This window comes from Tenrec ecaudatus, chromosome 9 (genome assembly GCF_050624435.1).
Source record: "Tenrec ecaudatus isolate mTenEca1 chromosome 9, mTenEca1.hap1, whole genome shotgun sequence".
Taxonomy (NCBI): domain Eukaryota; kingdom Metazoa; phylum Chordata; class Mammalia; order Afrosoricida; family Tenrecidae; genus Tenrec; species Tenrec ecaudatus.
Genome location: NC_134538.1, coordinates 13,078,566 through 13,139,513, shown reverse-complemented (window position 1 = coordinate 13,139,513; position 60,948 = coordinate 13,078,566). Strand labels below are relative to the sequence as shown.

Sequence of the window (60,948 nt, the reverse complement as noted above, 5' to 3'; positions counted from 1 at the left end):
CTCACATTTCTCTGCACCAGTTTTCTACCCCACTGCCATTGTTCAGGGTGATGAAATGGGCCCTTCCTCCGCCTGTCCTCAGACGATTGATTGACACCTGTATTTTCAATTTGAGCTCCTCTGTCACGACCCTTCCCTCTTGCCTTCTACAAGCCTACTGTAGATTTCCATGTGCTCATATCTTTCTTCGCTCTGTCTTATCTTATCCTAGGATCTAATCGCACACCGCAATGCCGTAAGACCACGAGCCCTGGTGAACTCAACACGCAGCTTCTCCACCAGGAATAGCTCGGGCACCTTCCTGGTGAGACGTTTGTCAACTCCAAAGGACTCCCAGGTGGACATTTTCCATTCAAGCTGCTAACCCTTCTTTGGGAATCTTTTTTGCTCTCTAGCTTCCATCACCACTAAAGATATTTGTTTTTTCCACCCGAGCCTTTTGTACCCAGTTTTACCTTTTAAAGCCGCATTGATGCTGGGCCACTTTCCCCCACCTATCCATTGTTTCTGCTGCTGTTGATTGTTATTTAATCAGCCCAGAGTCAAGTGCAACGGAACAAAATAATACCTAGCCCTAAGCACTGTCATCACTGCTGCAGCCACCTTGTATTTTGAGCCTCTTCCAGTCTAGCGGCTTTGTCTTGCAGCATTGTATTGGACAGTGTTCTGTCGTAATACACAAGAATTTTGTTGATTAATTTTTGGAAGTAGCTCAGCAGATCATTCTTCTAAGTGAATCTGAGTCTTGAAGCTTCAGTGAAAACTGCCACTATGGGGTGACCCTGATGATATTTGAAATTTGAAGAGGCCTCAAAAACTTTGTGGAAAGATGGAAATGAAAGATACTGGATTTTCTTTTTTTTGCATGAAGTTTTGGAAGCCCAGATAAAGGACAGAACTTCCAGTAACAAGGTAACATGCGAACCACCACCATACAACAAACTGACGGTTGAGTGGTTTTATCCACTGCAGAAAATGAAAAATCCACAGAGAAGCCAAAATAACACAAAAACATATACATCAACAATATCAATACTTTGATGTGGACCCTTCACATCTTTGTACTTCTGTTTTTACATTTATCGAGGAAAATGGGATCATCATTTAGATGTTTGGTGTTTGCCCCAACCCACTTTCTGCCTTACAAAACCAGTTCTTTAACAACTCCACAGCCTTGACTCCAGCTAATGGGACCACGATGGACGTGTATGTGTCTGTCTGGCTGTGTGAGGGCATACACTTTCCTTGGGAATAAATCAGACAGGAAGGTGCTGCAATAGGACCGTGGATTTGATATTCGAATTTACACCTTGCCATGGAAACCTTTACAAGGGCAGTTGGTTTGTGAAAAGCAAGTAGAGGAGATGAAGTGTGAGGCGCAGAGTCACATCAGAGAGGATGGGTGTCTAGAGGCAGTGGTTCCCTGTTCCTGACACTTCTTGTCAATGATTTTTATGACACTTCAAACTTCTATCAAACTTTAAATACTTCCCCAATTGAATAACTGTTTTAATTTTTCTTTCAAATATACTGCCACTGTTCTCTTTGGATCTTCTAATCTGTTCACAACCTTTTGCACATTCCTCTGCTTCATGGTACGTCCAGTAATGGCGTAGCAAAGGAGATGGTGTATCTGTGTTTAGAACGTGGCTCATGCGCACCGTACAACAAAGTTTAGTTGGTGCCCTTTATTCATTTATTTATTGACATGTTAGATGAAGATTATATCTATGTGTACTTTTTCTATAAGAGGTTTATAGTTTGAGAGCTGGCTCTGGTGTTGTGAATTCTGGAGTGGGCTTGGGAGCTGTTGCCCAAAGAGTTCTATACAGTACCAAGCAAATCATATATATATAATCATTTTATTGGGGGCTTGTACAATCCATCCATACATCCACTGTGTCAGGCACATTTGTACATTTGTTGCCATCATCGTTCTCAAAACATTTGCTTTCTACTTGAGCCCTTGTTATCAACTCCTAATTCCCCCTCTTCCCTCCTTGCTCCCTCCTTCCTCATGAACCCTTAATAATTTATAAGTTATTATTATTTTGTCATATCTTACACCGTCCAACATCTCCCTTCTCCCACTTTTCTGTTGTCCGTCACCCAGGGAGGAGGTTATATATAGATCCTTGGAGTAGGCCCCCTTTTCCACCCCACCTTCCCTCCACCCTCCCAGTATAGCCACTCTCACCACTGGTCCTGAAGGGATCATCCATCCTGGATTCTCCGTGTTTCCAGTTCCTATCTGTACCAGTGTACATTCTCTGGCCTAGCCGGATTTGTAAGGAAGAATTGCGACCATGATCGTGGGGGTGGGGTGGGGAGGAAGCACTGAAGAATGAGTGGAAAGTTGTATGTTTCATTGTTGCCACCCTCAAATCAGATATTTTTGAGGCTTCCACACTTACAAGGTTTTTTTTTTTCATTTTTAAAAGAAATTCTGTTTCCTGAAATTTTATATTTCTTTAGAAATAGGGACACTAGGCAGAAGAAAACCTTTATTCCAGAAGTTTAGAAAATATAAAACGAGCCAGATCACGTTGCTTAGCATTTAGGAAACAGTTTCTCTCCCACTACCTGGGATGCTCTCACCTGCAGAGTCTGCCTTGACTTCAAAGGTCAGAAAAACATCACTGAGAAATTCCTGGAGATGCTTCTGGCCTCTGTTCTGGGCACTAGGAAGACCAAGGTAATGCAGCCTGACCTTCTAACGGTGGTGGCTCTTAAGCTCCCTAATGCCACGGCCCTTTCATACAGTTCCTCAAGTGCAGTGACCCCCAACCATGACATTATTTTAGTTGCTACTTCATCACTGTCATTTTGCTACTGTTGTGAATTGGGCAATCCCTGTGAAAGGGTCATTCGACCCCCAAAGGGGTTGTGAACCACAGGTTGCGAACTTCTGCTCTTGGACTGTAGTCTATTGAGAAAGTAGAGGTTTGCATGATTATAAGGCAAAGTTAAATTTGCCAGAAATGCCAGCATGAGGTATTCATAGAGTTGAGGTCTGTTTACAGGTAGCTGTTTGTTACCAGATGGGTTTATTTGGCTTCAAATGATACCATTAAGATAAATGTATTTGCTGAAAATTAAAACTGGACATTTTTTGGGAAAAGTCAAGATTTCTATCTTACCTTGAGTAAATGGGATCGGTAATAATGAAACCACATTCTATGGTGGCAACAGCGAGGAATGGCTGGCTCTTTAGACAGATGAAACCACATTCTATGGTGGCAACAGCGAGGAATGGCTGGCTCTTTAGTCAGAGCATGACCTCAGCCGAAGCCATACTATTAAGTCTCTCAAGGCTCTCTCAGACTGTAAATCTTTATGAGAGTAGAAAGTCACATGTTTAGCCTGTGGTGGGTTTGAACCCCAGACCTCATGGTTCCCAGTGGAGTGCTGTTAGCCACTGTGCCAGCAGGGCTCCTGGCCCAGGAAATGAGAAACCAAACCAAATTCATTGCCATGGAATCAGTGCCGAGCCTACAGGGCAGGGAAGGACTGCCCAGCTGGGCTTCCGAAGCTGTACCTTTCTGTGGGGGCAGTTGACCTTGACTTTGTCTTGTGGAGAAGCTGGTGGGTTTGAACTGCCACTCTTGCAGTTCTCAGCGTGTGGTGCCCTCCACCTCTGGCCCAGTGAACAAGCCCAGCTCACTGCCATCGAGTCAGTGCCCATTTAGAGCAACAGGGTAGAACGACCCTGTGCATTCCCGAGACGGTGACTTTGATGGGAGTAGAAAGCCTCATCTTTCTCCGGGGGTAGGAGGAGCTAGTGCTTTTGAACCCTTGATATTTCAGCTGGAAGCCCACCGTGGAACCCATGAAGCCAGCAGGGTTCCTGACCTTCTGAAAGGAGGAGCTCATTCTTTCACAGGCTACCGGGAGACGACGGTTCGACAGGAGAACTGCAGGGTGAGAAGGGGTTTGCTGTACAGAGCTTTAGAAGGTGGACTGTCCCAGGCAGGTGAAACAGCCGGGTAAAGCCACAGGGATTCAAACACCAAAGGCCCCTTTGGGCCGTCACAATTGGACTAGAGGGGCAGGAGAATTCCGTATTTGATGAAACCGATTGAGAGAAAGAACAGAGACGTGTGTAAGCACCACTGCGTGCACTGTCTAACAAGCCAAAGGAAGAACTTTAGATTTTGTCCAATGGAAACAGGAGCGGGTGACGGAGAGCAGTGCCTCTAAGCCAGTTTGTGACTAGCTCCTGGCTCTGTGCCGGCACTGTGGGCAGGGCGCTAGGCACACCCGGCCCTCATTCTATCCTGACCACCAGCGCTTGAGATCCATCCTTACTCTCCCCACTTGAGTCCTTGACTCCACGCCTTGGAGTCAATTGGGACTCACAGTGACCCTCCCTAGAGGACAGGGCAGAACTGCCCCTGTGGGTTTCTGAGAGTGAACTCTACAGAAGCAAAGAGCTTCTTCTTTCCCCCGCAGGGCTTCCGGAGGTTTGCCCCACACGTAACCAACTATGCCACCAGGCTCCACTTTACAGATGAGACCATGGAGGCAGAAGGAGGTGGTTAGGTGAGTCCCCAGGGCCATGAGTCAGAACTGTGAAAGCAGGACGGGGACCTGCGGTCTAAGTCCAGAGCGTGCAGCAGAATCAGTCGGTGCACTCCTTGGCAGATGGGATGTGTACCATTGGAAGGGATGGGGGAAGCTGAGAGAGCCGAGCTGTGGCCTGGCCAAGGCAAGAGAGCAGAGGGCCCGTTCCAGGGCAGCCTTTCTGCAGTTAGAGGAGGCGCAGGAGATGGAGATGCTGCACAAGCCACATCAGCTGGATCCTGCCCCATAGAGGCCTGCTCTTTCTCCCTCGCAGTCCCATGGCCCTTTAACTGTGCCTCTCTCTCCGGCTTGTTTTCACCATGTCCCCATCCAGCTGTGTGTGTCTTATCACATCTAGCCTATTCCAAGTCCCTTCAGGGCAGGGGGAATTATGCTTTATTTCCCTTAATATTCTTTTGCGTTGCCGAGCACAGTGTTTTATTAAACGAATTCCAAAATTATCTTTTCCCCGATCATTTCTCCGTTTGTATGCGTTTTAGAAGTTCGTGGCAAATTAAATAATTTTTCTTGCAAAAGATGGAAATAATTTCTTTATGCCGTCTACTTTAAACTATTTTAAAATATGAGGAAAAGTAAGACCGGGAAGTTGTTTAAAACAGCAAACCCTTTAGGAGTCAATGTCACGTTTATTGCTATAAAATATTTTTCTCTCTCTGTTAGACATCTGGTTCCCATTACATTCAGTATTGGGTACTTGAGTTCACCAGCCATTTTGCATACCAAGCAGCATGTACTTGAAATCCCCACCGGCATCCGCCAGTACAAATTTGCACCATGTAATTCTTACTTTACATTTACAGACGACTCTTCCATCAGCAACTTTATTTCTACCCATACACTTCCGAAGTTATTTGGTTCATCTGTACCTTCAGGATCAAAGTGCCTGCATCTGAGAAATGAAGAGTTTGGAGACCTTGGTGCATTGGCTTTATGCCCTTGCAGGGTCCAGACGTCTCTACCCTTCAGCTCGCACCCAACACTGAAGACAGAGGTGGTAGGACTTCCTAGGGACATGGACCCACACTGCGGAGTGTTTGCTAATGAGTCATGCATTTCATTATGATTGCTTTCAAACTCCCCGAACCCATCGAATCTGCACATATTCGGCATCAATCCCATGTGTTGTAAATGATTTTTTTTTTATTTCTTCGGTTACTGTTAAGGGCTTATTTTATGGTTCATTTCATCCTCTTAAAGAAAATCGCACACACACACGCACACACACACAGACACTAATACACTCAGCTTTTGTCTCTATCTGTATTTTTTAAAAGGAAATGGTTAGGAAACACAAAGGAGCCCTCATCACTCGATTTGGAAAGTAAAATAAATACATTTAGGAAAAAAGGTGAAATCAGGCCCCCTTTAGATTTCTAATTCAGGTCTCTGGAATTAAAAACAGAGTCAAGCACAGACATTCCTCAGCACGCAGCAGCCTGTGCCTTTCCCAGACTAAGAAACAGTTAGTAGAATGGACAGGCACAAGTAGCATCCAGTGCTACAATAATGGAAAATTAAATACGACTTTTAAAAACTGCTCACATTATAGAGTGATCCATCAACAAAATAGTACTTTTTACATGTGAAGCCACAGGCTCTAATTGTGTGATTTGGCCCCTGGCACACATTAGAGAGAGACAGCATCTTGAGGACATTTTCCCTCTTTGGGGATATTGCAAAGTGGATTTTCTTTGGACTAAATCTCTGATTTTGACACACAAAGATGGTGTTAACAGAATCTCTCAGTTCTGATAAAACAGAATCGCTTCTTCTTCTTGGATTCACGAATCAATAAGCCAAATATTAAAAATGTTCCTGTGTTTTTCCGCCCCTCCCCTTTCTCCTTTACTAAGTGAAACCCTGTTGTTGCAGCTACGATGTTCCTAAAGAAGGAAGACGGGGCCTAACTCTAAGGAGCTCTTCCATCAGAGCAGAAGCCTTCCTGTGCACCTTCCTGTGCACCTTCCTGGCATCCTCCTTCCTCCCCAATCCCGGTGAACAAACAGGTGGGTCTCTCAGGAAGCTGCATTGACCATAATTTGAGTTGTCCTTACTTTAAAAGGTTATTACCCAACTATAAGGACTTCTTAGATGTATTAGAGTTTCCAAAAAAAAAGACTTTGGGGAATGCCATATATCTGAGGTTTTAATCTTTGAATTGAACTTCGTCTTTATGATATCAATGGGCTCTTTCATAATCTTCATCCCGTGGACAGCAGAAAACGTATTAGCTTAATCAGCTGGACGAGGCAACCTTGAGACCTCAGAGGGATGGTTTGAGTGCACTTGGAGATCCCTCGGAAGAGAGACGTGGCAATCTCCGACACATGGGTTTGCCAGGAGTTAGAATCCCACACTTTACCACTCTCTATGCCTATATGCATTTTTGGTTTGTGGTTGTCTCAGAAGCAGATAGCAAATATTGTCCGCTACGGTTCAGAATTTCCAAATAATGATTGATGTTATTTTCCACATGACCAACAATGGGGTTTTGAACACATAATTAAAAATACCTCAGTGACACACATCATAAACACCAACCTTATATTTTTAAAACATTTCTCTAAAATCCACATTATTTAAAAAAGAAAAATGCTTGGTAGAAAGAAGGTTAAAGGCCTTCTAACTTTCTGGAAGTTTTTATTTTTCACTAATAATCCCATGTAGTTTGTAATTGTTTCCTTTCTTTTTTCAAAATCTAGGCTCTGTAGAAGAAAACAGAAATACTTTTTGTTGGCCCGAATTAGAATAACAGGAAAAGAGAAGATAAGATCATAACCTTTGGCACTTTGCGTATGAAAACACGCCTTTGGGGCTATGCCTGAATCAGGCAAGGGTAAAGCAGCTCCCTCCTCTCCCAGCATATTTTAAATGCCACCAGGCCAGAACAGAAAGCGCAGAGTCCGGAATTAGGACACTACCATTCTCATGTGATAGTGTGGCACATGGTGACACCATTGAACTCCTCTATTTTCTTAGATAGTCTAGATCTATTTTTAAATGAAAGTTTAAATTTTTGAATAGATTAAGACCCATCAGAAGCGGCACAAATAGTTTGGAGGATTTCTTTTTGCATTTCACCTGTCTTTCTTTCATGATAACATCTCACATCACCAGAGGACTGTCTCTAAATCAAGTCATGACTCAACATTGTTAACTCAGGCACAGACTGTGTTTGGACTGCACCACCTTTGGCATGCATTGTGTGTGTGTGTGTGTGTGTGTATTAATAGGTGGAAGGACTTTAGACATTAGCATTAAGGGAGCCTCTCTCGCAATGACTATTGATGCTATGCAACATTTTCAGATGTCCTGTTCTGCATCCTGTGCTGGCTAATCGAAGGGGAAGTGAGTAGGTTCCATTAGTGACGATCTTTCATACTTAATTGCTTTATCTATACTTTAATTAACTAATTAATTAATTAGTCATTGAGCATCATAGGAACTGTTAACTCTATGCAAGAGCCAGACCCTTGGATAAAATGGAGCTACCAGATGGAAGCATAGGCTCTGGTCTTGAAGAACTCAGGAGCAATTAGGGGGGGAAATCAACAGTCACAAAACAGACTGTTACATCTTATGATATAAATGAAGTACGCATGCTTTTGCATCTATGTATACCAGGCGCTGCACCAGGCACGTGGGCGACGCGTTGAATAAGATGCATGCCTTTCTTGTCAGTTACTTTCCATTGGACTTAAGATGGCCTCCAAATTCTCCACTGTGCTCTACAATGCTCTCTAGGATCACGCCCTGCCTATCTGTGTCCTCAACCTCATCTCATGTCACATTACTTCCAATTCCTAGTGGCCCAGTCTCACCTGTCCCTTAAATTTTCCTTTAGCTGGTCAAACTCTCTTCCTTATCAGGCTTTTGAGCATGTGGTTGCCTGGAATGACGTTCCCCTTTTCTCTTTGCCTACATCTATAACGCAAGTCTTCAGGTTCCTTTCTCGGATCGTCTATTGAAGCCCTTGTTGATATCAAGTGCCCACCGTGAGTCTCCTCACTTGTTATTAGACAGGTGAATGCAATAAAGGCATATGACTGTATTTTCTTTATGAGGGTAGGTGATGGCCCTTGCTTGATTTGGAAGTCGTTATGCTTTGTTTGTTTGGGACTCATTTATTTTGGACTCATTAGAGGATCTTCCTCAAGTGCAGACAGTGAGCTATTCAAACTTGTCTAAGGCAATGGAAATTCATGTTGACTATATGGCAAGTTTGTAATTTTGTTTTGCTTAGGCCCACACTCGACACTCATGGAAGCAATGGTCAAGAGAGCAAGTGACCCGTGGGGGTAAATCTGCTGCACAAGGCTTCTTTAAAGCGTTGAAAAGAAGCCTAAGGTGCATCTGACCCACGCCATGGTACTTCCCATGGCCTCATAAGGAGACTGAAGACGAATGGAAGCATTTCAACTGAGGCTCCGGTGAAGAATATCGAGAGTCCTATGTAGCCTGCCAAAAGCACAAACAAGGGCTATCTTGGAGGAAGTACACTCAGAATGTTCCTCAGGGACAAGGATGGCAATTCTTCCTCTCACGTCCATCGGCTATGTTGTCACGAGAGACCGGTCCCTAGAAAAGGACATCATGTTGAGGAAAGCCGAGGGGCAGCACCAACCAGGAAAGCCCTCTGTGAGATGGGCTGACCCAGGGCTCAAATACAGGAACTGCTGGGACGGTAGCCCAGGACTGGACAGTGCCTGAGTCTGTTAGACTCAGGGTCTCTGACTTGGACCTCAGTCAACTGCCCTTAACAACAACAGCAATGGATAAGGCAGGTCCATGATATCAAAATTAAAGGTAAAGACACTCCAAAGAAGATATACAAAGACATTTCAAGAGAAGCTTTTAGTGTGATTTTTAACAAGGAGAGTATAAAATGGATTTCCATAAGCTATTTTTTGGTACCTCATTTTGTAATATTTGGGAAATTATGTAACATGAGAACCACTTTCCAGAATATGGTAATTAAATTTCCCCCAAATATTTTATTTAGCCAGAAGGAAGCTAGAGTCACTGGGTGGGAATAGGTGGGATCTGAGCACATTTTATATATCACAAAAGTCTATTTAAAAAATTCAAAATGTACTGGTATAGCTAAGAGCTCAAAGCACAGGGAATCCAGGACAGATAAACCCCTCAAGACCAATAAGGGGAGCAGTGATACTAGGAGGGTAAGGGTGTATGGGGGGTTAAGGAGGAACCGATCACAATGATCGATGTATGACCCCCATCCCAGGGGAACAGAGAGCAGAAAAGTGGGAGATATAAGACAGCAGTTGGTGTAAAACATGAAAAAAATATAAAAAATATATATAGTCAAGGGGGCATGTGGGAGGGAGGGGGGAAATGAAGAGTGGATGCCAGGGGCTCAAGTAGGAAGAAAATGTTTTGAAAAAGATGATGGCAACATATGTAAAGATGTGTTTGACAGAATGGATATATGTATGGATTGTGATAAGAGCTGGAGTCCCCAGTAAAATAAAATAAAAATAAAAACAACCCCAAGCCCCCAAACCCAACAGGAACAAAATAAAACATTGAAAAGCCTTAAAAAATAATTCAAAATGTAACAAATCTAAAAATGCCATTCAATTCAGTATTAAAAATCTTGGAAATGCCTTTGATATGAACATTTTTTAGACGTTCTAGTAACACAAATAAGATTTTTATTATTAAAGAGGAAAAAGGATGAATTTATTCAGGCAGTAACGCCCAGGAAGTATTTGGTGCATAACACAAAATGGTTTATTGATGAATGTCAGGGAGTTGGAGCAGGTAATTAACATCTTCATAAAGCAACTCACTGTAAATCGTTTTAGGTCAAGACAGATTTTTATTGTGCTTTGTTTTGTTTTATTGCTTCTTTTCTATTTCTACTGCCATTTAAAACATTCTCGAGCTGCTTATCAATGAAATAAAAGAATAAAAATATTGCATAAGAAGAACAAAATTAGGACCGGCAATGCACCATCTACAAGCAATTGCAGTCACTGCTGGTGGTTTGGTTGAAAACTGACAGCTGCACCAGAGAAGGAAACTCTAATTTTTTCTTTTCGACACAGGAACTCAGCGCTTTCATTCTTGAAATCAGGATTTTGTGCGCAGGTGCAATCCACCCGAACATGGCTATAAAATATTGTGTCAACCCCCCAGAGGATAAACTGAGTAGTGTATCCCACAATTCCCCAGCTGCAAACGGGAGAGACTTGTTAGGAGTCCTGGCAGGGGAGCTGGGCTGCGATGCCCACGGTCTGCGCTTCAGAACCACAAGCATCTCCTCCGGGAGAAACACTGGGCGTTTGACTCCTCTGAACAGTGGCAGTCTGGGACACTCAGGGAGTCACGATCGGTCCTCCCGACTGTTCCTGAATGGGAGACCTTGTGTCAGCCTCACAGAGGGCTTTCCACGTTGGTGCTGCCCTTGGACTTTCCTAGCATGATGTCCTTTTCTAGGGACTGGTCTCTCATGACAACACAGCTGATGTATGTGGGAGGAAGCCTCACGACACTTGCCTTAAGGAGCCTTCTGGTTGTGTGTTGTTTTGGCCTTTCATAGTCTTCGCCAACACCATTATCCCAACATTATTCCTCTTCGGTCTTCTTTATTCAATCTCCAACCTTCACACACATCTAAGGGGATTGAAAATACCTACCATGGCTTGTGTCAGGCGCACCTTAGTCCCCAAAGGAACATCCTTGCTTTTTGACACGTTCAAGAGCTACCAGGTAGCAGATTTACCAGTGCAATGTAGCTCCTGCTTGGATCCAGCAAGACAAAATCCTTGACAACTTCAATCTTTTCTCCACTTCTCCTGATGTTACGTCTTCGTGCACTTGTGAGGAGTTTGGCCTTCTTCACATTGACCTGAAATCCACACTGAAGGCTGCAATCCTTTATCTTGGTCAGCAAGTGCATCAACTTCTTTCTGCAAGCTAAGTCCAATCACCTGCATATTACAGGTTGTTAATAAGACTTCCTCCAAACTTGATACCCTATTCTTCTTCTTTAAAGAATTCACCTCTCTGATGGTGTGTTCAGCATACAGACTGAGTAAGTGTTGGTGAGAGGACACAACCCGGATGCATATCTTTCTTGATTTTAAACCAGTCACTATTCCTTTGTTCTATTTGAACAACGGCGTCCTGATCGATGTACAGGTTATGGGTGAATGAATTATAGCTTCTGCATGAGCACAATGTGCTCCCATCCTTCTCAAGGCCGCCCATGGCTTGTTACGGTCCACACAGTCCAATGCCTTTGCCCATTGCCAGTCTGAATTTGGCTGTACAAGAGTTCTCATCCTCCCCTTTAAAAAAATTATAGAGGGCTCTTACAGCGATCACAATCCATACATATATCCATTGTGTCAAACACATCTGTATATATGTTGTCATCATCTTTTTAAAAACATTTTTTTTCCTTCTTGAGCCCTTGGCATCAGCTCCTCATTTTTTGGGGGTAATTTATAAATACTTTCCCACATCCCCCATGTCTTATACTGACCGCTGTCTCCCTTCACCCACTTTTCTGCTGTCTATTTCCCTGGGAGGGGGTCATACATCAATTATTGTGATCGGTTCTCCCTTACTCCCCCCGTCCTCCCTTACCCTCCTAGTATCACTGATCCCCTTATTGGTACTGAGGGGTTTATCTGTCCTGGATTCCGTGTTGCAAACATTTATCTGTAACAGTATACATGTTCTGATCTAGCCAGATTTCTAAGATAGAATTGGGGTCATGATAGTGGGCTGGGGGAGGAAGCATTAAAGAACTAGAGCAGTGGTCTCAACCTTCTTAATGCCATGACCCTTTAATACAGTTCCTCATGTTGTGGTGACCCCATGGGTGGGCCTATCTGCATGTGGGTGGACCCGCCTGGAGATGGATAGAGGAGTGGCATCTTGCTTTTAAGCCCATTGGAAATATGGTCTTAGGCAACCCTTGTGAAACGGTCGTTCAACCCCCAAAGGGGTCGTGACCTCCAGGTTGAGAACCGCTGCCCTACAGGAACGCTGTGTGTTTCGTCGGTGCTACACTGCACCCTGACTGGCTCGTCTCTTCCTGTGACCCTCGCCTTTTCCAAGGGCCTGGGACCTTCACTGACCCTTTGTGCTGGTCTTTATATTGTCACTCTGAGCAGCTCCAGCCAAGCAGTTATCTCTTAAACATGAGGATCAGGGCATCCCTGTGGGGAATCTCTCACTATCTGAGAGATATGGGTACCACTTTGATAGAGGAGAGTCCTTCCACATGATCAATTCCCAAGCCAGACCCCCGGCTGTGGAGAGGATTTCCACTCCTAGTGACCCTACAGAATGGTGCAAACTGGCCTTGCAGGTTTTCCAAGACTGAGCTGGATGGTAGCATATGATTCTCGCATGGAGTTAGCAGTGTCAGGCTCCAGCTGCTGTGCCACCAGGTGTCCTAACCCACACTCAGGGGTTACTTATTAGGAGTCTCAGTAAGCTGCATCTTTTAAAAGAGTTTACTTGCTCATCAGTAAATATGCTAGACAATGCAGCCATTACTTATGTGGTCCTGCCCACCAGCTAGGTGAAATTAATAGAATACACATCATATACTTCATTATGATATCGGTTTACACTTCCAGGGTACACAAAAAGAGGGCATTTCATCAAGCTAATTGCCTGAAAGTAAAAGAGAGAGAACTTTAGCTATTAGTCTATTATAGGGCTTTTTTCTTAATCACAAATAGGGGCTGTGCGCCCCTGGGGGGATGTGTATTCTAATTTACAATTGAACTACAGATCAGAGCAATCAATCTTGGGTAACACTTTTACAGTGTAATTGCTGCAACATAACCAAAAAAAAAAAAAAAAAAAAGAGGAGGAGGAAGAAGAAGGCCTTAGCTGAGCTTCCTAAGCTGAGATATTTCCAGGCCCTCTTTTAGGATGGGAGGCATAGAAGAAATGCCACAGAAATGAATATGCAATGAGGGCTCATTAGTGGCCTAGTGTTGCCATGACGAATGGCATTATCCTGGCCTGGTGCTGCCTAAACATGAATATTATAAAGACCCATTTATCATGACTTGTCATGTGCTTGGGTATGTCCTTTCTTCCAGCTCACACACCTTTCCCCATTATTATGGTAGAAGCCTGGCCTTTTATTATTATTGTTTCCTTTTGTATTGATCTCTGCATCTTCAATGGAAGTGTCAACATACAGCAACATGCTGAGGAGTGATTTGTGACTACAAAGTTGAAGAACTACCACGAGTATTCATTTGCTTTTCTCTATAACCTTCTAGTGGAGAAGAAGATTCAACTAAACTTTTCAAGGGATTCTCTAATAGGTGAGCCTTTTCCCTGTAGGACTCTCTACTGCAGATTTGTCAAAAAAAACCCAACAAAATTTAAAAATGAACCAAGTTATCTTCCTTTCTTTTATATTATTCTTCGGTTTTTCTGCGGCCAGAATCTTTCAGTATCGCAAATGGAGACCTTAAAAGTTTTCTCTTCCAAAAATTCTGGAGCAATTATACATACATATATTTTTATATATATATATATATGATGTTTTTAGTTAACAGTTTACAAGTGCTTGACTTGGGGTCTTATTATAACCTTTATATCATGGGAAGGAAGGTTATCCAACAACCTTGTTATTAGATAACAACTTTCCAGGTTGCACATTTTACTAATAGCAAAAAAACAAAACAAAACAGAACTTAAGAGCTACGTCCCTTGACAGAAGCCACGACGTCTGTCTGGCTGTTCGGCAAGAGCACAATTGCAGTCCGCACAGGCCGATGCCATTGTCGTTGAACCAGGGAGAGGAGGAGTGTGACCCTCAGAGTTAAAGCGCCCAGCCGGCTGAGAGCAGAGTACTGGCTTGACAGCACTTGACCGAAGTGTTCTTCTGCATGGAAGCAGAAATCGATTTTGTAGCATCTGTGATCCATCTCTGTTGGCACCAGTAGAAGACGAGCTGGTACGATTGCTCAGATTTAGCGAGGAGAAGCAAGGGTGCTAGGAGCACAGGGCAGTAGAATTTGGTCTGGGTTTGTACTTCCAGGTGCAAAGCACAGTCAGAGAGTGTGTCTACAAAACCATAGCAGCTGTTATTAAAGAAAAATATCAAAAATGTGAAGCCATTGTCTGTCAACTCACCTTCCATGTAGCTCTATACGCTTCTGAAGGTGGTCTTTCCATCTCTCTTATCTTTCCCAAAAGAGTTTTGAGCTCTTTGATTTATAGCAGGTGAAAACAGTAGTGTGGGCACCATCCGGAGACTCAAATCCGGCTCCTTTAAAATGCTCTTTACGTGTTGGGAAGCTGGAAGGGGGCAGCTCCAGGCTGCAGGGTGGCTGAGGCGTGGTTCACCAATGACATTCTTGTAGGCCACGCCCTGTTACACTCTAAGCATGAGCAGGTACATTGCTGTGACTGAAGCATAAAATGTTCTCAGTGCCATCCCCTTGGAAGCCACTTCTTTGGATGGAACTCACTCTCTGCACTGTATTGAGAAAGCCAAGTGTCACCTTTGGTTATGATTTTTTTCCTCAAAATCATTTTTACTAGCTTCTACCTTGCTTCAAAGACAGGTGGAATGATCAGCTCTTTAAGCTAGCTGTTCTTTGCGCGATGCTTTCTAGCACCCATTGTGTTCAAAGCTTGCAATGGCCAAGTTCTGCTTCCACCACTGTCTCCACTTTAGTCACAACTTCTTCATTACTGGAGCTGCCCATCCTTCCTCCTTTGGGTGAACTCTGAGGTCTCCCCAATCTTTCCTTAACACACTTGATCCACCTGAAACCTAGTGTTTTCTGGGGAGCTATATTCCCATGCACTTGTTGCAAAACTTCAATGATTTGGGAAGATGGTCCCTTGAATTTTGTTAAAAGTCGGGAAATGCTTTCTTCTTAGCCCACCGTAATCTGCGGAAAACCGCTCAGCCTTGTAGCCCCAGGCAAGGCGCGGGGACAGAGGTGTGGTGGGTAAGCGTGTGAGTTTCATGGTCCAGCAATCAAGCGGGCATCTACCACACGGAAGGCAATTATTCTACCACTGACCAGCCACTGCTCCCTCGAAGCTACTTGAAGTTAGCATGTGCGTGCCAACTCAATGTAACTTGTCCTTACAGCCTTTGAACTGAATTATATTTTATGTTTTAAAGTCCCAGATAGCAAATACCATGGAACACAACGGATCGGAAGCTTACCAGGTAGTGTTCTTATGTTGGTAGTGCACTGGGTATGGTATTTGTTGTTTCTGAAGAAGATACAGTTGTAGATTCCCCATGGAAGAATGAAGTGAGACTTTGAGAAATGATTTTATGACTTTTAAGAAGGTATTAAGGTATTGGCAGAGGGCATTAAAGTTCACTGTGATGGCTCCTGAACAAACGGAGACTGTGTCTGTATGACAACAAACTTCTGGGTGAAAATGGAAAACATTGACCGAAAAACTTTGATGGTTTGTTGACTTAACCCCATATATCTGGATCTTCAGAAACATCTGCATTTTTTACCTCCTCGCTCTCCATGTTTCAGCTGGATATTTGGCATCATGTACAGAAAGGTGAAAAAGAAAAATTACTGTGAACACTACTTAATCAGCCAAAAACAATGCCTTTAATGAATCTGCAACTATTAACTAATTATTTCATTTAAATAATTAAATAAGTTGTTAAATAAAAAAAGAAATAAAGATGTCATTAGGCGCCTTTAGACTGAAACTGCTTTGAAGTATATTTCAATTGTGGTCATAGTTTACTGACATTAATTCTTTTTACCCCAAACTTTTTTAGTTCATCAAACAATCGTCAGTTCTGGGGAATGATTTCCCCACATATTAGGAGGATTCACTGGCCTATAATGTGTTTTGACAATAGCAAAATTTAGTAAACACTTCATAGCATGTGAGCTACATCTAGTAAAAGATGTTTTCTTTGCCAAATGAATTATCTGGCTGATAAAATCAGTGTAAACCCACTCTCTAAGCAGCCTCCTGACATGCCTGAGGCTCAACCCTGAAGAGAAATCAACTTAAACCTGACTTCAAAGCCTTCATCTCAGGGAAAATCACCTTATGTGACTGACAATTTTTTTTTGTGTGTGATCTCATCTAAAAAAAGTTATCATAACCATTGAACATTTCCTCTGTAGCTTATTCTCAATCCAATCGGTTATGATGAAAATAGCCTGCTCGCTTTTTACATTCTCAAGTTTTCAAAATAACTCGCGCTTCCTTGAGTTATCCATTAATTGGACACACGGCCCAGATGAAAAGACTTAAGCCCCAGAGTATATAAAAAAAACACGAGGGTGTTGCAATTTAAGTGCCTTCAAAAGATCTAATTTGATTTTTAAAAGCAATCCGGCATATGTGAAAATTAAAGGCACGCAGAAACAAGAGATAGTTTAATGAATGTGGGGTTAAGATACATTTCGAGGTTTCAGTAGCCTTACCCCTGTATATATTCTTTATTTTATTGAGCTTTTTGGTGGGGGGAAGTTGTATTCACCACATGGTCAAACTAGCTGGATTCTGTGGATTGCTGTTTCCTGTTTAGAATTGTCCCATTTTCTTCTCTGACATGTATCCGAAGCAGCCTGTTATTTCTGTGGCAAAATTTCTATCACGATACCAGTCTATTAGATTTCAAATTCCAATGAACTTAGAGTCTCTCTGCTTGGTTTGTCCAAGATGTTGCATCAGTGAGCCTATCACCTCTCCCCTTGAACAAATTGTACACTTACTCACACTTAAAAGAGGGGCATGTTGGGGAAGAAACAAAGCCTTCCCACTGGCTCAAATGACATCTTCAGTCATTAATGAGTTAATAAAAATCTCAAAGTCATCTAGAGCGAGATAAGGAGGAAGAAAGAAAAGTATTGTACTATCATGACAGGCTCCCTGGCTGCCCTCTGAGATGTCATGGGTCAGTCATGTTAAGAATGTGTGCGTCCAATCATCTGCTGATTTTTATCAGCCAGCCCTCTAGCAGGAGCTGACAAGAGCCAGTTGGGGAGTCACCATGAATAAACAATGACTTTTTGGATTGTTGGGGATTCTGTAATAGAGTGAGGGGTTTATATAGACTAAAACATGATGACATTAGCAATCAATATACCAATTACTGGACAAGTTATTGGGAGAGGCATTCACATGTCTTTGGTCTTTCTGCACTTTTGAAGAGGCCTCAAGCAGGGAGAGTCCCTGTGCTCAGGCAGGAGACCACGACCCGAGACTCTGATCTAAAAAGAAAGCCCTCCTTCTCTGGATGAAGCAGTCCAGACCCGAATGTTTTGAATTGCCTGGGGAGGTTATTAAAAATACAGATTCCTGAGGCGCCTTCCTAGTGATTCCGTCTCAGAAGCCTGGGGTATGGCGAGATCTTTTAAAACAAATGTTTCAAATGATTGTGATTGGACAGGTTAGCAGGACTCGTGTACTTGGCAGAAATGCAAATTCTTAAGTCTCTCCCCAAAGCAACTTATACAGAAGCTCAGAGTGGGGCTCAGCAATTTGTGCGTTAGCACAGGCTCAGAGGGATTCTGTAGGCCTGGTGGCATAGTGGGTTAGGCATTAACCGATTAACAAGGTCTGTAGTTTGAGCCCACTAGCTGTTCTGTGGGAGAAAGACGAGGCTGTCCACGTCTGTAAAGATTTCCAGCCTAGGAAAAGGAAATATTCTACTCTGTTCTGTGGGGTCACTGCCCTTCAGAATCAAGCACGGGCAGTGGGTTGGTTTCCCCCAATGGTTTGAATTGGTTAGAGTGTTGTGCAATCACCACAGCATATTTTTGAACATTTTCTTTATTCTTGTACTCATTCTTTTTAGCTCCCCATTTCTCCCCAACATCTGCCCTTACATTAAGAAACTATTAATCCAGTTGTTTCTATAGATTTATCTATCCGGGTTTTGATAAAAAGAAAAATATACAATGGCCCCCCACAACAATGACAAAATACAACCCAGAAAAACCTCAAACTAAAAGAAAGCAGAGAATAATAAAAACGGAAACAAATTAAAAAGGAGTCAGAAAGAAAAACAATTGATAAGATGTGAAAATCTAACCGAACTTTATCTGCATTGATTCACTTTCTAATGCACTCTGCCTGGGGGTAAGGTTACTCACATCTCTGGTCAATGGTCAATGGTCCAAGGGAATTCAATGGGGGGTGGGGGGTGTTAATCCCCCATCATGGTAATATTGGATTTTCACCATCATCCAGAGCCTTTTGCAAACTCGGTACTCCAATTTTAAGTTCTACTACAGTTCCCGCCTATGAGCAAGGATTTTATTGTTTATAATCCTTGGATCATGCAGGCTGGTGTGCTTCTTCCTTATGAGTATGGCTGGCACCTCACTTAGATGACTGCTTGTTTTGAGACAAGCTTTTAAGGCCCAGACACTATTCTTTCCAGTAACTGACACCATCCACTTTCTTCACCACACTTTGCTCTAGCACCCACAAAGACAGTGTTCCCTTCAGGAAAGTGAGTATGGAGCAGGGCCGCATCATAAGAACTAATTGCTCTATTATCTATTTATATATATAAGGTTTATAGATATCCCTCTGACTTTAGGGGCAGGATTGTCATCTTTTTGAAATGTAAATAACTTCTATTGCACCTTTAGAAATTCTAATGATAGTATCATCAAACTAGTCAATGGTATAGGATTTAAAATACTATTGAAGTAAGGGGGAATATACAGGGAAGCTTTTTCGACTAAAACACACATGATGTTCATATATATATATGTATATATATACACATACATATATATGTATATATATATATATATATTTTTTTAAGTCCTGTTTAAGAAAACAATGAAGGTTAGATACAGGGACAAAGTTCACTAACACTCATCCATTACGGCGGAACTATGTCAGCGGAACTAAGACATGTCCTTTAAAGCTAAGAAACACAAAAATATCAGTCATATGGTAGTCTTAAGTTGCTTATTATTGTACAACCTCAAAAGCAAGAGGTTTGGACTAAAATCCAATGACTTCCAAATCCATGACCTTCAGGTAGCAGTCCTTCTCTGTCATTAGGGAGGACAGCTTTAAGTTCAAAGGAACCTATCAGTTCCTTTCATCTGCAGCAAGTGTGTTTCAGGGAAAATTTGGTTCACTTAGTGGGTTTTCTGACTCACATCCTTCTGATGTGGGCTATGCTGTATGTGTATACTTTGAGAGGACAAAACCTAAAGTCAAGGTAGCTTATAGTATGGGGCCTGGATCACCAGGGGCTAGAAAGGAATTGAGTTAAAAATGCATAATTAGCCATAGAGTACAGTGTGGATTCTCCCCCGCCCCGGGGGGGGGGTGTCCATAACAACCATGTCATGTTTCCCCAAAGGGCAAGCTGCCCTTCTCTCTTTATTTACTTAGTAACAGAAATGCGATCATCCTCTTAGAGGAAGACACATCACCCACTTCTCTTGGCCATGAATCCCCACCAGAGTCTACTGAACACAATGTCCACTCCATAAGGGTGACCATGGGGCACTGTCACATGGCATGGACTGTTTGGTCCTCTCGCACTTACCCCACTAATGAGAAACTGACCCAAGCTAAGGTGAGGCCTCCCCTGGAGAATCCTTATGATGCACAAGTAAGCAAACAACCCCTTTCCCCTAAAACTCATTGCCATCAAGTTGATTTTGACTCATAGTACTCCTATTGGACAAGGTCGTGGGTTATGAAAATTAGACACACCACCTCATTGCTTGGAAGGCTGTGTTGAATGATTGACTTGAGGATCACTGCCGGTGTTTGTCTTGGCGTCTGTCCTTTAGGTGCAGTCTCATACAATATTTGTCATTGTGTGATTGACTAACTTCACTCAGTGTCACATTCGACTGTTCTGACCATGGCAAGAGGTGCTTGGTGGTTTGATCATTGTATTTTAGCAGTGCATAGTATTCCATCCTGTGTATGTACCAAAGTTTTGTTTGTCCATTCTTCTTCTGATGGGTTTTGGGCTGTTTCGATTTTGTGCTATCGTGAACAGTGCTGCTATGGACAGGGGAGTCCATCGGTCCTTTCCCGCTATGTCTCCCACTTTGTAGGATAGATATCCAGCCTAGGCATTACTGAATTGGATGGCAGTTCCAGTCTCAGTTTGTTTGAGTTAACACCATATCCCTTTCCATAATGGCGGTACAAGCTTACAGACCCACCAGCAGGATGAGAATTCCATCTCCTCACACCTTCAGCAAGACTTGTTGTTTTCTGCTTCTTTGAATTGTACTATTATTATTGCTTTTTGTTTATTTTCAGGGTGATTCCGATGCATGCTGGAGTTTGAGAACGATTGCGATGGAGCAAAGATGCTGCCAAAGAGTTGCAGCAGACAGGCCTCGTTCACCAGTTCCGAGACTCCTCATGGGTAATATGCTACTAAACCTAGCTACAGGGGGGAAGTTGGCAGAATATTGACTTACAAAAATTAAATGAGAGGAAATTCAAGATTATCTGTACAATCACAGCATCTCATTCAATTGTACACTACGGGATTTTCTTAAGTGACCTTGACGTATGACTGACACTGATCAGAAAGGGAAGAGTAACTATAGCCTCTGTCGATTATCTAAAAATCCAAAGGGCGAGTATATGTTTAAGACATCTTTAAAGAAAAAGAGGAAAGAATAAATGTATGTGAAGTGTTTATGAATGTGGAACCAATATTCATCATGGCATGTCATTATTGAAGTCTATGTAGGTTCTCATGTAGAATCCTAAGGTTCGATTTTCAACATTTATTTTAGCAGTCACAGAACATTCAACTTGTCAAAGTTAGCACAGGAGAATGTTTATGGCCCAAGTCTGCACATCACCAGAGAGATGACAAAGTCTTTCTCAGCTTGGCTTTAAGACTCGCCTTACTCCTTGGCTCTAAGCAATAATACAAAAAAAAAAAAAAACAAAAAACAAAAAAACCCCAACATTTTTTGGTGTAAAGAGAGAACACCAAGTTAAATGGGGTTAAATAAGATTCTATGTAGCGGTACTTCCATAAGGCCGTTAAGACATGTGTAGTGGTTACTCATTCAACTGTTAACTGCAAGGTCAGCAGTTCAAAACCACCAGCCACTCTGAGGGAAAAAGAAAAGACTTTCTACTTCCATGAGGAGTTATAGCTTTGGAAACCCACTGGGGCAGTTCTGTCCTATTCTATAGGGATGTTATGAGTCGGAATTGACTCGATGGAGTGGAAGAATCTCCAGGGGAAGGGTTACTCAATGGAGTTGACCACCTAACCCCTTTCATAAATGAAAATCTCACAAAATTAGTGTTCTGAGGAATAAAATTCAAGAAACATGGAGTCAATTAGTATAAGAAAGCCAACACTTATGGGGAAAATGCACGATCTGTGTGCTAGCTTTTTAAATTTAATTTATTAAACTCTTTATGTCTGGAGTCTGGATTGATTATGTGGTGGCTTGTTGCCTACAAGAGAGTTCATATATCCATCACCAAAGAGTTTTATAATAGCTGTTGATCATCCAGTTAAGTAATCCCTGAAGTGTTGGCAAGTTTCCAAGAACAGGTACTTATTAAAAAACAAACAAACAGACAAACAAATAAAAACCTTGAATTTTACTGGTTAAATTACATTACATTTTCACAAGTGAGGAGCAGTTCCAATACAGGCTCTTACCCAGACCCAGAAGATCAGGTAAAAGTAGGTGTGCAGTTAGATTGACCGTGACTTTAGAAAATATATTTGCCTCTGTTTCCCATTGTGCTACCCTGTGTAGACTGGAGAAATAAATTCATGGACACTGATATGTGTACAAGAAAGAGTTTTATATACAAGAGCTATTGAATATTGAGAAAACATCTCAGCCCAGTCCAGATCAAGTCCATAAGTCTAATATTAGCCCATATGTCTGGTACCAATCTATAAATTCCTCTTCAGACTCATGAAACACATGCAATGACGCCGAATTCAGGAAGATCACAGGCCAATGGGTGGGAAGTCTTGTGGATCCAGTGGTGTAAGCGTCTCAGCTCTGCCAGGGGTCTCCACATGGCTCCTTCAGCTCCAGGGCTCTCGTGTAGCTCTATGTGTCTTGTCCCTAGGAATGTCTCACAGGAAGTGAGCATGTGTCCTGCCTCCAGTGAGCTATTTATCTCTGTGCTGCCTCCAAACGAGGTCATCAAGCTCCGAAATGATTGACAGGCCAGACTCTGCCCCTTCATTCTTGAGTCTCAAATTGACAGTAGATTATGTAACTACCACAACCGTATTGCCCAGATTATTTCCATTTCAATGGGTTCCAGTGACCTGTAGCCAGTCAGGCCACATCAGTTCCCCACAAGTGATCAAGGTTGGGACATTGCAGAGGTAAGGGTAGTAGGAATTTTAAGCACATCGTTGGTTGTAAAAACCCTTTTCTTGCAGTTTCTGTCAGAGTTGTGTGTTAATGCCAAATGCTAATTCTTGCTGGGGACATGATGTCTTATAAATGCTCTGAAAGAATCTCATTTTCCCCATAGAAGTGAAGGTACTTTTAAGGCCATGTTAAGAATGGTATTCCTTTCAAGTGACATCTACAGGTCATGTCCTTGCCTATAAATTGTTTCTTTGCTAAAATCTCCGCCCCCACCCCAGTGGTTATTCAATAGAAGAAATTCTCAGAATAGAACTCAAATGACATCGGAACAATGTGTTAAGATGAAAAACAAACAAACAAGAAAAAAATAAAGCAAGCTTTCCAGCAGTGCTAATATTTGTCCTCTTTTCTGGATCGTTCTTACAAGTCTACGCAAGACTCACAACTCACGAGAAGGCATCTGCAAACTAAAAATAATAGAGAAAATTCAGCTTTGGGAGGTCTTAAAAAACTTTATTTCATCTCCTTTGTAAGAATATCCCAGTTGACACCACACGTGTTCCCCAGCTTTCAAGACACAATGCGTTTTTATGAGCGGATTCATTTGACACCCTTATAGGAAAGAACAGACGGTCAGCGTAGTTAACTGAGGTCTACCTACCACTTGCTCTGGTTTGTTATATTGTTGAATATTCTTTCCTTTATATTCTTTGAAATGTTTTGAATTAAAATAGCTTACTCAAGGTCACTGAAGGCATATGGTCCTGCTCAAAACTTTAAACAAAACATTAGTTTTTACAACCTTTTGTAATTTGGTATTGTATACAACATGGCTATGCGCAGAGTTTCTGTAATCTTTTCAGTGGGTGACAGAAATATGAGAAGCAAATTTATAAGCCATTTAGTGAAGCATTTAATCAATTTCATGCATAGGAAATAACTCTGATTGCTTGGCTTTATCAATCTTTCTCTGGAGCAGAACTCCCTGCAACGTCATCTCCAAATGCTGCCTGGGAGGAGGCGGGGAAGGAGGGGGTTGGCAGGAACCTTTCCAGGCACACAAAATGTCAGGGACTTCTGAAGTTGGCCTAGCAGTGTCGCCAGCACCTATGCAGTCATCTGGGGGATGTTAATAGAGCACAGAGAGAAAGTACCGTCTAATGTTTACAGGAAGTCCTCAAGATCCCTGACTGAAAAGTTACTCATTAAACACCCCTTTCACAGAGTGACTCTTTCCATTGTATTCAGAAATGCAGACTGAGTTCAAATTTTTAAGAAGCTGTCTCACTGGTGATTGCAAGAAAACTGACTTCTGATTTTAGGAGCTAAAGGGCTGTGGCCAAAGAGAACTGAGACCCACCAAAGTACGCTGCTACACGTAGAAATATTTTATAATTTTTAGAAAGAGGGTCACTACCCCTTAGGGCTCATGCCTGCATTATCTTTTTACTAACAAATTTATTATCCATTGGACGACGGGTTGCAGGGAAATTTGGTTTTCTATCCACAACTCCTACACGTTCGGTTTCTTATTGACACACTTGCCAGCATGTAGCTTCACCCATCCCACGTCCTACCCGCATCCTCTGATTCTCTTCTGAATTGCTTGAAAGATTAATCCAGCTCTTGTGGGTTAATATTTTATTTTCTGTCATGGACTGGAGTTTCTTCTATAAACATGTTACCCCAAACACCATCCATTTTTTAAAGTGAAGTAGTCTTAAGGGAACAAAAGACAATTTTATTGATAATGATTATCTACTAAGTGATATTAAAATTTTATTAACTCTATCTTGTCCTTTAAAATTGGAAGTGAAATAAAGGTACTGTCAACATACTTTCTAATTTAGAAAATCATTTGCTTCTACTTATTTCTGAATCTAGAAGCTTGTTTCAGCGAATAACTACCTATCTAAATGATTTAGTTCGGTTTGAAAAATCAGCTTCATTGACATACCTTCTCTCAGGAGGATACGTCATGTGACTTTTTAGATCTGGCATACTCAAGAATTCACCTGTAATGGCAGTTCAGTGGCATGCCATGGGATATGTGTTTACTCTGTCACATGGTTTAAGTTGTGGGGCACCATGAATATATTGAGGGGAGTTACCCTGGTAATCCTGCACATCATTGGCAACTCTCATGGAAACTGGCCAATGGAGATCTGTTTATTTATTTTATTCAAATCGTAAGGCCTGAATTAAAATCACGGCCTCATAAATCTTTTTATTTTTTTAAATGAGTCATTCTCCTTTGCTAAAACTACTCATTTGTTAAACTGGAAGATAAGGTTCAGAGAAGCACATTTTGAAGGAATGGTTTCCTTTACATAAGATTTCATGTTTGATAGGAGAAGAGTAAATTAAAAGAATTAAATAAATTACAAATGCATTTTGAAACACACAACAATGAGCATACACTCATTCTCGTAACTGTCGAAGCATTGGAAGACCAGTGTGCAGGTCTCCTTGACACCACTTCCCCCAAAGTGAGCGGTCATCAAAGGTGTGCATCTTCCTAGTCTTTTAAAAATTCAAACTCATATCATCCTGTATATAACATTTTCACTTGATCTTTTTACTCATGTTTTAGCGATCTTGCCCTGTGAATAGCAGCCTCATTCATTTTGGTCCGCTTCAAGAATTTCCCATGGTATCTAGAAAACCCCCAACAAGTTGTCACCCCTCAATGGGCATGCAGCGTCCTTCCACGGCTTTGTTATTATCAACAGAATTGTAGTGACTGGCCTGGCATGTGCTTACTTATGTGTGCATGCCACTAATATTTACAGTGAAACTGCTGGGTCACAAGTATATGTATTTTATGTTTTGATAGGGTCAAATTGTCCTATACTTTTAATTTCAGTGAAATCCCTGCTATCATCTTTGACATAACCGTTCTCGAATCTTCTCAGACTTACCAGTCTCTCCAGAAACTCACATTCTCTGTTGCTCACTTTGCTTTTGCCTCTTCAAGAAGATGGATCCTGGTCCTAAGTGCCTTCCTCATTGAATTCCCCCCACCCCTCTTTTTTTCTTTTTCTTTTAGTGTAAGCCGGGACTGAATGTTTTGGAATCATGCTGATCCGGCCCACTGGGGAGCAGCCACGCATTCAGGGATTGGGGAGCATCAGGTAAAAAAAAGAGTCCTTTTAAAATACATAGCAAATTAAATTGCTCATTTCTATTCCAAACATAGAACTTGGTTGCCCCATTTCCAACAATAGTCTCTGCCAGTTTGTACGTCACAAATCGACTATTATTACTTTACAAGGCAGCTACTTTGCACTCACAGGTTCACCATGTGTCGGAATTGACTAAGCAGCTTCTGGCTAATCAAGATATAGCTCTATTAAAAGTTAGGCTACAACAACTCTCTATTCAGCTGTCCTTAGTGTGGCCCCCAAACCAGGACATAGCGTCCTATGTAACACTACTTATCTGTAACTCAGGACTTTAAAATGCAGTGGAGCTAAACCCACATATTAATAACATATTTAGAATATATATATATAGTATAACAATTCATAGGTAAAAATGATACTTTGGAACCTATTAGTAGAATATGTACTTTTAGCTGATTTTTAAGATAAAAGGGTAGCTCTTTTATAGTTTTCTTTATACTTTGCCTGTTCCCCTGTGACTAATGATATACATTATGAATAGCCTAATGGAAGTTAGCAATAGAATCCTGGCCATGAGCCAAGGCTTTCTTTTCTGTAAATATATATATATCAAATACTGGGGTTGTGTCTCTAGAATCTCTAAACGTAGCTTTCAGAATTTACTGGAATAGTGAAATATTAGAAACTACTTATATGTCCAGGAATAGAAGATTGATTACAATTATATGGTACACCAATCTTGAATATATGTGTACATATAACAACATGGGAAATGGTTTTAATATCATTTTAAGAAAAGTTAAAAGACAAACCTCTATGTAAGCTTCAAGAAGTTTAGCAGTATATAGACTGTAAACATACCAGGTGGTAAAATGAGAAGTTATCTTAAAATTTTTGATTGTTAGACAAACAAGAGGACATAGAAATGATGTTGGTCTTGGTTGAGTGGGAAAGAGTTGGACTGAAGGAAAGTGACTTCTTCCTTAACCCTGGAAAGGCAACTAGAGGGGCTTCTCCTAAGTTTGTGCCTGCAAAGTTGACGGGAGACCTGCAAACCCATCTTGATTCACGGTAGGTAGGAGCCTGGTTTAAACAAACAATTGTAAGAGGAACCTGAAGCCTTAGCCAAAGTCAAAGTCATCACCATTGTCTCAGCTACTGCAAATACCCCCGAGTCTTCTGATCTCGTGAGATTGGTTTTCATTTGGGGACTGAGTCAAGGGACAAAGAAACCCAAAAAACAGATAAATGTGGTTGCCCAGGTGCTTCATGAGCTTTTGTGGCGAGGTGGAAAATGGGAGAATTAACAGAATGCGGAAATGTGCAGTGTTTTGTTTTAAAAAATACATATATATTTTAAGTTTTTATTTGTGAATTTGGCAAAAATGCACAGATCAGTGCTCCATGTAACAATTCAGACACATTTCCTTTCATATAACTGGCTACAGTGTCAGAACTGTGCCATTCTTCATTCCATTTCCTTGCTGTACAACCAATTCCCTTCCTCCTTTCTCAACCCTCTACACTTGGTCCTTGATGCCAGGGCTGCCCTGTGATTTCAGATGGGGGACTCTTCCACGGTGTGGGTCTCACTAGTGTTGTTGTGTCCCGTATAGAGCTGTCTGTCATCTGACTGACAATTGAGCCATGGAGATGAGTTCATTTCCAGACCTCAAAGGTAACGGAAGGCCATAGTCCCGGGGCTTCCTTTCCCCAGTCTCCGTGTAAGTCTGGTCTTTTTATGATTTTGAGTTTTGGTCCGCATTTACTCTCATTTTCTCTAAGACCTTCTCATGTGTGATCATTCTCAGAGAAGTGGTTTAGTGGTGAATTTTGGAGATGCTAGAAATGCTTGATAGCTCGTGAATTAGATGTTAAGCTTCAACCACATTTAGGAGACATTTTCAATGGAATATTTTGCAGATTTCTTATCAGAGAAATCTAGACCATTCCATCAGGAAGGAATTTGGAGACATACACGGTGCTCACCAAGCACCCTCGTGACTTTACTAGGAACATGACTTTCTTCTTGTGACAGGAGGACTGGATAGTAGGAGAGGGATCGTGGGTGTGTTTGCGCGTGTGTGCGCATGTGTTTTTGTTAGGTGCTGTTAAATCAGCTCCAATTCATGGCAATCACACGAATCACAGAATGAAACATTTCCTGGTCTTGTGCCATCTTTGCGATTTTCCATATGTTTGAGTCCATCGATGTGGCCAGTCTGTCAGTTCTTAGTGAGGATTTGCCTCAATTTCACTGAGCCTCTGCTTAAACAAGCATGATGCTCTTTCCTAGTGGTCCATCTTCCCTCCATGACATTTTCAAAATAAGCTGAAGGAGAGCTCACCATCGTGGCTTCTAGGAACCTTCTGGTTATATTGCTTCTCAGGTGGATTTTACTTGTTTTTCCTGGTAGTCTCTGGTATAGTCAATATTCTTCCCTAGTGTCACAATCAAAACTCATCAATGGAGTTGGTTCTTTGTACTATATAGAACTTTTTCATGCTACTGCTAGTGTTTCTACTGTAAACTGTACATCACTTGAGAATCTTACATAATCTAATTTAGTGAGTCTTCAGGAGGATCTGAGCTTATCTATTCCTAAAATGCTCATAGTGGATGCTGATATCGCTGATCCGTAGACCACACTTTGAGGACCATACTTTAAAAAAATCATTTTATTGGGGGCTCATACAACTCTTATCACAATCCATCCATCCATCCATCCATTGTGTCAAGCACATCTGTACATTTGTTGCCCTCATCATTCTCAAAACATTTGCTTTCTACTTGAGCCCTTGGTATCTTAGAAATTGGTAAAAGCCATATTTTCCCACTCCATAGTCAAAGTTTCTGTCGTAGTAAGTAAAAGACTATGTGTTTTTTTCAAGCACACTAGCTATAAGGGCTCTTTAATATTTGGAAGAGCAGGATGTCATGTGGAGGACAACGGTGCACCTGACCTAAGCCGTGCTGTGTGTTCTCTCACCTCACCTATATGAGAAGGGCGGACAGTGCATAAGGACGACTGAAGAGAACTGAAGCATTTGAATTATGGTGTCGGTGAAGAATATTGAAAATACTCTGCGCTACTAGAAGAAAAAAAAACAATCTGTTTTGGAAGAATAGCCAGAATGCTCCTTAAAAGCCTGGATGGGGAGACTTTGTGTCACCTACTTTGGATGTGCTTTCGGGAGAGACCGGTCCCTGGCAAGGACACGATGCTTGCTAACGTGGAAAGTCAGCGCAAAAGAGGATGATCCTTGAAGACCCTTAAATTGACACAGTGGCTACACCAATGGGCGGAAACACAACAACGGCAAAGATGGCACAGGGCCAGACAATGCTTTGTGCTGTTGTACACCGGATCCCTGTGAATCAGATTGGGCTCCAGGGCAGCCAAAGAAGGCACTCACTCAGGTACGCTGTCTGAGCAGTGTCATCGTTTTAGTCATAAACCTGGTTGACACAGAACGGTTTGCATCTTTTCCCTTTCCTGGCTAAAACCAATCGCTCCTACTTCCGTATGACTTCTTTACCTTTTGTCCACTTCCATTGTTTCCTGTGTCTTCTCTGTTAGCTCCTTCCACTCCACCTTCCTCCCCACCCAAACATCTTTAATACATTTTGTATTCATGACTAGTTTTTTTTTTCTCCCTGTTTGGTATCAATGAGTTTCAGGTTTCCCATCTTTCAATGGACATGATAAATACCTTCTCTAAGGTATCAGAAGTACGTTAGCTCTCAGGCAGGGGTAGACAACATCTGTCTCACATCAGCTAACATCCCACACATCACCAAAGAGAAGCCGTCTCACCCACCACATTAGTGGTGAGTTAATTAAATTTTTGGCTAATTTTTGAATGGATAATTTTGTCTAGCCCAAGAATGATGTTATAAATATCCAAATGACCTAAGGCAGAGAAAAGCTTCCCCGTTGTTGTGCTAGGTTAACAGTGGTATAGTGGCATGATGGGTTGTGCTACTTAGTGCAAGGTCAGTAGTTCAAAACCACGAGCTGCTCATTGGGAGACATAGGAGACTTTCTACTTCTGAAAAAAATGGCAGTCTTGGAAACCCACAGGGCCAGTTCCAGCCGGGCCTATAGTTCCGCTATGAGTCAGAATGGACTCAATGGCAAGGACTTTGAAGGTTGAAGGTATCCAACAAGAAGCCGTCTGAAAAATGGCATAGAGCTTTACCTTTTACATCAGTTACCCTAGGTTTAGGCCATGCTTTCTTCTTTTTTTGTCAAGTTAAATGTAGCCTCAAGCAAATTCTTTAATCTCTCTGTCCCTCTTTCACCAGTAAGAAAAGGATTTTTTAAAAGAAGAAAGAGTACATAAACATGGGGGAAATTTTATTATTGCCAGTTGGGAAATTTATTTGTTTTTAATTAGGCATGTTTTGTTAAAAACTCAATTGATCAGGATTTAATTAATAATTCCTTATTTTATATGGATTTTCCCCCTCCACTGTATTTTTATTAATGTCTGCAGAGGGTTTGTAAGCACTGATGACTGCAAGATTATTTTACTGATATCTATAGATCGATATGTCTATATCTATTTGTCTAGATAAATAGATCGATTGATTGATAGATATAGTAACTGCCCATACTTGTGCATGAGTCTGATTGGCAACCATAGTTTTCCAGCCTTCAGTGGTGCCTGTGATATGTGAGAATGACTCTCTTTTATGTCATGCAAACCTGTGATTGCACATTGAGAGCACTGGGATTTTTAGCATGTTTTGCTTTGTCCCAAAAAAGAAGTCAACGATTGACTCTTGCCATTGGCTGCTCTTCCTTGGGCCACCCACCCAAAGGGCTGTGGTGCCATTACTTCAAGGTCTGTCTCAATGGTCCTCTTACTCAGCTGAAATTGTTTTCCTATAGTGAGTTTCAGACAAGAGATACAGATAATTTTTTTTAAGGTTAGCATACTTATGTGAAGAGGTCTACGAAGGAAAGCCCGACCATATCTAAGAAGACCTTCCCAAGAATCCAGACGAATAGGTCATTAAGGCAGAGAAAGGTGAGGCAGAAATACTGAAGGCAGGCGAGACAGGGTGGCCTGAGACTAGGGATGCTGCATCTAGATTACCTGGGTTCCAATGCTGGCCTTAGTGCCTCTCACTGAGTGATCTTAGAGGCAAATCTTCAAACATCTGCTCTAAACAAAGGATGTGCAAGAAGGCAATTTGTTTTGCTGGAGTAGTGGAGAGTTTAATTTTGTTGGTGCTGTCCATTAAGTGTCAGACTGCTAACCGCAGGTTTGTGGTTCAAACCCACCAATTGCTCTGGAGAGATTTCCAGTTTTAGAAAACCCAAAGGGTCAGTTCTACTCTGTTCTGTAGGATCGCTCTGACAGAGAATCGACTCGCTGGCAGTGAGTTTGGTTTTGGTTGGGTACTCCAACTGTCTAGATTTCCATACCTACAGGACAGGTATGTCTTTTCTCACACTGTTCTCCACATGCCCTCACCGGAAGTGCTACTTGATGTTGAGGTTTCTGTTGTTCTTTGACACTCAATTGTCTCAGGGTTATTTTTACCTTGCCAGGCAAAATCTAGTGGCATAGTTACGAACCTAAACACTTCTGTGGTCTTCCGTATTATCTGAAGTGTTTACTGGTTTAAACCAAAGTAGATGCAACAATTTTAAGCTTCAACCAAATTTAGTTGTTTTCCCCTTCTGTTTACAGAACAAGATATTTTATGGATATAATTTATACCTAGAATAGAAGGATGCTATTCCCAGTATTATTTTTATATTCTCTGTATAAATAACAAACAATTCCAGTAATCAAAATTTACTGCAATTCTAATAGGTTTTGGCAGAGTTTACATAGTGTATGCCATGCTAATATAACTTTGACTTCCCAGGATAGAGTCCAGGATTTCCACAGTTTGGCTCAGTTAAATGGAAAAAGAATCCCACTACTGTATTCGTAGTTTTGCTACAATCAAGAGATTAAGTCACATAAATAAGATTGTTTATACCAGCTTCTAATCAGAAAGGTGAAATTATCTGTGGCAATGTAACCCCTAAAAACTTGTATACTCTGAAAATATTTCAATAATTAATGCATGCTCCATCGAGAGTAATTGACAGTGAGGTCATAAAAGTAATGGGCCATCTGTGTTTGATTTGTACATGAAAATACTTAAAGGGGTACACAGGTAATTCAAGCTTCTCTGGCAACTGCAGGGAAGGAGGATTTCTTCCAACTTCTCCACGTAGCCGAGCTACTTACTAGGATTTTTTTTCTTCAAGTCTTTTCTAGATAATCACTTGAGCTATGTGTTTCTTTCTCATTATTTCTTGTTCTAATGCAACAATACTTTTAGAGTTTTTGATATAGATAGATAGATACACATCTATTTAAAGAAATTGACTCACATGATTGTCAGACCTGGCAATTCCAAATTCCTTAAGTAAGGCAACATGCTAGAAATTTCAGCATTCTTGTGTTCCAAATTGGTATTCAAGGGGGTGGGGGAGAAAGGAAATTTCTGGCAGAATTCTTTATAGCCTGGAGGTGGAATCTTTTCTAGGGAATTCTCTAGTTTTGCTCTTAAGACCTTTCACTGATTGAATAAGGTGCACGTTATGAAGGGTAATCTGCTTTATGTAAAGCCATTGGGTTTAAATGTCAACCTTATTAAATATGTCATTGCAACATCTATACTAGAGTTTTGCAAACAACTGCTCACCACATTTAGTAGCTCACTCAGGTGGCACATAAAATTAACCAACCCCATTTTCAAAGCAATTTAAAAGTCACATTTCTGATGAAAAATATTATAAGCTCACTTCAATGTTAAGGCTTTTATAATGTATTCTACTTGGTTTGGTTTATTTAAAAATTTATTATTCTGTTCTACTACTTACTGTCATTGAGTTGATGCCTATGCATAAGTGAAAACCTCTGCTTATGTCTGGTAACAAAGTAATAGAACCATTAGGAACCGTAATAAGCTTGTTAGTGACTCACTCATTTGGAAGTGAACTAGAATCACTAATGTCTGGGTCAAGTCTGGTCAGATTAGGGCCTCTCAAGTTGGTCCTGACTCATAATGACCCTATATCTAACAGAACAAAACATCGCCGAGCCCTGCGGCATCCTCACATTCGTTCCGGTGGTCTTGGCGGATATTAAAGGCAGTTCTAGAAATTTCTGTAGCGGTCCCTGTCTGCAGAGTCTGTATTCTAGTAAATGCAAATTGCTCCTTGGCTACTGCATAAACCATAACCAATACTCATCGCTGTGAAGTTGATTCTGACTCAAAGAGAGCACAGGAGTAGAACTGCCCCCTGGGGTTTTTAAGGTTATAATCTTCATGGAAGCAGACTTCTATGTCTTCTATTGTGGAATGGCTGGGGAGTTTGACCCATTGAGTTACTAACCTTTCACAACAAGGGCTCCTTAGATTTCTCTTCCAGCCACAATGCATTGCGATCGATTCAATGCTGATTCATATTGAGTCCCTGTGTGTTTCTGAGACTGTAACTGTTTATGGGAATAGAAAATCTAGTCTTTCACCTGAGGAGCTACTAGTGGTTTCGAACTACCCACCATGCAGATGGCAACCCAATGCGTAACCACTATGCCACCAGGGTTCCTCACACCATCCAGGCTTGTCAATGTTCTAAATTAGAAAACGGTATTTCTTAGCTTCCCTGACTCTTCAAATCTATGTCACCTTCTGTATTGCCTAGGAATAATTTATCCACTTTCTCAAAGCAAGAATTCCAGATTCTTCCCTTTGTCTTTTTTTTTTGCATAAGAAAGAGGTTTATACAAGAGCAAATGAACATTGAGAAAACATTCCAGCCCAGTGCAGATCAAGTCCAATATTAGCCCATATGTCCAATACCAATCTATAAAGTCCTCTTCTGACTTATGGACCACATGCAAAGACGCTGAAGGCAGGAAGATCAGAGGCCAGTGGGTCCAAAGTCTTGTGGATCCAGTGGCAGTAGAGGCATCTCAGTGCTGGCCAGGGTCTCTACATGATTTCTTCAGTTCTGAGGTTCTGACTACGATCAGCCTGTGTCCAAGTGGCTTGTCAACAAGAATGTCTCTCTGGGGGTGAGCCCTTCCCTTTGTCTTTTAACTTTATCAAAGCTAGTTGCAAGCTCAGTCAACGCTACTCTCACTAGTACTTGACAGTGCCTCTTTCTTTCTGAGGTACAGCCTTCTTTCCATTTTTAGTAATTATTTTCCCTGGAATATTGAAACAACCTCAGTACCAGATCCTTATTAATGATCCTCTATGTTGCTACTAGAGTATGGCTCTAGCCATATGATAGAACATGGTACTTCCTTGTAAAATCGTCTAACTTTCAAAGTCGCACTGAGATACAAGCCACATTTTTTAGCAGCAAACAAGAAAGCTGTCGCATATGTGTCCTATGCCCGATTCGACAACGTCGTCTCTTTGCCAGTCTTCAGGGTACATCATGCCGCCATGGTACCTTGGAGTCATATGGGGTTCCCTCAGCCTAGAGTCCCTAGAATTTTCACTTTTATTCACTTACTCTCTCTTTATCCATCAAACTCCTATCAGACAGATGCCTCCTTTCTCACGTGGCTTTCTCTCTCAAAACACTTGCCCAGCCTCCTGCCCTGGCCTCTGCCCCAGTGGCAGAGCGAGTGGCTAAGCACAGGTCAGTGGTTCTTGCTAAGGAGAAAGACGACGTTGTGCAACACTCATCAAGGTTCAGAAGTATCAGGAGCCCGAAGGAACAGTTCCAATCTGTCATAGGAGTCGGCATCCGCTCCATGGTTGTGAGTACCCATCCCTGTGGGCTCCCCTCTCCAGTAGTGTTGTTCACACTGGTGTGTTGACCAGAGTGCCTGCGGACGGAGATGTGCCAAACAGGGAATGTTCCAGGCTGTTCGCCGTGTGCCCAGCACTTTGCTCTTTCTGATCCAAGACGTGACATCATTCAGGCTAATTCTCCTGCGTCAGTTTTTAAGCAGGGCTAACAAATAGGACAATCACCCCTTTTTTCTACCTTTCCATTATTTTTTTATCCAATTATTTAGATACCTTCTTTTTCTTAGGCTCGATTATTCTAAATGTTACAAGCTTTTAAAATAGTTCTTAATATTCAGCTATATAATTTTCTACAACTTGTAGTTACAAACATATCTGAAGGGGCCTCAAGGGTTGGAGGAAAAATGGAATTAAAAGATAATGGGGAATTTTCACGAACGTTTGTAATTACCTTTTACCTTTTAATAGTGATAACCTGTACCCTTAGTATTTTTCAAAGCCCCTGATTAATATACAATGAAAATTTTAATTCATCATACCTTCATTTTTTAGTAAAGAAGATATTTTCCACTCCACTGGGACAGTCTACAGGTGAACTCACTGAATAAAAATGCCAGTTTTTAATGTGGTGGTAGTGAAAAAATATAGCTTCTAAGTTTATGAATTAAAATGTTTACTTTTCAAAACCATTTGGTTTTAAGTAGACAAAGCCATCCCTTTTATTTCCCAGAGAAGGTAATGACCCAGATTTTTATTGAAAATATATAATTATGAAATATAAACTCAATGAAAAGATAACTTCCAAACCACGTGCTAATTATCTTTCAATATTAAATCTGCCTTAAAGATAGAATGAAAAATGAGAACTCTGAGAAAGGGGTAGTTTAAGAAATTATGTGTGGAAACAACCCAGCTGGCCATCAACAGGTGAATGTTTAAATAAAATTGGAATATATATTATATTCCAGCTATAAAGAGATAGAAGCATCTGAGATGTGCTATCACAAGGTATTGAATTTTAAGAACATTATGCTAAATGAAACAAGCCAAACACAATAGGACAACTATGTATGACTGTAATATGAAATGAAATATCTAAATATGAAATATCTAAAGTGACCAATGCATAGATACCAAAGAAGATTCATGGTCACTAGAGGCTCGGGGAAGACAGAATGGGCCATCCTTGCTACTAAGGAACATTGCAGCAACATTTCTTCCAAGGTAGATCGATTTGCTCTTCTAGCAGCCACGGTACTTTCAACATTTTCACCATCATTAAAATGCATCAATTGTTCAGGCTTTCTTTCTTTTTTTTTTTTTTTTTCATTTGGTTCTTCTCAGTTTATTGCGTGGAGTTACGCTGTCCGAGTCAAAGTGGACCCCAAATGGTTGCATCATACAAGAGTGAGACAGAGAGTTTTGCTGTACTGCCACAGAAATCTCATGAAACAAAAAATCTCAAAAGATGAAGTGACTGTTTTTGGATGTATCCTGCATATAGGCCTGTGCTTTTTTTTTTTTTTTAAAGCACCACCAGCCTAAAACAAGCAGACGACTGCAGGGACTATCTGTAGCCACTCAGTGACTGCATGTGTTCATGTCTGTGCTGGGAAGGGGGACTTTCCAGCGAAACCTGGTCACTTACCCTTGAACAAGCTGTGCGGTTTTAAACTTGTGACGCGAGATCGAGAAAAATGATCAACTCATTGCAAGGAATCCCTCCCTTAAGCGTCAGTGGACCACAATCACTTAAAACCCACAAACCTTTAGCTGGTCGTCCTTAGGCAGTCCCATCTCTACAAGGATGGCATATGTGCTTGCGCTGGGCACCCTGGAGCTGAATCACTTCTCCATCTTCCGGATGCGCAATCACAGTAGCATTGCAGGCAAATTTCTTCTTAAAGGCCTTCACTAGCTTCTTTTTGTCGAAATCATCAGCGATCCCTTGGACAGTGGTCAGGGTCTTCCTGCCGTTGCGCTGTTGACTTCTTCTATGGATATAATCCTCGGTCCCATCAGCAAAGGGGTGGAAAGAGTGGAGGTTCTGGATAGCGGGCATGTTTCCATGCCTTTTCCTCGCGGACTGAGGAAGGCAGCCGCGGAAGGAGGCGGGCGGCCGAGAGCCGAGTACGAGGGTCTGAAGGAGCGAATGGCAACTCAGTAACAGGCCAGGCTTTCTTTTTCAATGTCCAGCTTTCACACACATATGAGGCAATTGAAAATACCATGTGTGCCTTAGTCCTTCTTGTGCTTCCACACTCAAAAGCGGTCTTGTGCAGCAGATTGGCCCAGTGCACTGTGTCGGTTTCTTGACTGCTGCTTCCATGAGCATAGCTTGTGGACCTCAACAAGATGAAATTCAATCATGTCACATGTTGGTTCAGTGGTGAGCATTTATTTCTTTACACCGAGTTGCAGTTCGGGACTATCATCAGCATGTGCTTCAACTACTCCTCACTCTTGGTAAGCAAAATCATATCCTCTGCATAGTGCATGTTGATTCCAGTCCCAATGCTGCATTCTTCTTCATACAGTACAGTTTCTGAGATTATTTTCCCAGCATACAGGTTGAGAGGCTACAACCCTCACACACACCTCTCCTGATTTTATACCGCCTTCTTCCACTTGGTCCATGCATGGATTCCACAGGAGCACAATGAAGTGTTCTGGAATTCCCATTCTTCTCAAGGCAATCCAGTGTTTGTGATCGTCCACATTGTCACGTGTCTTTGTGTAGTCAAGAAAACATAAATAAGTAGTTTTCGGTTATTCCCTGCTTTCAGTAAAGATACAGGGGCATTGGCTATGATATCCCTTGTTCCATGTCCTCTTCAGAATCAGAGTTGAATTTCTGGCAGCTCCGTACGGATATATTGCTGCAAAGGTTGTTGAACAATGTTCAGCAAATGTTTACTTAGATGTAATATTAGTGATATTCTTTAATAATTTTTCACATTCTTTTGGGTCACTTTTCTTTGGAATGGGTACAAACATGGCTCTCTTCCAATTGGTCGACTGGATAGCTATCTTCCAAATTTCTTGGCATAGGTGAGTGAGTGCTTCGAGTGCTTCATCAACTTGTTGAAATTTCAGTTGGTGTTCTGTCAGTTCCTGGAGTCTTATTTTTGGCTAATGCCTTCCATGCAGCTTGGATGTCTTCCTTTGGTACCATTGATTCTCCATCAGATACTGCTTCTTGAAAGGGTTGAATGGTGCCTAGCTCTTTTTGGTACAGTGGCTCTGTGTCTTCCTTCTGTCTTCTGATGCTTCCTTCTTCATTCAATATTTTGTCCTTGGAATCTTTCCGTATTGCAACTCTAGTCTTGAGCTTGTCTTTAGTTCTTTCAGAGATTCTGAGTATGTGCTTCCTTTTGGGTTTTCTACCTCCAGGTCTTTGCACATTTTATTACGCGTTGTCTTCTTGAGCTGCCCTTTGAGATGTTCGGTTCGGTTCTTCTCCATCATCTTTTCATTCATTTGCTTTAGCTGTTCTGGGATCAAGAGCAAGTTTCAGAGTCTCTTCTGACATCCATGTTTCTCCTTTTCTTTCCTGTCATTGTTTGCGCTTTATAGTTTTATTAGTATATAATGCACATATCATACAATTCAGTAGCTCAACCATATTAAAAAGAACTGTACAATCACCACCACAATTAATTATAGGGCACATTCTTCTTTCTTGTACTCATTATTAGCTCCATTTCCCTCCAACCTCTCCTGCCATATCCCCAAGAAACCATTAAAATAGCTACTGTCTCTCTAGATTTACCTGGATTTCACATTATAGATTTATCCTGAATTTCGTATCCAGGGAAACATACCAAAAGCTAGTGCCTGTCATTTATTACTAACCATTATATGTACCTCCAAGTTTTAATAAAATATGCTTTGTGGTATAGGTTCTTAATGATGGGCTAATTCTAAATGGGACATTCCTAACCTGGGACTGCCTGTAATTTTTTTATAAAGATCACTTTATTGGGGACTCTTGCAACTCTTGTTACAATCCATACATCAATTGAATCAGGCATGTTTGTACATGTTGCCTTCATTCTTTTCTAGACATTTACTATCTATCCTCTCTTTATGCCCCTCCCTCCTATCCCCTTGACAGATTATAAATTATTATTATTTTCATATCTTACACAGACCGCTGTCTCCCTTCCCCCATGGTTTCTGTTGTTCTCCCCCCTGGAGAGGGGTGTATGGTTAAGTGTCGATCATTGCGATCAGTTCCCCTTTCTCCCTTCCTCTGCCCCATTTCCCCTACTCCTTTGGTATCACTATTCTCACTCCTGTTCCTGGATTTCATGTGTCAAGAGCCCCCATATCTTATCTACACCTGTGTACACAGTCCGGTCTAGTCTGGAGAAGCAGCACTGCATGTGACCGCGTGGAGGAATGTATGAAAAGAGAGGGCTCCAGGGCTGGCCCCACCCAGAGCCAATCTCACCCCCTCCCTAGAAAGATGGGTGACAGAGAACAACACTCAAACTACAGGTTGGGGAGAGGAGCCAGCATGCTATGCCCACATGGAAGCAGACCCACAAGGAAGAAGAGAAAGGGACAACTGGACCCCATGCTGGCACACCAGGCCCTGAGGATGACATCCCTGCAGGGAGCGGCTGGGACAGAGGGGACTGTGGGGGCAATAACAGCTCTTGTCTGTCCTGTCTTTCTAATGACCTTGTGCTTTCTTCATGTATGATGTCTTGACATCAGATCTTTTGTCACTTGTGCTCACTGAGTCACAACTGTTTTGAGATGGTCTTAAAATTCAGGAGGGATATACTCATGACCACATTTTGGCTCTCGAAGACTTGTTTTACTTTTCTTCAATTTCATCCTCCCCTTCCATTTGACCAGTTGATGGGCTGCTCCACAGTCAGCCCCTGGCCTTGTTTTTGGCTGCAGATATTGAGCTTCTTTAGCCTCTCTTTTCACAGATGTAGTCAATTTGATTCCCGTGTATTGCATTTGGCAAAGTATATGCGATAGTTGCCATTTATGTTGTAATGAAGAAGTCCATCCTATAATGTGATCTCCAGCTTCATTTCTAGCATCAAGTTCATATTTTGCAATTAATGTTCCTTCCTCTTTGTTTCCCACTTTCCAATTGCATCAAACAATAAATATCGGTGCCTCTTGATTGCATGATTGACCAATGTCAGACTAAAGAAGTTGGTAGGATTCTTCAGTTTCTACATCACTTTTGTTTAGTGTTGTGGCATAAATTTAGATAATAGTTACATTGGCTGGATTTCGTTATATGTATATAGATATTATCCTATCACACACAGCATTATACTTCATGATAAATCTTGAAATATATTTTATGACACTAAAAATGACACAAGCCCCTTTTATTTTTATCATTTCTGTTGTTGACAATTGTATGAAAATCTCATTCCAAATGGTCAATACAGTTCATTTCAACTAAAAAATGCCTAGGATATTGATCTTTATGAGTTCTATTTAATGTTTGAAGACTTCTAATTTTCCTAGAGTCATACCTCATATATTCCGTGTACTGATTATCAATGGATATTTAGAGTTGTTTCTTTTTGTCTTGTGTCACGCCTCATCAGCAAGCGAAGGTCCTTAAGGCTCTTCCTCGGTCATCTTTTGAGTGCTCCCTGAGCTGAGTGCCTCATCCTCCCACAGTATAAATGACAACGTTCCACTGGTATTCATAAGATTTCCAGTACAGCTAACCATTTCGGCTGGTAGGTAAAGTTTTCAGTGGCTACTACCTCTGAAGTGGACAGCCTATTCCTTCTTCTTAGTGTCATCTTAGTCTGGAAGCTCCCCCTGAAACCTGTTCACCTCGAGTCACCCTGCTGGCATTTGAAATACTGGTGATATAGCGGCCAGCATCACAGCGACATACAAGGTTACCCCAGTAGGATTTCCTGGCAGACAAGTGGTGGTACACATTTTTAGTGGGGACAAAGTCCATGAATTGTTGTTATAGTTAATTACTGTGGAGTTGTTCCTGACTCGTGGAGTTTTATGTTGGTAGGATGGAACTGCCCTAGTTAGGGTATGAGGCCCATTGGAAACAGATCCCCAGGCCTCTCTTCCCAGACACCTCAGGGCGGGCCAAAGGAAATGTAGCAGGAAGTAAAAAGTGTAAGGACAGAGTTTCTGACATTGGTGATCACTTCAAATACGGCCGAGCTATTTCTTTGCATCATGCTCTGTAAGACGTTGCAGAAAGGGGACAAAGAGGAAACATGAGTCAACCTAGGTTTCACTTAATTCTCCAAATCTACAAAGCCAGATGTGCCTTGGCCATGCAGACTAGTTGCCGTTGATTTCAATCTATCAAGCATGAGGATTTTTAATTGCCGTTCTGTGACGGTAAGACAGGTAAAGAGAGAGACAGAGTGTATAAAATAACTATAGGCTTTCTTACCCAGATGTCTAAAGTTCAAGCCAAATAACAATATGCAGGACTAAAGCCAACAGAGCCACCTATCAACCAAATACATTGTTTGATGAGGAAGCAGATCAAAGGATTAAACAGAGTACAGTTGCAGCTGGTTAAAGGAGGTGCTTGGTTTTGTTTTCTACCATAATCTAGTAGTTTCTACTATTTCTTTGTAAAAGCAGTACATATCATTACAAAGGGGACTAGAGTGTACAGAAAGTCAACTAGAAAGAACATAAAACAGCGACTTTTTCAACTCACTAAAGTCCACTCATCACGAGCACCTTGCTATACATCATTATACACACACTTTACATATATAATTGCAACATACTCTTTGGAACCAGCTTTTCCACTTAATATATCATCAAAATCTATCCTTCTGGCTCACCCCACTTAGTATCATTTTTGTGGTTTTCAACTATTCATTGCTTGAGTTTACAAAAGTGTTTTTAAGTAACACACATTTATTAAATGTTCACTTTTTTCTAGTTTTTCCCAGAAACAACATGTTGTTTTAAAATACGTATCATAAGACCTCTTGGTTGCTATAATCATCTTATTGTTTGTCAAAAAGCACATGACATAGCACACACCAGTTTATATATCTGTTTAAAAACATTCAAGCATATGGATCACTGAGTACAATATGTCACTCTATCATTAGGATGAGTCTTTGTTGGAGAGGAATGGAGATGCTCCCTGTGAACAAGCCAGTTCAGCATGTGACAGCGAAGAGATGAGTAAAGTGTGAAAGGCGAGTTGATCCTAAAACCAGCACCGACGGCGTTATTGGTTGCCCTGACTCCTGTACAACACGAGGGAACTTTGCCTGGTCCAGGGCCACCCTCACCACCGTTCCTACGACTGAGCCCCTTGGTGCGCCCACTCGGTCAATTCATCTTTAGAAGGGGGACTGTAATACATAGAATAATCCTATCAAATAGAAATGAAAACATACACACCATAGAAGATAAACACTACAAGTAGACCGTCCTGAAACTTAAACATTTATGTGGCACTTTCTGCTTCTGTAAAGATTTGCAGACTCAGGAGCGCACAGGATGGGGGGTGGGGGGTGGGATGGGAAGTGGCAGTTACCCTGCCCCATAAAGGCACTATGAGTCAGACTGAGTTCTACAAGAGAGAAAAAATGCTTTGAAAATAGTGATATCGAATTGTTTTCAAATCAACTCCCCGTTTTCCTGAGGCACAAAGAAGTTAAACATCTTGTCCCATGACCCACAACTTGTAGAACTGGGTTTAGAAACCAGACCATTGGGCCCTGGAGCCCATGCAGCTTCGGACAGATCACTGGCCAAATGGAAAACTATTGAGGTGGAGGCTCCTGCTCTGCTGACTTCACGTCACCCCACAAAGTGCTCTCTCTTGCTCCGCACGAAGGAGCCTTAATGCTGAAGCGTTCGAAGTACGGAGGCCTGCATATGCAACACTGGTGGTTGCAGCGGCTGCTGGCTCAGCTCACCACCTCGCTGGCACTCCATGCCTCTGGCCTTCTTTGAGGCTGATTGGTGGGAAAGGTGGTCCCTTGAGAGGTACCTGCCTTATTATTGAGTACAATGGACATAATATATGGCCCTGGTTTAGGAAAATGTCTCTATCACTGGAAGAGGCTGTAAAATCTCTTTCACCAAGTCTCCAAGAGAACTGGTCTCCAGGTGACAGTTCCCTGATTCCTGTCCTCTCTCTGGTGTCTCATCTTCTTATCTTGCTTCTGCCAAACTAGCACTCTACCCAACTCTAAGCATGTTGGTACTATTATTAACACTGTCAGTGTTATTAATTACTAACTATTAACACTGTCACAATTATTAACATCGTTACTGAGCTCTCCTAATATGCCATGCAATTCAGTGTACTATTTCATTTAGCAGCCTCCTAAGTACTGTACTATATTCTAACCCTACTTCATATGTGAATACATGGAAGGTCCCAGAAGGCAAGTCACCTGGTTGCAGGTGAGAAGGCCTGGAGTGCCCAAGTTGTGCTTGCTTAAATCCTATGACACAGCTGCTCTCTGCATCGGAATGCAAGTGCCAGGAGATGAATAAGAAGAGAAGAAACACAGAGTCAGGAGAATGATTGAAGCAGAGACCCGGAAGATTGAAGTAAAAAGAAGTGCTCACAACGCATCACCTGAGGGAAGAGATCAGTGACTTATAGCACAGGTCTAGGAAACTTAAATGCAAATAATGAGCACGCCCGAGGATAAAACCCAGCAGTGGATGGAAGATGTTAGTTTTCTGATGCACAGACCTGCGTTTAAGTAAGGACTAATTAAAGCAAGTCGAAATAAACAATACAATACAAATCAAACACAAAAACAGCCCATCGAGCCAGCTGTGCCGTCACTGTGCGGGCGCTGTTGAACCAGTCCCCTGTGCGACAGACTGGACCAGAGGGCTTTCTAGGTTGACAGTTTGGTAATGCTTGCCTTGTTCTCCTGGATTCCTTTCGTTTTTCCTGGTCTGGGAATCTTTATGGGGACAGATTGTCCAGACGTTTCCTGCAGACGAACTGGTACGTTCCTACTGCTCCATTTTCAGTTTATACTGCACCACCGCCGGGAACAGAAGCAATACCTAATAATGTGTCTCTCTGAGATGATGACTCAACTGAAGGGAAGTGGTCAAGAGACAAAAGGCTCTTTTGTCTTTTATGAGGAATGAACGATTCTCAACTGAAGCTGATTAATTAGAACAAACTTATAACCATTGACCAGGGGCTTCAGGAGAACCAGCCTGCCTTTCTAGAGTGCCCCACCCCTGCACCACCCCAAGAAGCACTACGTAAGCAGAACCCGAGAATCCCACAGGACTGATTGTGTTAAAAGATAAGTTTATAACCCAATCGGCCTCTGACCTCAAGAAGACATTATAAAAGCTAAGAATGGGTCCATGGCAGCTTCCTTGGTGCTCTGGAATAGAGGCATACAGGAAATGGGGAGAGCTCTGGAGAGGAGAATGGGCCTGGTCAGTTCATCGCTTTCCTGCAAAGGCCTCCAGAAGGGAACGCCCAGAGGCACTCCCAGTGGGGACTGCCACTAATCCGGGAAGGCCGGACACTGGAAGTGAGAATGAATGTCCTGAAGTGAGATATCCCTGGAAGAGGGACTGCCCCCCTGAAATCCCACGGCCTGGAGCTGTGGGGGCCTTTCACGCTGGTTGGCTTCTGCGAATAAACTCCCCATCAACTGGATGGAGAGGCTGGGGTAACCCCTGAAGTAGCCGGAAGGCCTGTTAATTTCCGGTTGGCGGGGGAGCTGCTCTTTCAGGACTGATCTCTCGCTCCTCTCAAAATACCACTCTTCAGGGTGCAGAGGGTACACTCCAGGCCAGATACTCCATTCCTCTCTTCATTGCTTAGGGGAGGCCACCACTTTTATGCACTAGTTTTAGTTATGCCTGGATGCCCTATGCCATTATTATGGAGAAACATTCTCAGCAAAGTGAGAACTTGAGTGAATGTTTTCCGTGAACACCGAGGAACCTGTCTGTATTATGGCATCACTTATTCAAAGAGAATCAAGTGAGATCAATATCGATAAAATGGACCAGCTTAACGCTCAGAAATGGGCAACTGGAATCCAGTTATGACTAGACTCAAAGATCCTACCCATTTCCCAGACGGGAGGAAATGCCCCATCTGCTCATAAGTCAGAGAAGGACTAAAGTTCATTGTGGACACCTTTCTGGAGAATTCGCTGCGAGTAACCTGCATGCCCCCTGGCAATACTCCTATCCTACCAGTTAGGAATTAGGCTGGGGTCTACAGGATGGGTCAAGATTTAAGGACAGCTAACGAGGCAGTCATTTCTACACATTCTGGGGTACTAACCCCTTACACCATTCTGGGTCAGATTCCCTCCCCAAACCAGTGGTGTTCTGTCCTGGACTTAGAAGATGCCTTCCTTTTTCTGTATTGATTTGACCCAGCATGACAATTTCTATTTGCTTTTGAATGGGACCACCCACAGAGGCAAAGATCAAAGCTAACCATAACCAGACCTGTGAGCTACTGGAAGACCTGCAAGTACTTTTTTCAAAGGCCAGATGAGTATAACCTGTACAATGATGGTTTTTGGGGGGTTTTACCTTGTGCTGGAGCTCTGGTGGCGTAGTGGTTACATGTTGGGCTGAGATCCTCAAGGTCAGCAGTTTGAAATCACCAGCCTCTCCGGGGGAGAAAGCAGGGACTTTCTACTCCTGGAAAGAGCTGTAGCTCCTGAAAATCACAGGGGGCAGTTCTACCCTGTCCTGTAGGGTCTCTGCGAGTCTTCATGGACTCCGTGGCAAGGAGTTTGTTTCTTCTTGGACTGTCCCATCAAGGTTCCTTGCGAATTGTTCTCAGTTGAAGGCAGCTGATTCCCCCCAGTTATGCCCTTTCCCAGAAGCTGTCCAGTGACTTGCTGATGTGGGTGTGTCAACTCCTAGTCTGTTTGTCTCAACTTGATAACTCTGAAGAGTCATCACAACCTCCCCAGTATCACCCGAGTCCTCTGTTACGCCCACATTGCTGCTCAACTCTCCCCTGTGCCCCATCCTGCTTTCTCATTCTGTGAACAGGTCCCAGCAAATGGCAGTCTCAGTGGATTTCCCACAACACTAACTGCAACACAACACAAAACAAAACTTGCTTTGTAAACTTTCACCTACAGCACGACAGAAATTGAAAAAATAGAAAGATCACAAAGAAAGGTCAAAAGTGAAAACCAAAAATGAATCCTCACCCACTAAAACACAAATCAAATCCAAACAACCCCCGCTCCCTTCCTACCCTTGCCTTTAAGTCATGAGATTTTCTGATAAAGCAATCAGGTCATTTCAAATTAAGGAAAATTGGACAGCCATTATGTTTGTCTACAACACTGAAAGTTAAAAGATGGTAATATTACGGGTATAGAGAAAAATTATTAAAATTAAAGATGAAGAAATAAAAGCTATTGTGAGAAAAGTTCTATGATCAAAAAGAGATATTATCAATAATCAATAGTTTTATTTGGTTCAAAAATATTTCTGGACATGTAAGACTCTTCCTGAGGGAAATCCTTTAGAAAGTTCTCCAACAAATGACACCTGAGTACAACAGAGATCTTGAGGTTAAAAGGAGAGGAAACAGTGGATCATGATAAAGATGTCATTGAGAATTCTTAGTGTTAGATAAGTATGAGTTATTGGGATAGAAAAGAAAAACTATTGGGAAACTCTCTAGATTTAATACTGTGATAGGAGGGAGAAGTAAACATCATGGTGAAGGGAAACCATTCCTAAAGATACACTAAGAGGAAAGCAAAGATAACCGCTCTGGAGACGACTACAGGACGGGGTAGAACTGTCCCTGTGGGTTTCTGAGACAGTCACTCTGTACAGGGACAGGAAGCCCTAGTAGCTTCAAACTGCTGAGTTTGGGAATTTATGGAGTTTTGAGTTTTTGGAGGGAAGAAAACCAGGATCACCAGAAGAACCATAGACAAATAAAAATAACGTCCAAATTGACAGTTGGAATAAAAATAAAAAAGAGAAAATTAACTAAAAATAAACAAGATAAAAAAGAGAAAGAAAGAAATAAAGAGGAAACACAACATGTAAAAATAGGAATTAAAAATAAGATGTGAGGCATGAATAAATACATAAATTCTGGTAGGAAATAGGGATACATGTAATTTCCTATCAAATGTCAGATTATATTAAAACCAATCTCCAGGTATATGCTATCTATAAAAATTGTGGATAAAGTGAGATATTGCAAATAAAGAATTGGATACAGATATATGAGATAACCGCTAATATAAGAAAGATGTATGTAATAAAATCATAATGAGTTAAGGAAATACCACAAAACTCAAACAACAAAGCAGAGAAATATGTGAAGCAAAGCTCAGGATTATGAGAAAAGTATACAATTACATTGGGAAAATTTAACATATATTCTCAGAATTCACTAGGTTAAGAAAACAAAAGAAGGCACGGATATAGTACATTTGAATGCAATAACCCAGAACCACACACATTTGTGTGTGTGTTTAAATGAATGAGTACAATGTCTGTGAGTACTTGTATTTGTGGAGATTTTGGAAAAGTAAAAATGTATTTGTCCACAGAATAAAGCAGAATAAATCTCAGAAAGTAGACTTTTTATAAGCCACATTTGTGAACAAAATGAAACTAGAAATGAACATAGGACTTTACCAAATTCTTTCTTAAAAATTAAGAAACTCTCATTAACAATTCTTAGATTAAAGAGAAAAATTGCATTTAAATGACAGACAAGCTGGAAAGTCATGAAAGTAAGAATATTACGTATTATATATAACTTTCCAACAAACTTTGTATTCAAGTCTAGTATATATCCTTAAATTACATTTATTATTAAAGCAATAATGATTAAAAATAAATGATGAAAGCACTCACCTGCAATACAAAAATAAAAAATAAAACAGAAGGATGCCAAATAAGGAAATTAATAAAAATAAAATAAACAAAAGTTAAAACTAATGAAGAGCAGACAAAAAGGGAGAAATAAACTAAACAGTAGGTTCTTTGAAAATACTGAGGAAGGCATCAAAGACACAAAACAAAACAAAAAATCGTATCAGTGGGAATGAGGAGGAGGGCAGAGTGGAGGCCCAAAGCCCATCTGTAGTCAATTGGACACTCCCTGTCAGAAGAGCCACAAGGAAGAGACGAGCCAGTCAGGGTGCAGTACAGCACCGATGAAACATCCAATCTTCCTCTAGTTTTTTAATGCTTCCTCCCCACCCCCACCCCCACTATCATGACCCCAAGTCTATTGTACAAATCTGGTTAGTTCAGAACATCTATACTGGTACAGATAAGAACTTACAACACAGGGAATCCAGAGCAGATGAACCCCTCAGGACCAATAAGGGGAGTAGGGATACTAGGAAGGTAAGGGGATGGGGGAGGAAGGAGGGACTGATCACAATAATCGATGTATGGCCCCCCTCCCAGGGGAACAGAGCAGAAAAGTGTGTGAAGGAAGACAGCGGGCAGGGTAAGACAGGCCAAAAAAAAGAATAGTTTATAAACTATCAAGGGGACATGGGGGTGGGAAGGTGGGAGAGGGGAGGGGGAAAATGAGGAGCTGATACCAAGGGCTCAAGCAGAAAGAAAATGCTTTGAACAAGATGATGACAACATATGTACAGATGTGTTTGATGCAGTGGGCATATGTATGGATTGTGATAAGAGGTGTTAAGAGCCCCCAGTAAAATAAAATTAATTAAAAAATGTCCACCAAGTTTATGAAGCCCCCTGGTATGTGGCACGTTACATCTGGTACCTTTGTAAGCTTTAAAGATTACATCATCCACTTGGCCTTGTTTTTGCTCAGCCCTGGTGATGAGTAAAGCACCCTTTTAACCTACACCACCTATTCCCCTCTTGGGAGTTCTTCTTGCCACTCAGCTTGGCCTTGGCAGTATTTTGCATTTATCTGAAGAGCTTGTTTCTCCTGATTTTCACACCGGCAGTAAGGTGCCACCTTACTAGCTGAAAGGAGTACATCGAAACATGAAGAGATGCATGCAAGGGGATGGACTAATTCAGTCAGCGATTTTGTTAAAATCAACTCTTTGTGATTTTTAATAAATGCTTTATGCCTATCATTCGCATATGTAAAATAAAAGAAAAAGGAAATGCTGATGAAATAGATAACCCACTGTCAATCCTGATTCACTAGGAGAGACAGAAACTCCAAAGAGCTGAATCAGTGGAAAGGAGATTTGAGCCACAGCCAAGGAGAAGGTGAGAAATTTAAGAAGCAGGCATTATGTACAACTCTATAGAAAGACATTGTTAAATCTGAAGCCAGTAGCTGACTTCCTAGCAAAAAAAAACAAACTCCTAAAATTAACTCAAGGATGAGGAAGAAAGCAGGGAGAGATCAAGTATTAAGGAAGAGACTAGCAAAAGGAACCGGTTAGCATTAAGAAAAGTCACCAGGCAGATGTTTTACGGACGAGTTCATTATGGTCCTTTAAAATTCAATCACGCCAGTCATTCCAGGCACATCAACTGGCCTCTGCTTGCTCAGAACAGCGGTGGGAAAAGGGTGGCAGAAATGCAGGTGGAACCGACGTGTCGATGTCCAATTGCCTGCACGAACACTACAGCCTCCTTTACCTTGAGAACTGAAGTGCTCAGGCGACCATTACAGAACATTTTTGTCTAAAAATTCTAAATAAAAATTCATATCAAAAGGGAGGAAATCTGCACAGAATTTCACATTCTCATAGAATCCCGACTTTCAGGTGTCAATAATGTTGGGTGACGCCCGGGAACGATTGCTCTCAGGTAATCTTTCAATCTGAAACTGGTAGCATCCCCTGAAGTCGTCTTAAAGCCATGTTGGTAGTTGCCATTGATTTGATTTGGACTTCCACACACAACAGAAACCAAACGCTGACCCGTCCTGTGCCATCCTCCAACCATGGCTTCATTTGAACCCGTCGTGGCAGCCACCCCATCAGTCCAGCTCATTAATGCTCCACCCCTTTCCTCTGACCTGTTTTACCTAGCTCGAGATGGGTCCCTCCTGATAACTCGACTGAAGTAGGTGACACAAAGTCTTGCCATCTTCCCTTCCAAGAAGCACTTTGACGGTGATCCTTCCAAGACAGACTTGTTTGGTTTATTCCCCAACACCATAATTTAAAAGCCTATATTCACTGTCCGGCTGTCACCCGCACATGAGGTGATGGACAACACCATGGCCTGGGTCACGTCTGCTGTAGTCTTCAAACTGAAACCATACCTTGGATTCATTTCTCGTTTCATTTTGTTCACACATGTGGCTTGGATTCATCTTTAAATCCAACAAGCATTTCGCTGAAGAAGTAAAATATATCTGCTTTGAGCATTGTACTCTTTTAAAGAATTACCAAGACGGGATCAAATTGACAATAACTTAAAAGAGATGAGAAACGTCAGAGGCAGTGAATTTAGTTCAGCGATGGTTCAATAATTGGGCAAAGGATAACGAAAATGTTTGCACAACTGGGTGGATGTAATCAATTTAACATGTAGAAAAGGTTGAACTGGTGCCTTGCTGTGTTTATTTTCACACACACACACACGCAATCTGACAAAAATCAGTATCAGTGTTATTTAAATTCTATTAGACGATAAAAGAGGAAAGATGATAAAATCATATGTGAAGATAGCTGACCTTAATGCCAAGACCTGAGAAATTTTAAGAGCAATTTTCATAATGAATATTGGTGCTAGAATTTTAAACCAACTATTAGTAAATCCAATCAATCAGTGCATAACCAACACAGGGTACCAATACCCAGAAGATCTACTACAGGAATGTAGGAACGTATTTGAATCATTCTGATTTTATATAGATTTTTGGAAGACTTCTAATTGGTTATAAAGGGTGAGATATATATAAAAACAGGGTGAGATACTGGATGCATTTGAATTGTTGTAAAAACATAGATCACGCAACGTTTGCCATTTCAGCATTCTCCACATGTACAATGAGTGACACCAATCACGTTATCATGTTAATCACCAATAACGTTAACAATGTTTCTTAATTTGTGTCCCACCCTAATTTCTGAATAGCTTGGAGAGAGTATGAGAGGGATGAGTGAAATGTAGGTATTGAAGGAAAAGAGAGACTCATTTTGTTTTAGGCAAATGCATGTTAACCTGGGCTTATCTAGTTAATATTGCACATTGAAGAGAGAGATGATAGATTAGGAATAAAGTTCCCAGGAGTGTCCACCATGGTCCGGGTACTTAAATACAGTGCCATTTAATGATGGAATATGGCCCGGAGGGGACATATGCATACTTGCATCAACACGATGCTGCCAGGAGACATTCACCGATTGAGGAGTAAAATCTGCCATCATTTAAAAAGAACGAGATAGGTTTCTGCTGGGAACAGTAACATTGAAATTGACCACGAATAAGCCCCTCAGATACGTTAGTGACTGTACTTCGTTCACATGACGAGAGCCAGGAATTTTAACCGATAGGTAGCTTCAGATGCAGAATTTATAACTGATGCGTGACTTTAGAGAACTTGGTATCTCTTAAGAAGCTCACTGGAATGTTGTTGTTTTATTTTTCTGGTTAGGTGGCCACGGAATCAGAAGTACTTATGCTGCCGACACATCTCTGCAGCCCTGACTTTCTGTCCCACTGGTGCCAGTGTCCGCGAGTTGTGCCATCTTTGAATGAGGAGCATTCAATCCACAATGCCAGTTCCAAACAGCCTTCCAAGGCATCCTTTTGAGAATGCTCCGAGCTTTCTTGGTCTCTGGCATAGTCTGGAATTACTTTCTAGGCTCAGGTTTCCTATTTGCATTGAGAGAGGAGATCCCCAAGTATGGGGCCTTACAGACCTGGTGCCTTCTGTGGGAGGTGAGTGATCTTTCTCAGAGCAGAGCAATGCAGTGGCTCTCTGCCTAAAGGCCATTGCAAGCGACATGGAAGCAAAGCATTCGACGGGCACTTCAGGGCTAAGGTTTTGTTACTGAGTGAACTGGAGTCATTACTTAGGTCAATGCCTGCAGGGCTATTCCAATAAGTAGTCATTTATCAAATTTAAATATTATGCATGTAAATAAGATGGCAACAGGCTCTGCCTCACAACAACTAGGTCGGCGGCCACTGGGAATGGTTGTGGGACAGCTCAACTGTCCTGCTCTTCAAAGCATGGCGTTCTTCACAAAGAAGTACCCATACAGGATCAAATTGCCAACAGGAACTCAAAAGTTAAGCAGCACTGAGTTGATCATAATGGTGGTGGAATCATGTGGAAAAGGATTGTGAGGGACCATGATTTTTATGTGGAGGAGTTCACCTGACCAAATCAGCAGTTACTTTGTAAGAATACTTTAGAAGTCTAAGAAGTCAATGAAAGGAATTCACCTGCTTTCATTGACTTCTTAGACTTCTAAAGTATTCTTACAAGGTAACTGCTGATTTGGTCAGTCTTCGTCTTCTTTTTCCTATCTTTTCAGAAGAGACACTTCTAAGTGGCACATCATGGACCGACACTGACATTGTGAAATCATTCTTAAATCATGGGGTCTCATTAAGCCTCAGCCAAGTTGACAGTAGTCAAACGATTGGACCCAATTACCATGCGATGCTAGTGTCGTTTGAAAGTTTAGCTTCCACCGAAAGACCATTCTGACATAGAATATATGAGATTCTTTCCTGAAAGAATATTTGTGATTCCTTAAACTGCAGCCACTAGAAGATATGAAGGCAAGCACAGAATATTACCTGAATCATGATTTATACTTCCCGAACAGACAATAAACTCACTGTACTCCTTTGCCCCCACAGAAAGCACTATCACTCGCTAGCTATAACTCCTGGCACAGAACTTCAAAGCAATATTTCCAAAAGTTACCGAGGTTTTTTTCTTATTTACAAAAGAAGCAATTCATTTTCTAGGACATTTCTAACTGGCAAATGGCCAGCGACTATTTTGACTCAAGCTAGGTGCAAAAGGTATTGCAAAACACAAAGTGAAAGAACATTCAGGAATGATGGTAGGAAAAAAGAAGACTATTCATACTTCCATATGGCTTTTTAAAGCCATTTACAATTATGTGCCGTTTATGGAAGTTTCTAAGACAATTTCTCCCTTGAAAAGCACCAGTTTGTGAATGCTTCACAAAAGGAATAGAATGGACTTGGAATGACAATGGCAATGACTGGTGGATGATCGGCAGTGGCGTGATGGGGCCGTTAACCAGGAGAATAGACAAGGTGGCAATATGATTTCACTTGCTTTACAAAAGGGATTTCCAAGAGCGAAACCCAAAAGTAAAATTGCTTGTGATCGTGTGGAAAGTAAACAATCATGTCCACATAATTATGCATCTGACTGAAGCAGGTGGAGGAGATCTGAAGTCTGAGAATAACCATTTGTGTGTCTGTCTAGGGTACGTAGAATTGTCCATGAGGAGAGAGAAGAAAACGTAGAGTTTTCTATTGATGTATTTAGAAGATAATCCTTATACAATACACAATTTAGATTACACACCACTCCACCAGTGCATAACCTTGACCTGCTATGATTAAACTTTGAGATTTATAGACATTTGTAGCTAAGTTACATTCTCGGCGGTTTCATAGGATAAGGTATTGCCACTTGGGTTTCAGTACATACGTGCTTGTGTGTATTCCAAACAGAATGTGTTGAATCATCACTGCGATCAATCACTTGGTTCTTCAGCTCAGTTCCCTCGGAATACTTGTCTTCTGTAGTCAGGGTGTCCAGCTGTAATGCAAACAGTGGTTTCCAAGGGGCTGCGTTTGGCCCGTGACATTTAAAGCAGACAACTCCTCTCAGAGGGTTACGGTGAGAGTTGAGAGGAACCCAGCGGAGTAATCTTGACAGAGTTTCTCAAAAGACACAGGGCAATCAGGAAGGCTTTTTATGGGGAAGTTCCAAGAAAGAAGAAAACTGCTTTGATGAGAAGGGGCCAGGGTAGCTGTGTGGAGCCACCACTTACTCTGCCTTCCAGGGTCACAAGGGCTGCCCGGGAAGAGTGTTATTGGGAACTTCACCCTCTCTGCCCTACACCTCTGATAGTACCCCTTCTGGTTCCGTTTTGTTCCCTAGCCTCAAAGAACATTAAGAGGAACAGGAACTGTGCCCCCCAGGCATGCAAGACTGTGGTTCTCCCATGGTGTAAATGTGAAAACAAAGGACTCTTTGGGAAAGCATTTGAGAGCTGGAAACACTGTCGTGGAAGATGGAAGGTGGGATATGCCGTGAAATACAGATTTACATCATCTTCTTTAAAGGAGAGTGGAGTGGTTACAACTTTTGAAGAATACTCTTCTACATACACTCCATAGCCAAGGGCAATTTTGCTTACATAATTCTAATGAACCCAATCAAATCATACCAAACCCAACCAAACCTATGGCTGCCCGGTGGATTCCAGCTCATAGTGAGTCCATGTCGTTCAGAGTACAGCTGTGTGCTTAGTAGGGTTTTTAATGGAGAGCATCTCATTGGAAGTACATCATCTGATAGGCCTTCTTCCATGCCTTTGTGGGGATTCGCACCAACAACCCTTCAGTCTATTTTCACCACATACATCCCTTGGACTAAAATAAAAAGAGTTTTATTCAGAAATTACTCACATAAGAGCTTCACTACCACCACCTTCTCTTTCACAACTCGATGAACCCTAATCTTTTGTCTTATTGAAAAATCACATTTGTATCACCTTTCCATTTTGTCCCCAACACTTTTATTGGCACATAATTTATACATCATACAATCGAGTCATTCAATCCTTCAGTCATAATAAGGGAAATTGTACAATCAGCACCACATCTGTCTTAGAGCGTTCCCAGACCCCTATTGTTAAATCACCTTTCAAATGAGTTGCCCAGTCATGATCAGGACCCTCCCTGCTCCTTTGAATCCTTAAAATTGTCTACGGTGCCTTAAATATGGATAGTTTAATCCTAGGACCCCCAATTTAGGACGAGGGAACATGGGAAGTTGAGTCTCTGCTTGGTAAAATTTTGAGCTCAGACAAGTTGCTGGCACTTTCAACCCTTATCTTTATGATATGGGAAATGGAAATGCCATTGTCTCCTTCATAGAGATTATATGAGCATCTGCTTCATCGAACAGAGAAAACCATTGCCTTGAAGCTCATTCTGACCCCTGGTGACTCCCTGTGTTACAGGGTGGGGCTCCTCCAGAGCTCTCTTTCTGTCATCTTCCTGGACGCTGGTCTCCAGGTTCTCCCATTGTAGTGCTGCAAGGTGAGCTCAACCCACCAATCTGTAGGTTTGTCGTCAAGTGCAAATTGATCAACCGCAAATTAAAAGCAGAAACGGCACGGAAACAGGAGAATGGCTGTGATTTCTCGGCTTTCCTTGGTGTCCTTCCTGCCCATTTTATCCGCGCTGGTATACTTGGATGTATAAACATTGTCCAGAGTCTTGTGATTATTTCCCATCTTTCCCCCTGACTTCTCTTCCTTGCCCGTCTTGTTTCAGATCACTCTTCACTGGTCCCTTCAAACTTCGAGAAAGAACAATTCGTCTGGAAAAAGATGCCTCTACAGAGCAGCTCCTTCCTGGTGTCCCCTGAAGGACAGCACCCCTCTGACGTAAGGCACGCTACCCTGGAGGCTGGAAGTCATGAATCCTCCCTCAGAAGTGGCCAGCCTTCCTCAGGATTAGTCACTTGGCTGTGTCACTACGCAGCTAATAATTCAGAGATAATCATGTTATCAAGATGCCATTTAATCTGTTTTTTGGCATATCTCAAGTTTTCATCTTCATTAATAGAGACATCAAAGTTTCATTGGACGGGACTGGTGTTGGACGCATGCATGATTCACCCAGAGGGTGGTTTGTAGTTTGTGTGATGGGACTCTGGTTGCCAGATGGCAGCTGCTAATCTGTCTGCGTCAGAGGTATGAGGGGGACTAAGCTCCCTGGCTGTTAGCCAATGGAGCTTTTCATAACCTCTGATTATATATTGCTGCTGGCCCCGGGCTAGAGAACTTGGGCTGTGCTTGTCCAGGTTTCTTCTCTGGCTCCCAGCAGGCCTAAAGTACCTGGCGACGGAGGGGTGGGGTAGAGTGGAGGGGTGAGGGGAGAGATGGCTGCCTTGTGAAGGGAAGAGATATTTTTCTGGCCTTCCCACAAGTAGGATTCCTCTTGTACTCACACTGTCTGGAGCACTGAGTCAGCAGAGCACGGTTTGAGGGTTAGGTAGGTCGGGTACAGCATGGGCACTGGGAGTCAGCGAAACTTGGTCTTGAGCCCTGCCTCCTCAGTCTGGCACTGCATTTAACACTTGAGTCTCAGATTCTCCCATGGCCGTGGTATGGGCTTGCCACTGTTGGCAGGTAGGAGCTCCCTAGCAGGAGCACTGCAGGGAAGGCAGAGGGGGAGAACCCCCACAGAGCCCTATGTCCCAGTTGTCACACCTCTGGATGTAGAGCCCGCAGGTGCCTGAGTGGGTCAGGCTATATATCATGGCGTCCTTTGTGGTAGTGAGGATGGTGGTTACCTTGGTGCTCACCACTGGAGGAGACGGGTGATGAGAGGCTAGAATCTAACTGTGCAGTTTGAAGCCAGATGGCAGAAGCCTACAAAGGTCTGTGGACACAATTTTTTAAAATCATTTTATTGGGGGCTCATACAACTCTTATTACAACCCATACGTACATCAATGTGTAAAGCACATTTGTACGTTCATTGCCCTCATCATTCTCAAAACATTTGCTCTCCACCTAAGCCCCTGGCATCAGCTCCTCATTTCGTCCCTCCCTCCCCGCTCTCCCCTCCATCGTGAACTCTTGATAATTTATAAATTATTATTTTGTCATATCTTTCCTTGTCCGACGTCTCCCTTCACCCACTCTTCCATTGCTGTGGACACAATTTATGTAAATTTGAAAATACAGACTCAATAAAGTACCTATGGACACAGAACCAGGATACATGATGTGTCTCATAAGGGTATGGGAAATTCAGTGATGTTACAGAACACCACAGTGCAGCTGCTTGCGAATGGGAAGAAGAAGATGGGATTAAATTATAGTGCTAGCTACACTGGGGAGTGATGTACTCAGTGTTTGCCCCATGTGTCCAAAGGAAAAACAATCCAGAGAAAAGGCAGTGCTGCGGGTCTTCAGGATCTCAGACAGACCCACGTGGTTGTGGAATGGCTTTCTATGAGTCTGGCTGTCTTGGTGGAAGAGATCTTAGAAAAAAAAAACCAATAAACACACAAGACTGGGATGGAGCAGAAGGACCCAAGATACTCATTTGCTCTTATCAGCACTCTCAATCTCCTCAGACCCTAGCTGCCTGAAGGCACTTCCTCTTTTCTCCCCAATTCTCCTGGCAGATCCGTGTTTTTCAAAAGGTGTGGAGCTCATTCTTGTTAAACCAGTTAAGAGTTTCCTGGATCTGCAAGCCAAGGCCCTGCACAGAAGTGGAGCTGCCCTTCCAATCAATGAGACCTTTGTGTGCCAAAGGCCAGAAGGCCACAAGGGCGTTACTGTGTGAGAAAGGACCACGGGGACTCTCTCATGCTTTCCTTCAAGTCTGAGAAAACAATTTGAAAAGTGTAAAGGAGCATCCTTTTAGTATCATTATGCTAGTATATGAATTTAGAGACAAATGTAGTCCTTTAAGAATGGCATAATTGAGTGTTACAGTGACACCGACCATAATTATCATCAAGTATAATGAAGCGTAGAAAGAAACAATTTCCCTCCTGAGTGGCATCATACATGTAAACAGTGCCTGAGTGGCATCATACATGTAAACGGTGCCTGAGTGGCATCATACATGTAAACGGTGCCTTCTCCAAAACTTATGTCCAGTTCCTTTAAATACAGCGTATAAGGCAGGCCGGAAAAAAAGAAGATAATTTGAAGCTGAAAAATGAATGTCCTATTATTTACGTTCCTTGTTGGAAGCTGAATTTTTGAGATAACTTTGAATATGAAATCTGTAGGACAATTCTGGGCTAACGGCTACTCTCGTGACACACTTCCATTTATCAGCAATGTCTCCTCCAATTCTTTCTTCTCTTTCCCTTTTTGTTGGCGCTAAAAGGAGAGAGGTTTTCCTCTTTTCCAGAACAATCATCTATATCTACAGCAAAAACATAAAACTCATGGCTGCTGAGTCACTCCTAAAGGCAGTCACTCCTAGTGGAGCGTGCCAGATACCAGGGAGCAGAACAGAACCAGACCTCTAGTGAGATCCATGTGATGTATTACCTGAGAACCTGACTCCAACCATGCCTGAATCCAGGGATACACATAGCTCTTCTACTTTGATGAATTAGTGAATTCCCATTTCAGCAGGAGCAGGTCTGAGTTGACTTTTCTCATTTGCAAATAACACACGACCGGGTAATGTGCCAAGCGAGTAAAGCAAATATTGCTGCATTGAAGTATATGCAGCATTTAGTGCTAGATTGATTGTTGCCAGAAAGAGCATTTGCATAGCAAAATCTCCTGACTTATCTGAATAATTTTGAAGTAAAAATGACACATTTGTGTAGGCTCAAGGATATCCCAAATAACCTCGGGGAGCTGAATGAATTTGCGTGTGGATGTATACATGCATGCTTTTACTTTACTCACTAGAAAGCAATATGATTGTATGTTGGGTCCTCTGGATCACATACTGTAATTTGATTATAATTTTGATTTTCATACCAATGCTTTCATTTGTGACTATATTTGCATGAAAGCCATGAGGGCTGCATTAACAGCCCTAGGCTGACGAGCTGCAGGACCCTAGACTGTCGGAGTTATCTTAGTTTTTGTCCCTGGATTTCACTTTATTTATTCATTTAAAAAGGTTTATTAGTACTTCATCCATATGTCATACAATTCAATAATTCAATCATATCAAGGAAATTGTATAATTATCACCTTTCAATTCTAGAACATATTCTTCTTCCTTGTACTCATGTGAATTTTTCCTTAATTGTGGCAAAACTCATACACAACAAAACATTCTACGATTCAACAACTTCTACAGGTATAAGTCCGTGTCATTGATTATACTCTTCCTGTTGTGTAACCATGTTTGATCTCCTTTTCCAAATGATCCCAAATGTCTGCTTTTCCTTTTTTTTTTAGTTTTCTTGATATTATATTCACATAGCATATGCTTCCATAGTTAAATCAATTTTAAAAAGAGTTGTATATATGTCATCACAATCTATTCTAGTGCTGCCTCCCCACTCCTGCATTTATTGTTTATTCCCCTAAACCCCTCACCTGCCCCCCCCAAGAATATTGAACTTTTCTATGCTTTCTGTTTCTTTCTGAAACTTGAGGATAATAATAATATATAATTCAAATGTTTATCTATATTAAAAGTAGTTTTATTGGTTATACTTCACATATACAATTGAATTGTTCAATTTTCATCAAGAAAATTTGTGCAATCCTCACAATGAATTTAAGAACATTGTCTTCTTGCACTCATTGTTGTCAGCTCCCATTTCCCCCCATCCTCCCCTGGCATGCCCTTAGGCAGTTATCAATCCAGTTACAGAAAGATAGATCTACGTATCCTGGATTTCCTACACAGAGAATCATACCAAACACAAATAGGAAGCCAGCAAGCAAACAAAACCCAACACTAATGACTAAACAAAACAGAGAAACTTCAATCAAAAAGAAAGCAATAATATTATAAAAAAAAACTCAAGCAACTTTAAAACGGACCAAGAAGAAGCTCAAATGATATGGTTCATTTTAACTTAAGCACATCTGCAACAATCAACTTTTGCATTTCTCTGTCTCTCATAGCAAGGCCATTCACAGCTCTTGCCTAAGTTCTGAATAGGGTGTCCAGAACTTAAGCTCTGGTACCACGATTATTTTATGGTATCTGATTTTATTATGTACAGTCCTTGGATCCCACATGCTAGTTAGTGCACTTCTTCCATGTGGACTGAATTGATGCCTCACTTAGATGGCTGCTCGTCTGAGGATCCCAGATGCTATTCCTTTGAATAGCCGGGCACCAGCTGGTTTCTTCACCACACTTTGCTATAACACCCATTTGTTCGTATTCCACGACTTTACTCAATGCGTGCCCTCCTGAAGACAGCACTGAAGTGATGGGTGCTCAGCAATAAATAAGCAAATACATGCAAAGTGCTTCAATGGTGGCTGCCATATAATGACAGAACTAAATCAATAACAATTATTGTTCTTTTTTTTCCCAGGACAACAATTAGCAAAGTTTTATTTGCTCATTTTTTGCATTTAAAGTATTCTTCAATAACATCCTTGGCTTGAGATTCTTTGCCATAGTCCTTAACAACCACACAACTGCAACCAACCACTTTCCGGGGTTTTCCTTCTCTGTCAGTTTTGCAGAGGCCCACCCACTCTCCTAGTTTCTTGTTGTCATCAACCTTAATGAGGTTGATCTGGTGTTCAGCACACAGGGCCTCCACCAGCTTGACATACATCGGCTCATCACAGTTGGATGCAAGCACACAAAGATGAGCTTGGCGCTTGTCTAAGGCTTTGGCAGCTTCGTGGATTCCACGTGCTAGGCCATCGTGGATGAGGGCGGTCTTCAGCACCTCTTGTAATGCAATGTTAACGTCCATTACACCTCCAGCAGCAATGCCTTCCTCGGCCATGGCGGTAGGTTACGGGTGGGACCGAATCTTGAACACACCGGAGCCTCCGCCTCCGCACAGCTCGGCGGGGACAGGGGCAATTCTTGTTCTTATTGATGTTATCATCCTAATGAAAGAAGCTTCCCCGGTGATATAAATAATGTGCAAGCATATACTGCTTTCTTTTCTCTTTATAAACGACCGTTGCAAAGTATCTTTTCCACATGTTTCTTCTGCTAGGAGCACTTTCCCCGCTAAATTTCATAGAAGTGACTGAGAAAATAATTTGTTCCTGCCAAAAAAGTTTTATAAAAAACAAAACAAAGCTATGTTCCAAATACAAATATGGCCTGGTCCTGATTTTCTTTAATCAAAATTCGAAGTTTAACTGCTCTAGCTTTACTTACAGCCATTACATGCATGGACAGTGCCAATCACCAGAGAGGAAATGTCATTTTGACAAGAGTGCCTTGTCTTTTACTTAATTCATCACTGACATAAAGCAGT

General features: G+C 41.8%; 1 protein-coding gene and 2 long non-coding RNA genes across 3 annotated transcripts; 2 read left to right on the top strand and 1 right to left on the bottom strand.

Moving 5' to 3' along the window:
* The first annotated feature begins 229 nt into the window (after nucleotides 1-229).
* Nucleotides 230-26,055, top strand: LOC142456294 (uncharacterized). Its single transcript, XR_012786056.1, has 6 exons — nucleotides 230-3,921; nucleotides 4,453-4,542; nucleotides 5,385-5,578; nucleotides 6,457-6,590; nucleotides 20,860-20,968; nucleotides 25,969-26,055. It is a non-coding gene; the product is annotated as an uncharacterized LOC142456294 (long non-coding RNA).
* A 25,358-nt stretch (nucleotides 26,056-51,413) lies between these two features.
* On the top strand, nucleotides 51,414-55,823 carry LOC142456293 (uncharacterized). Its single transcript, XR_012786055.1, has 3 exons — nucleotides 51,414-51,689; nucleotides 53,911-54,050; nucleotides 55,314-55,823. It is a non-coding gene; the product is annotated as an uncharacterized LOC142456293 (long non-coding RNA).
* Nucleotides 55,824-60,028: 4,205 nt separating this feature from the next.
* On the bottom strand, nucleotides 60,029-60,533 carry LOC142456292 (small ribosomal subunit protein eS12-like). The gene has a single exon (XM_075557464.1). It carries the CDS (start codon nucleotides 60,460-60,462, stop codon nucleotides 60,064-60,066), a length of 399 nt encoding a protein of 132 aa, XP_075413579.1. The 5' UTR covers nucleotides 60,463-60,533; the 3' UTR covers nucleotides 60,029-60,063.
* Nucleotides 60,534-60,948: the final 415 nt, after the last annotated feature.

Coding starts and splice junctions, on each gene's coding strand:
- LOC142456292 (XM_075557464.1), bottom strand. CDS start 60,462: ATGGCCGAGGAAGGCATTGCTGCTGGAGGTGTAATGGACGTTAACATT.